Source organism: Lissotriton helveticus, chromosome 4_1 (assembly GCF_964261635.1).
Source record: "Lissotriton helveticus chromosome 4_1, aLisHel1.1, whole genome shotgun sequence".
Taxonomy (NCBI): Eukaryota; Metazoa; Chordata; class Amphibia; order Caudata; family Salamandridae; genus Lissotriton; species Lissotriton helveticus.
In genome coordinates, this window is record NC_136063.1 from 1,337,737,982 (window position 1) to 1,337,810,070 (window position 72,089).

Below are 72,089 nucleotides of genomic sequence, written 5' to 3' on the forward strand. Positions count from 1 at the left end.
ATGTGGGGGGGGAATGTACGGATGTTCTAATACCACCCAGTTCATGTCGTCCGCTGAATGTTTAAGAGCCAAAAAATGATTGGTAAGTCTTGTGGATTGTTTTCGGCACCTAATGGTGCTTTTATGTTCCCCAATTCTCAGTTTGATCTTACGGGTAGTATACCCGATATACCTGAGGGAGGAAGGACAGGTGATCATATAAATGACCCTGTCGGTGTTGCAATTAGTGTGTTTTTTAAGGAGCCATGTTCTCCCTGTTCCCAAATCAATCGTATTGGTTTTCCTTGTCTGAGGGCAGGCACTGCAAGAGCCGCATGGAAAATGACCTGAAACCGGTGGAAGCTCCCGCAGGGTCATGGATCTGTCGATGTTCTGTGTCCTAGGTCTAGTATGGACCAGAGTGTCCCGCAAGCTAGGTGCTCTTTTGAACGAGAAAAGAAGTAGAGGAATATTGGCATCAGTGATATTTAGAATGCCCCAATGTTTCCGTACAGTCTTTTGGATTCTGTTGGACGATGTGTTGAAAGTACTAACAAATGTCAATCTTTCTAGTGGTGGTTTAGGTGGCCGCCTCTCCACTAAAGCCTCAAAATTATTGTTAGATGCACATTTCCATGCCTTCTAAGGCATGGAACAGAAATGGATTTACCTTCTTAAAAGTGACATCAATGGCCTTAATGATGATATACCGTGGACATCGTTATGAATGATTACAGGCTAGTCCCATAGAGGTATATTTTCACTACATTCAACATCCATACCACACTCCATGGGTCCATGTAATATAGAGTCACTATTAACTTAGGGCTTGCATCTTGCCCCACATAACATATCTGAGTATGCGCATTCAAGTTATCTTACGTGCTCCTCATGATTGTTTATGTTTATTTTTATTTCCCTAATTTGCCAAAATTCTATATGACAACATCCAAAATAAATCATACCATATCGGCACTCCAGGCATTAGGGAAGCATCTATAAAGATAGCCTGTGATCAATAACATAGCCCTTCTACACTATGTATTGCTGTGAACATTTATCTGGAGACGCTCGCTGCACCGACTTTTCTGATGCACATGCGCAGTCAGAACGATATTCCTGACATGCTCCGAGGCCTTGTTAACGAGGGTCCCATTCAACCATCCCTCAGTGTAGCGTCTCATGTATAGACACTTGCCCAAACTTTTAGCGTGATGCGCATGCGCGGCAATATTAGTCGATTTGGCAAGCGCATGTGTCTTACTATAGACGCGCGCTCAAGCTTGCTGCTTCATTTTCATGCGCATGCGCATGCGCCAATCCAACAGTCCTTTTGGCGGAGACATGCGCTATCGCGCTGCTCAACGACGCATGCGCAAGTGAAGTGTAGTGTCTACATTTCGATTCAGCGCACGTCGGCGAGTTCAATAAACCAAGCCAGGTGTATCCACTTAATCAATTACCCCGGGTATAAAAACAGACACGCGAGCGGCGAAGAGCTACCTCCACTCCCTCTAGGACGCTGGCCTAGAGGTACCGACGGACAGGTAGGGCTCTCCAAGACAGCAATAAACCTATGCTGAAGTTTCTTTTTGCCTGCCTGCTATTCTGTTTGTCAGTGTTAGCCTTACAGGATTTCCTTTTATCAGCCAGCTACTTTAAGTTTAGCTATCTTTCAACATGTACTAAGCTATGATATAAAATAGCCACCACTCTCTCCCTGGCTAAGTGGGTGAGAATGGAATAGATTCTTGTCTCAAACACTGGCCTTTACACCTTTTCTGTCACAGCCAATTCTATGTTAAGGGTGAGTCTCTCCTTTTTGACAACTGGTTTTAGTTAGGAATTTATTGGGAATGATAGATTAATATATCGACACACCTCTGAAAAAGGTTCTGAGGTGGTCTCTCTTGAGTGTCATTACCTCTTCATTTCCATTCTAACAGAGCGGGGCCTCCTTTTCCCCGAGCGGGTGCCGGGTGAGGTGAGGTTACTTCCCACAAAACGATGGGTACGTTTTACTTCATTAATTTTCACTATAAAATTCGTATTGTTAACACCAGAAGAACTTTTTGTCTTCTGATCGGCATAGAGAGATTCTCTCTTTGCCCTGTCTGTGTTGTTGTGTTGTGTCCTTTTTATTGTGATGTCTCCATGCACTATCTTATTACCTGCTGGTCTGCACAATCTTCTCTTTCCAGGAAGAAAAGAATGATAGGATTTCCGCCAGATTATATTTTGGGTTCCACATTTCTGGTAGGAATAATCCATTACCTTTGTGTATGATTACTAGCATTATTGTTATTAATAAATTCCACACTTTTGCAGTCGCTAGAACCACCTGGTCCTGAAGAAAGCTTGGACACTATATCCATTAGAGCTGAAACATGCTGACCCCACTGCACTGCGCCAACAGATAGTTATTATTTTAAACTATCAGGCGTTGTTTTAATTTTTGACCCTAGGATAATACCTATTAAACATATTTTTTGTCCTTGGAGTCAATTTTACTGTCACTTTTTTTCACTTTGTTTTTCACTAGCACTGCACTCCATCAGCACTATCTGGAAATTACTGTGGTTGCGACAAATACTATCAAAATCCATCTCCGCACCATCACCAGGTGCGCTGGGTGAGATCTGGATTTATGAGATGTATCCCACATGACGATATTCCATCATAAGGGTGGGCTGATGGGAACTTTTTTCAACACAGTGATATTTCATTAGTGTTTTGGTGGACTAACGTTCTTAGGTCCGACACAACTGACAGACAACACTATGGACCTAGCATCTCCTATTGTATTTTCCAGTAATTGTAGGGGTTTGAGTTGCTATGGTCGTTAAATATTCCCCCTTTTTGACCCTCTTCACTCTATTTCTCCTATTTAGTGCAACTGCTGTTGCGGGTCTTTCTTTGTACGTTCTAATTTTTGCAGGGTCACATCCCTGGAATTGCTCACCCAGTTGATTTTCAATTGAGACTCCCCTGATATATTATGGCTGACTTTGCAGGTTTGGCCTTTGATGATGAAAAGCTCAACTTGATTTTAGATGAGAATCCATGTATGCTAGACTCGTTGCCTGAGACTGTCAATCCAGCTAAGGATGATTGGCTTACCTTACTCAATTTAAAAAAATCACGTCCACGCACTTCAACCCATGGAGCGATTATGGCACAATATCTTAGGGGTAAATGTGCCCCAACGGGCCTTATTGTCACAAATGCACCCAGGCTTTTTTTGACCGATAAAGATTTCTTGCATGACTGGTCATTGATAGCGTGGCGCTGCACGCGAGACTGGCTGATACTTATCATCAGTTCAGCTAAAAGGATAGCGGATGCTATCCTTATAGAGATCCAGGTTTTAGAAGGCCAGATCAAGGCGACCTGCAGCACTCTGTTCAAAAAACGTCTAGATGAGACCAACAAGACCAATAAGGACTACAAAGACAACATTCTAACAAGTAAGATTGACAAGTTCAAAAAGGATCTTGCGCGCTTTTCACTGGACAAAATATATCCATACACCAGTGATAACTATGTAGCTCCTGGATTCAATAGCAAAGGGAAATGCTATGGGTCTAACTATTCAACCTCTGGTTCTGATTCTAACTCCAGTGATTCAGATATACCCAACCCTGCAGGAACATACTCGCAGGGTGGTGGTCAACATCAGCAACCATTCAAAAGGGGTGGCCGACAACGAGGAGGCATATATAACAACTATCCATGCAATTACCAAAATCCTGGACCATGGTGGCCCCCTGGCCCTTGAGGTTTCCAACCACCACTGCCATTTCCGCAACAAATGAACCCATATTCACAACATCCCCAGTTTTTTCCAGATCAGTCTTTTTTAGGACGTGGTCGGGGACAAAATCGGGGAAGAAGAAGAGGACAACAGACAGTCCAATGGGACACCGACCCATCGTTCCCCAACACACGGAGCGGCAGAGCGGCACAACAGAGCAACAACACAGAGGCGACCGGTACCTAACAGTCAACTTGAGCTCCCGGACCCTGACACCAATTGAAGAGACAGTCTTGGAAAAAGGTCTAGGCTTTGTACCGACCAACAGAGGAGATCGATTTCAGATCAGAACCGAACTTGAAAGATTCTTTCGCAAGGTGCGTTTACATTTCTTCTTTAAAGAGAAACCTGATTCTACTGGAACTGGGGAAGTCCAACTCCCTAACACAGGGTTACGCCCCAAGTCCACGTTCACTCTATTGAGTCACCAAGTTCCTTCTCAGGTGACCACCTTTGAACAAGCTGTCAGACATGACATCTCACAATTACTAGTTGCAGATTCGAAAAAATTCCAAAATTTCTCTAAACTGGAATGGAATTCCCTGATTGGCCTCACAAAAGATCCGTCTATAATAATTAAACCAGCGGATAAAGGGGGTGCAACAGTAATTTTGGACATGTCTCAATACCGACAAGAATGCCTTAAACAATTGGACAACCAGCTATTTTATCAGCGACTATCTGAAGACCCCACTCCGCGATTGCTCGCTGAGATCAAGGCTTTGGTAGACGAGGGTAACACTGAAGGGTGGATTACACCTCACGAGGCCAAATATCTGGTGACAGAGAACCCTGTTACACCGGGGTTCTACTGCCTTCCTAAGATCCATAAAGCCACTAGACCACCACCGGGACGTCCCATCATTTCAGGGATCGGTTCTCTTCTCGAACCCCTTTCTACCTTTGTAGACTGTTTTCTCAGACCTTTGGTTAGAAAAAAGCCGCCCTATTTAGAGGACACAGCTGATGTCCTTAGACTACTACCCAGTGTAGAGTTCAATGTAGAGACCGATTTATTAGTCGGTTTTGACGTTGAGTCTCTCTACACTTGCATACCTCAACAAGACACCCTTGATACCATAAGACATTTTTTGTCGTTAGAGGATCTTGATAGCATCACCCCTGTCAACTTCATTCTAGCCTGTGCTGAAATAGCCATGAAGAAAAACTTCTTCAAATTTGAGGACCAGTTTTTCCTCCAGATCTCCGGGACATCCATGGGGAGTGTCTTTGCTCCGAGCCTCGCCAACCTCTATGTACACCAATTTGAACAGGATGTCGTTCTCAACCATTTTTACGTTATAGTGAACAAGGGTCCTTAGCTTATTTTAGAATCCAAAAAACAATACTGTATAGAAACACAATGGAAAGCTATACGTTATAAAATTTCCAAACCCAGCCGGGAAAGGAGTTTATTTTATCAAGAAACAATGTTCAATCCTACAATACAAACGTAATAGGGGTTCACAAAACCTATGGCAAGAAATTCTCTACTGCTCTTTAATAGCCATCATCCACGCTCCCTTAGGGAAAACCTTCCTGTGGGTCAATTTCTCCGACTCAGGAGGAATTGTTCATCTAAAGAACTGTTTAACAAACATGCCAGTGTTCTCTCCACCCAATTGCAAGAACGCCAATACCCAAAACACCTGGTAAAGAAGGCATGGAAACGTGCATCTAACAATAATCGCGAGGCTTTAGTGGAGAGGCGGCCACCTAAACCACCACTAGAAAGATTGACATTTGTTAGTACTTTCAACACATCGTCCAACAGAATCCAAAAGACTGTACGGAAACATTGGGGCATTCTAAATATCACTGATGCCAATATTCCTCTACCTCTTTTCTCGTTCAAAAGAGCACCTAGCTTGCGGGACACTCTGGTCCATACTAGACCTAGGACACAGAACATCGACAGATCCATGACCCTGCGGGAGCTTCCACCGGTTTCAGGTCATTTTCCATGCGGCTCTTGCAGTGCCTGCCCTCAGACAAGGAAAACCAATACGATTGATTTGGGAACAGGGAGAACATGGCTCCTTAAAAAACACACTAATTGCAACACCGACAGGGTCATTTATATGATCACCTGTCCTTGCTCCCTCAGGTATATCGGGTATACTACCCGTAAGATCAAACTGAGAATTGGGGAACATAAAAGCACCATTAGGTGCCGAAAACAATCCACAAGACTTACCAATCATTTTTTGGCTCTTAAACATTCAGCGGACGACATGAACTGGGTGGTATTAGAACATCCGTACATTCCCCCCCACATAAGTGATGTGTCGAGATTCCTGTTCGTAAAGGAACAGAAATGGATTTACCTTCTTAAAAGTGACATCAATGGCCGTAATGATGATATACCGTGGACATCGTTATGAATGATTACAGGCTAGTCCCATACAGGTATTTTTTCACTACATTCAACATCCATACCACACTCCATGGGTCCATGTAATATAGAGTCACTATTAACTTAGGGCTTGCATCTTGCCCCACATAACATATCTGAGTATGCGCATTCAAGTTATCTTACGTGCTCCTCATGATTGTTTATGTCTATTTTTATTTCCCTAATTTGCCAAAATTCTATATGACAACATCCAATATAAATCATACCATATCGGCACTCCAGGCATTAGGGAAGCATCTATAACGATAGCCTGTGATCAATAACATAGCCCTTCTACACTATGTATTGCTGTGAACATTTATCTGGAGACGCTCGCTGCACCGACTTTTCTGACGCACATGCGCAGTCAGAACGATATTCCTGACATGCTCCGAGGCCTTGTTAACGAGGGTCCCATTCAACCATCCCTCAGTGTAGCGTCTCATGTATAGACACTTGCCCAAACTTTTAGCGTGATGCGCATGCGCGGCAATATTAGTCGACTTGGCAAGCGCATGCGTCTCACTATAGACGCGCACTCAAGCTTGCTGCTTCATTTTCATGCGCATGCGCCAATCCATTAGTCCTTTTGGCGGAGACATGCGCTATCGCGCTGCTCAACGACGCATCCGCGAGTGAAGTGTAGTGTCTACATTTCGACTCAGCGCATGTCGGCGAGTTCAATAAACCAAGCCAGGTGTATCCACTTAATCAATTACCCCGGGTATAAAAACAGACACGCGAGCAGCGAAGAGCTCCCTCCACTCCCTCTCGGACGCTGGCCTAGAGGTACCGACGGACAGGTATGGCTCTCCATGACAGCAATGAAACTATGCTGAAGTTCCTTTTTGCCTGCCTGCTATTCTGTTTGTCAGTGTTAGCCTTACAGGATTTCGTTTTATCAGCCAGCTACTTTAAGTTTAGCTATCTTTCAACATGTACTAAGCTATGATATAAAATAGCCACCACTCTCTCTCCCTGGCTAAGTGGGTGAGAATGGAATAGATTCTTGTCTCAAACACTGGCCTTTACACCTTTTCTGTCACAGCCAATTCTATGTTAATGGTGAGTCTCTCCTTTTTGACAACTGGTTTTAGTTAGGAATTAATTGGGAATGATAGATTAATATATCGACATACCTCTGAAAAAGGTTCTGAGGTGGTCTCTCTTGAGTGTCATTTCCTCTTCATTTCCATTCTAACAGAGTGGGGCCTCCTTTTCCCCGAGCGGGTGCCGGGTGAGGTGAGGTTACTTCCCACAAAACGATGGGTAAGTTTTACTTCAATAATTTGCACTATAAAATTCGTATTGTTAACACCAGAAGAATTTGTGTCTTCTGATCGGCACAGAGAGATTCTCTCTTTGCCCTGTCTGTGTTGTTGTGTTGTGTCCTTTTTATTGTGATGTCTCCATGCACTATCTTATTACCTGCTGGTCTGCACAATCTTCTCTTTCCAGGAAGAAAAGAATGATTGGATATCCGCCAGATTATATTTTGGGTTCCACATTTCTGGTAGGAATAATCCATTACCTTTGTGTATGATTACTAGCATTATTGTTATTAATAAATTCCACACTTTTGCAGTCGCTAGAACCACCTGGTCCTGAAGAAAGCTTGGACACTATATCCATTAGAGCTGAAACATGTTGACCCCACTTCACTGCGCCAACAGATAGTTATTATTTTAAACTATCAGGCGTTGTTTTAATTTTTGACCCTAGGATAATACCTATTAAACATATTTTTTGTCCTTGGAGTCAATTTTACTGTCACTTTTTTTCACTTTGTTTTTCACTAGCACTGCACTCCATCAGCACTATCTGAAAATTACTGTGGTTGCGACAAATACTATCAAAATCCATCTCTGCACCATCACCAGGTGCGCTGGGTGAGACCTGGATTTATAAAATGTATCCCACATGACGATATTCCATCATAAGGGTGGGCTGATGGGAACTTTTTTCAACCCAGTGATATTTCATTAGTGTTTTGGTGGACTCACGTTCTTAGGTCCGACACAACTGACAGACAACACTATGGACCTAGCATCTCCTATTGTATTTTCCAGTAATTGTAGGGGTGTGAGTTGCTATGGTCGTAAAATATTCCCCCTTTTTGACCCTCTTCACTCTATTTCTCCCATCTATGTAAGTTTCCCAATCAGGGTCCTCAAGTTTCAGTTTTATCCAGCTAGGTTCTATGAGATGACTTTGCATATCAATCCATCCTTGTACTGGGGGTTGGGCAAAATAGCCTCCTGTTGGAAATGAGAGCACCCTAATTCCATCGCTGCTTGCTGTTTGGTGAGTAGGGGGCTGCTAATGTTTCCCAAACCTCTTGGTTTATCCAAATGAATACACAGTCAATCAATTTCTTTCATTGGCAAGGAAATGTTCTCCTTATTACCAGGATTATTGCTTTGGTCAGGAAAGCATTGTTGCCCAGGGCCAAAAGAATATTCAACTACATCAGAATCTCTTTCGGCAAAGGCCTGGGATAAGCTGGTTGGAACTGATCGGACTTTGCTCATGCTAGGATCTGCACATCCAGATTCCCCGGAAAGTCACATGAAGGCGTGTGACTCTGCATTTGTGTTTGCAGGCAACCTTCTGCATAGGCAAAGTCCAATGATGGTTTAAACAGTATTGCAGATCCTTGAGAGGGGAGAGAGCGAGTTTCCATGGCTAGAAGACCATAAATAATGACTTGGTTTCTTATGGTCAATTTAATGGAGCCGTAAGAGCATCAGTTGTCAGATATACGCTGGGCAGTAATCACATCCAAGTGTATAAATGATAGGCAGTTACGTTTGTGACGGACCCAATGAGTGATCTTATTGATTAATGAATCACGAAGTTCTTTCTGGTTCGAGTTTAATCTAGGGACCCCTGTTATACAAATGATTCAACCCTTCACATTATGTTGTGGGACATAATAACAATCTTTAAAAGAAAATTGTGGATCGGTCACTAACAGGTCCTGTGTTAAGGAGGTACACTGATTAAAATGGTGGGTAGCTGTTGTTGGATTTAGGATTGGCAAATAGTTTGCATCATTATTGGATCTATTCTTATGATATGAATGGTCAGTGACTACCCAATAGCCCCCCTTATTGATCTATGAGCATGTTGGCCCTGGGGGAGAAGAAATGGTTGAGGATTGTTAGCCGCTATTTCTATCCTAGGTTGACCTCCACATAATTAGCAGTTTTTCGAATTAGAGTTGCTTACTCTTTCCCTTCATGACAGGCATTCACATTTCCTTGATAACTCTAAAGTTGTCATATGATAAATTTTAATTATGGCGACAAGAGATTGTACCGCCCCAGTCAGAGTTTTGAAATCTTCTTTCAGGGTTCTAATCTGCAATAGGGCACCCTCTATATCTTTGATCTTGTCAGTTGGTATGTTTTGGTCTTCAATAGTTAGATTTCCCTCCTCTTGGGGCATTAAGGGGGCATACTGGTTAGTGCAAGGGATATTAGGCTTTTTCCCTCTTCTTTTGACTCTTGGCTTAGGAGACTAGCACTTCTTTGTCCACAATTATAGTAGATAGTGTGCAGGTGCCATTAGGTTATGTGGCCCCGTTAGGCTGTGTGGCCTCTTTAGTTTGTGCTGTCAGATATCTAGCAGCAGGATCATACTTTTTGATTTTCCCCTTGAAAAAATTTGTTATTTTATGTCTAGCTCCTAATTTATCATTCTGTTGTGAGTCAACAGCTAGCACACCTTCTACCTCTTCTATCAAAAGATGTATAACTTCTAGTGGGGAATTATCTTTGTTAGATTTGTTTGCTACCTTCCCCTTAATGCCCAATGTCAGTTTTCTGTTTTCCCATTGCCAGGCTTTCCTATGGTAAACAATCTATCTTTGCAAATTGCAAGCGTAAAGTTAAGCTGGAGTTTTGTGAAGACATTTGTTATAATTGCCTCTCAGTGGCCCTTGCATGTGTATCACTTTTTGGTCATTGCAACCCTAGACCATTTGTCGATAGCTTAGATGCCTCCAGTGATCTCCATTTGGGGGCCTGTATCCAAATAGCAGGCTAAAAAGAGTGGGCCCAGTCTGGCCTCTTCTGGGCGATGACAAACATAGACAGGCCTGGTCTTGGCCCGGGCACAAGCCCAGGCGCGTCCTGCGCATGTCCTGTGCTGTGGGTCTTGTGGAGCATTTTTACCACATCAGGCACCATCTCTCAGTCGCATGGAAGGCTGGGGGACTAAGTCCCACCACAAACGTGATATCCGAGTATACAGGAGGGCAGCAGAAAGGCAGGAAATCAGCAGCAAGTGAGTCTACTTACAGAAGGCACAAATGGTTAGGAGAAGAAAATGGCAACTTTCTGAAAGTAGAATAGTAGCAACCTCCCAACCAGGAAATGGTGTCCCCTTCATACACTTTTAGCCGTCCCAAAACATGGGTTTGAAATTCAGATCACCAATAGTTTGTTGAGTTAGTCACTTATCAATGAACACTATTAAGCTGCGATGAAGTTCTCATACATTTTATTTTTTCATGAAGATATATTCATTTCCATAACTAAAGGCATTAAGTTTTAGATATCCATTTTGCTTCCAACAGTAAAAATACATTACATTTATTTGTCTCAATGCATGTTGGGTTGAGCCCTTCTTCAAATATGTAGAACCGACCGTACCTCTGGTAGAGGTAGAGGCCTAGCAATTATCTATAAAGATATATATAAGTGCCAAATTCTACCATCTATGCTTGTCGATTGTGAAAGCATGTCTTGATCGGTAGTGTACCTTTACTGGTTTGCTGATTACTGCCCTCCAGAAGCTTTAAAACAACTTATTCCCAATCTTATTGATTCAGTCGCCAACTCAGCACTGGCTTCTTCAAACTTCACAGTGCTGGGGGATTTCAACATACACTTAGATGATCTGTCCAATCATACAGCCAGCGGACTTTTATCAAGCCTTTTGGCGATTGATCTTAAACAAAAAGGCTTCCTCCCGACACATGATAAAGGACACCTCTTGGATCCAGTTTTTAGCAATATAGACAACCTAAGCACTGGGATCCCCATCCCACTACCTTTGGATGGACCATTATTTAATCCCTCTAATCTGGGCCACTACTACTGTTTTGTCAGTCCAGAAACAAACCGCATCATGGAGAAGGAAGTGGTCTAGACTTCCCCACGTTGAATGGAAGGCAGCTCTCGAGGCTTCAAAACCTTCGAGGGTAGCTACCATCAATTTGGTGAACAATAATTTTAATAGCTGGATCCAGGACCCTCTCAACGTAATTCTCCCTAAAACTCCCATCTTAAACAAAAATAGGAAAAACACCGCTCCATGGTTTTCTCCTAAAATGAGCGATCTAAAACATTCTTGCCGAAGATTAGAGAGGAGCTGGAGACAAAATTCCTCACAATATAGGAAGGATGATTACAGGGAAGCAATCAGGCTGTATAAAGCAGAGATTAATTGAGAAAAAACAAGGACCCCCTGGGTATCGATAATACACAGATTCCTAGGGCAGGGTAAAAACCAATGTGGGTAGAACAACCTAGGCCATCTGTAAAATAAGTGACCAAAACGTCTAGGACCAGTGGACAAAGAAATTGTCAAGAACTAATGTGTATGTAAAAAATATATATATATATTTAATTCCACATCAATAAAAAATCATATGGAGACTCAAACAGATGGCCTAGGTTGTTCTACCCACATTGGTTTAAAGCAGAGATTAAAACTGCGCAAGCACATTTCTATGAAACTAAAATTAGTACAGCAGCCAACTCACCAAAAGAGATTTTCCGGATAGCTAAGTCACTTATCTCTCCCCCCCAAAAACCTATACCTATGGAAGGAGCATTAACACGCTGTAATAATTTAGCGGTCATTTTCCACCAAAAAATCCAAACTATTTATTCAGCCTTCTCCATCATTTCACCTGACATAGTGGAAGCTGAGATAGGCGGTTCTGTCTCTCCATCTAATTGTGTGTTGGAACAGTTCTGCCTTCTAAATGCTGATTCACTGGATTTGGTCATTTCTAAAGTGACCTCAGGCTCCCCACTGGATCCCGCTCCACCACAACACGTTATTACGGCTATCGAATCCATCCGCCCAGTTGTCCTTGATGTTTTGAATTGCTCAATTACCTCTAGTACAGTTCCCCTTTCTTGGAAATGTGCGATGCTTAGGGCTTTTTTGAAGAAGCCAAGTCTGGATCAGTCTAATCTATCCAATTATTGCCCAATTTCTCTCCTCCCCTGGTTGAGTAAATTAATGGAAAAACACATTAACAACATCTTGGTTATGCATTTAGAATCCAACAATTTGTTGGCTGTCTCACAAACAAGCTTTCACCCTTAACATGGGACGGAGACGGCACTGTTGATGGTGACAGAAGAGGCAAGGAAGTTGGTAGATGAGGGAGGAATGGCTGCCATTATCCTCCTCGACCTCAGTGCAGCGTTCGACACAGTTAATCATACCATTCTGATCCACTGACTTAAAAGTATAGGAGTGTTGGGCTGCACTGGCATGGTTCTCATCCTTCCTTAGTGACCACTGTTTTCAGGTATTCGAGGGGGATGTGGTGTCCTCAAGACTACCTCTGAGCTGTGGGGTTCCACAGGACTCTGCCCTAAGCCTCACGCATTTTAATGTCTACTTGAGGCATTTGGCGGGGGTCGTCCACCCATTTGGTATTAAGATCATCAGCTATGCAGACGACACCCAGCTAGTGGTGTCCTTACACCACACTGAGGGGTCGTCTAGCTCCCTGGGCCCTTGCCTAGAGGCAGTGGCCAGGTGGATGGAGCTCCCCTACCTAAGACTCAATGGAGACAAAACAGAAATCATGTTGTTGGGCAATCCATCACCTACTGTCTCCGTCTCCTTGTGGCCGGCCTGTCTGGGCATGCACCCTACCCGAAACCACAGATAAAGAGCCTTGGTATGTGGCTTGACAGCTCGCTTAACTTCATACATCAGGCAACAACACTTTCAGCTATCTGCTACGGAATAATGAGAATGTTATGCAAAATTTTTCCCCTCCTTCCTTTCCAGGCGAGAAGGATAATGGTTCAAGTGCTTACACTGTCATGCCTGGATTATGGGAATGTTTTGTATCTCGGAGCTCCTCAAGCCACGATAAAAAAATTGCAAGTAACCCAGAATTGTGCAGCACGGATGCTCCTTCAAATCCCATGTTGGCAATCAGCAAGACCAGCACTGAGACAGCTCCACTGGCTTTCGATTTCAGCCAGGATACAGTTTAAGGCTATGTGTCTGGCACACAAGGCCATGTGGAAAACTGGCCCATCGACCGTGCACTCATTAATAACTCCATATCTCCCGCATAGATCCTTATGCTCTAGCTCTCTACACTTGCCTGTCACCAAGAAAATAAGGAAAGTAAGATGGGGCCGACACTCCTTCTCGTTCAGTGCTGCAAAGATTTGGAATTCTCTTCCCCAGGCCCTGCGAGGGATCAACAATCTTCTAGTCTTACATAAACTTTTAAAAACTCATCTGTTTGGAAAGCTCTTATAGCACTGCTGACTGACCCCACTCTGCTCTTCATTTCACTCAGCGCTACGAGGCCTCCGGGTAGTTAGGCGCTATAGAAATACATTTTCATTCAAATTTTCATTAATTCAGGTTCAATTAGTCTAAGAAACAGAGCATAAATAGCAAAGTAAAGTGCATTGTCCATCAAGCACAGATCAAAATCATTTATGTATAAACATGGTGAGTGCATGCCAACAAACTATATATGATATGAGATTTTAAACTCCTGTCTTGGGACGACCAGTAGTGCATGAAGGGGATGCTATTCCCAGGTTGGGAGGACGTTAGAATTCTAATTTACCTACACGAATGATCAGAAGGTGATACCCTTGTGCACACAAATATGGACAAGAAAGGTTCAGCTCGTTCAACCTAAGAGTGCATTGTCCAACCTCCTATTGGACAATTCACTCTTAGAAACTTACGAAAGGTAGCATTTTCAGAATTATGACTTAAAATGCGGCTTTAGATTAAAGAGGATTTTAAATTACAATTCATTTGAGTGTAAACATGGCATCTTTACCTGCTCCCATCCTAAGGACAGCACTTATTTAATGTACTAAGGTCACCTAATATTTCCTCTGGGAGGCATAGGCCTTACAGCAGTAAAAAATAACATTAGGAGGTTTTCTTAACCAGGACATGTCAAACTTAAACACACATGCCCTTTGTTTTTAAATAGCACGCACCCTGCTCTTTTTGCTGTTGGGGCCTACCTTAGGCCTACTTAGGCATGGCTTATTGTTTTTAAAAAGGAAGGGTTTGGGCTTGGCAAAAGGTTTATTTTGCCTGGTCAAAATGACAGTTTAAAACGGCACTGCAGGCTGCATTGACATGTTTTAAAGGGCTACTTTAGTAGGTGGCACAACGAGTACTGTAGGACCACTCATAGTGTTTAATTTACACGCCCTAAATTACAAGTAGTACCATACACTATAGACTTAAAAATAGATTTAAAAAGCCAGTTATAAGCCACATTTATAATGCTTTAGGTAGAGAGCACAAGCAGCTTAGCACTGGTTAGCAGTGGTAAAGTTCACAGCGTCCTTATGCCCTCAAAAGCTAATTCAGAAAAACAGAAGGATTAAAGGTAAAATATTTGGGCACTACCACCCAAGGGTTTCAGGGCTAACAGGCATCCCTCCCCTGCTGGAAGCAGGGAGAACTACACACCCTCATGCGAGTTGTCATTGCTAAGATATAAACGCCTGGAAAGGCCATCAACACTAAAGTTGCCAGTCCTGGGTCTGTGTTCCATTGAAAAGTCAATTCCCTGTAGGGAAATGGACTACCTGAACAGTGTGAGATTCTCACCCCTCATCTGCATTAGCCATCTGAAGGATCCATAGTCTGTCTGAATCCAGAAGTGAGTCTCAAACTAGTGTTGTCTTAACTTCCTTAGTGGCCTGACCCCTGCAAGGGCTTCCCATTCAATTGCATTCCACTTCTGTCCCTTGGGAAGTAGCCTCTGGCTGATGAAGGGCTTTATCTAAGCCTTTATTTATTTAGCTTTGAGAGCACAGCCACTATGCCATACTCTGAGGCTTGTCCATCTGGACAATGAATTCCTGGGAGAAGTTGGGGTCCTTCAGTAGTGACATGTCTCTGTTCAGATCAACTTTTTGGGCTGCTTCTTAGAAGTTAGCTCTGTCAAGGGGGAAGCAATGCTGCCACATCACTTGACACATCTCCTGTGTCAAGGCTCTTACCTCAGTCTGGATCTTGGGCAGTTCCCAAGCCAAGATGGTCTGAATTTTTGCCTGCACCTTGCCCCCACCAAATTGGCGCCACAAGTAGACCACCATTCCTGACCTATCTGATACTTACTAGTTGGCTTTGATAGGCTGGCCTTCCTGCTACAGAGTCCAAAGCTCTTGGAACAAGTGAACCTCCCAGCTCGAGCTAAGGACAGCAATATCATCCAGTTAGGAGACTCTGAAGGCCACCATCCCAGCCAGGACCCTGTCTACCAACCTCTGGAAGGTGGCAAGGGCAATCTTTAACCCAATTGGCATTACCTGAAACTGAAAGTGGCATTCTCGGGCATTCTCGGGTGGAGACTGCAGACTTCTCCTTGCCCCTATTTGTTAGGGCAATTTGTCAGCACCCTGATGTCAAACGAAAGGTACTTAGAAACTTGGCCACCCCCAACTAATGTATGAGCTTATAAGATATGGGGTTGGGGTGGCCATCAGTCTTGGTGACTAAGTTGAGCTCACTATAATTCACACATAGAACCGGAGTTCTGGTATAGCACCTAGTCGGTTGGCCTTGGACAACTGCACCACTGTTGGAGTGCTCAATCACCCCATGTTCCTGCATCTTGGATAACTCTTCCTTGATTCTGGCTATCACTTTATTAGTCAATCTATAGATCTTATTTTTCACAGATGTACTCTCCCCTGTGTCTATGTCATGGGTACACAGATGGGTAAGCCCAAGGGTCAGTGACAACAGGGAAGCAAACTGCCCCAGCAAGTTGTGACAGTTCCTCTGTTGCCCTTGGGTCAGGGTAGGGGAGAGGGTGATACTTTCCACTGACGTAGCATGCTCCTTGGATGATTTAAGGTTGGGGAGGGGTTCACTCTCCTCCTCCATCATCTGTCAGCAGGAGCATGGTGACTTTCGACCTCTCATAGTGGGGCTTGAAGTGATTGACCTGTAGGACCCTTAAGGGGTTCCTGGGGGGTATTGAGGTCTCCCATGTAGGTGACCACCTCTTTGCACTCCTTCACCGCATAGGGCCTAGACCATCATTCATGCAGGGCCCAAGGTTCCATTGGTCTGTCACCCACACTTTATAATCAGGCTGAAACTCAACTAGAGTGGCGTTCTGGTAATTCCAGTTTTCCATAACCTCCTGACCGACTTCCAAGTTCTCAGTAGCCTACTTCCAGAAGCTCTTCATCTGAGTTCAGAGAGCCAACAATGTAGCTGAGTGCAACCTGAGGGAGCTGTTCTTGGGAACTTGCTGTCATTCCTCCTTCACAAACCTGAAAGGTCTCGTTCTAGAGTGTGGGAGCCTAAGGAGTGGGTTTCCCATGCCCTTTGCCCTTCCTCTTTATGGCAGGTACCTGAGCAGTTTTTCCAGGCACCAGGTCCCCTTGACCTCCTTCTTGGAGTGCTATGGACTGTGTTGTCAGGCACCCCCACTCAGGCAACTCTAACATCGCCAGGAGGGACAAGCTACTCCTCTGTCCAATTGATGTGCTCTATGTAGTTACAGAGCAGAAAATCCACAGTCATGGCTGAACTCACTACTACCTATAAGAATCCTACAACCCCTAAAATTCAAAGGGGACCAGAGCCGCGGGTTAGTGACTCTCACAGTTGTCGGCTACTTCAGTAGGGATTACCTACTCTGAGCACACCAGATGCCACCTGACAGTAGTCATATTGGCTCCTGTTTCTCTCACAGCCTTCACCCACTGTCCATTGATGGTGAGCCACAGTTTACACTTTCAAGTATTGTTAGCATGTGATACTTAGGCACCATCTCTCTTTCACTCAGAGACACTCGGGTAACCTCTGTGCAACCCCACAGGCTCACTGAGACCACGTCCTCTCCAACATCTATACTAGCCATCCCCAGTGTCTGCCCACTAGTGGGGGAGGGGGGGGCTGAGCTCTGTTAAGGCATTTGGAGTCCCCTTGTCATGTTGATACCTGTGACACTATAGCTATAACTTCCCTTAGGAATTATTCCCAGAGAAACAACCTTTGTTTTGGTCAGGTTGGGACTGGGCATCCTTCCCCTGAGAACTATGTAGGGGCTTTGGTGAACCCCTTGCGTTTGATTTTGCCCCCCCCCTCTTCCTTATGATGAGGCCTTTCTACCCTTTTGGTGTTTTTCTTCCAGATACCTTTTTGTGGACTGTGGTGCTGAGCCAGCTGTCCACCTTCTTTGGTAAGTTCCCTTGAGTCAGTTACCTCACTATCTATCAAGTGTTGGTACAGCTCTGGAAAACAACTACTGATCATGGGTTCTGTGGCAACTAAATTTTACAGCCCAGTGTAATAACTCACATCACTGTCCTTCATGCAACCATCCAGTGCCTTGCAAAACTATTCCACATCATCTACACAAGACAGGTGGATCAGCTTTTTCTGTCCCTGAATTTCAACTTATCCTTTTCATTGGAGAGCCAATCATCCTGACTAGGACTTCCATCATGAGGGGGCACTTCATATTATCGCCCTTTCGAAGGGTCAGTAGTGAATTCCTCCCCTCAGTTGGTATGCACCTTCAAAGACTTGCTCCCCAAACCTTCTCAGGGCCCTATGCATCTTCAGAAAGACCTCTTATAATACTCAAACCGTTTGTCTATGTCATCCCCACAACAAAATTAGGGACTATATACTTGGGGATGTGGACCCTCCTGTCTCCACTGGGCACTGGGGTTTCAATGTCATGATTGTTGCTGAATCTTGGATATTGTTTTGCCTTCAGTTCAAGCTCTCTCTGGCTCTCTTCATGAGCCTAAAGGGCATTTAGCTTCTAAGGTCCGCTCACCTTATTTTTTCCACTGTGGCAATTTCCTTTCCTCCACTTGTAAAGGGGCCAGCTGTGGTTTGAGCTCTCTCTCAGATCTCCTGTCCTCTAGCTACTTTGAGTAAAATACATGGGAGGGCACAATGAAACCTACCCAGGCTGGAGGCCTCACTCCTGTGGGTAGATGCCCTCCCCTCCTGCTGCAGCTCAGGGCCTGTGGCAAGTCAATTTCCATCCTCTCCATGCAAGCTCACCTTCTGAACTATTTGGAGGTCCACCTTGGTGGCCTTTTTTTACTCTATCCTTGCAGAACCTATACAGCTCTACCTTGGTGAGGTTATCAATGTTGTTCAGCTTCAATTCCTTTGTTGCAAAAAGGATGCGGAGAAAGACTTAGATTTGAAACAGGAAAAAATATAGCCGAATCATAAACTAAGAGGAATTAACAAAACAGATTTGATGTTGAATTATTTCGCAGATTTGTTTTGTGAATGTTTAGTTTTGCACAAATCACTGAGTCGCGCTGCACAGACATAAGTACTGGATCCCACCATATAACACCAATATAAGAAAATTGGGTTATTGGTTGAGGGAGTGGTAGCACCACTCAGGCAAAAGCCACAATCCTTGTCTGGGTAAACCACAAAAGTACTTATCCTAATTAATGTTTAATCCTCTGGTAGCTTGGCACAAAAGCAGTCAGGCTTAATTTAGAGACAATGCACAAAGTATACAGCACACAAACAGTAATAAAGTGAAAACACAACACAAGGAAAATGCCAGACCAATTTTGAAAATTAGAGTAACTTTATGGTGTATGGCGTATTAGGATCCAAGTAAATTTTCCTGATTCATGACCTTATATAGGTACAATTCACATTACCCTAATATAGGCAAAGAAATCCTTCCCTTATTTAGACATAGCCCATGCAGTCCAAATACAGGCATGACTACTTCCACCCGTACCAAAACGTCACAACTATTTCTTGGAAAATCAGCTTAAGCAGTCAGGGACCTCCCTTGCTTAGATATTGATTTGTCCAAGAACTCAAGTACTTTACAAAGAACTACTATTCCCTTGGGGTTCTTTACTGATGTTATTATGTCTGACTTTACGTCAAACCAGGCACCTCCAAGGTATAAAGATGCCTTCACTTGCTCTAGCAAGACACGGTGGTTCAGGGCAGTTCGACTATCTACTTGCCCGACGCAGCTCGCTACAGCAAGTGCCGAAGGAAGTCGACCCTCCAGCTGATGCACTGATCAAGAGGATGTCCTTTCTCTTGCTGAGAATCCAGCTACAGTGTTTTCAAGCTCCCCTTGCGGGGTGTTGGGTAATCGAGTCCCGAGACAGAGATACCAGACCTCCTTCATTCTAAAACCAAGGTATGGAGCTGATTAGAACCTAAGAGAAATCTTGGATAGATTCTTGGCGAAGAAAACTAAACCTATGCTATACCATACTTACTACTTCCCTCGTACTAGACTTAGGTTAGGTACATTGGGGTAGGTGTATTTTAGAAGCACCAGTTGAGTACTATTAGTCATTATTATTTATGTATATATTTATATATGGTTTAGAAACCATACAATGCTCTTACAGTATTATTTTAAAATATTGTTCTCGCTATACGCATTATACTTTACAACCTACATTACAATTGCAGCAGTTCATTTCTTTTGCATGAGGAAGAAGACTATTCAATAAATCCTTTTATTGAAAACGCCGTCTCTCTATTTCTCTGCACCTCTGTTGAAACGAAGCATGCACGATTGACTGAGTGAAACACTCATCTATTGTTTCCGTGACTCTAGAGATACATTTCTTATTCTTGGGAAACAAAGTTGTCATGTTTATGCGGTTGACAGAAAGTAATCCCTTCTTGTGAATTCTAGAAAGCTTCTAGTGACTTATGAGCTAGCTGGCACTCACAATTAAGTTTATTATATATTCGATAGAGACCTAGTTGACCTCAGTCCAACGTATAATCTATGGGATATATTATTCCAATGCGCAGAGCCTATTGGGAATATAGGAACTACACTAAATGGTGCCCAACATTTGGTAAGGCACTAATTTAATGCACTAAAGTAACTCAGTCGTGCTTTTCTCAGAGACCCCTTTTTTCCCGTAAATACTCCAATAGACGTCTTGAGTGGGTAAAAGGATAAAATATCCGCCATAACTGAGTAGGACGAGAAGCCTTTGTATTAGTTTTTGGTTTTGTTCAACGTTGAAGGATACAGTGTTCCAAAATATTGTGTACCTTATCTTTGTTTCCTTGAAACTTGCTCTGCAACCTTTATTAAACAATGTCGGTTAACGGTGACAACAACGCGACCAGTGGAGCAGCAGCAGCTGCAGCCCTCCCAGGCTTAGACGTTACAGGCTTTAATGAAGATGACCCGGATGCTATAATCATCCCTGAAAGTTTAAGGAAAATAATCACTATAAAACTTATAACAAATGGCCTATCATCAAGAGGTGCTAGGGTAATTTTTGTGATTGAGGCAAATGGATATCGGCAGACTGAGGTATTCTATTAGTAACACATGTGTTTCACTTCTATAAAGAAGAGGAACATCCAACAGAATACACTCCTTTCGAGGATGTTGAAATTCCACTAACATACCAAGAGCATGCAATCTGGTTTAAAGATGCCCTACAACATCAAAATCACATTACCAGGCTCGGTCCCTGGTAGACCAGGAGCAGCATGGCCGGTTTTAGCCAGCTACACACCACATCCTGCCATTGAAGAAATGTCAGGTGCGGAACTATTAGTTCAACTAAAACAACTAATCAAAATCCATAGACAATTGGTTCAATATGTAATGCGGACTCTAACAGTCCACCCTCCTATAAGGATTCCACAACACACCCCTTACCAGGGGAACACAAATAAAATCACACCACAGACTATACAATCAGTCATTGGTAAATTGCCCGCAAAACGGGAACAAATTCCATTCTGGATATCTCAGAAGAGAACTCAAATAGAGACAGTATTTCCTGATACTACCCCTCATGAGAAACACAGGATTCTAACAATCTGTATACCAATGGGGATCACACCATACCTGGAGGACTGTGACACTTGGGGTACAGTCTTTGCTGCAATCTACACAAAAACACATGGGCGCATCTCTGCAAATCAGCAGGGATGCGCCAGAACTGATGCGTCACGCAATTCCCTCCTTGCGGCACCACAGATGCGCCGGATTGTAAATGGTGCAAGGAAGGGCAGATGCGTGACGCATCTTGAGGTCTACGGGGGGCGCATTGCTGGAGTAGCGTCGCAAGTACGACACAACTCCTGCAATGTACAGAGGCCACCCATACATAACATGGTGCCTCACTCCTTACGCCTGCTTCAAGCAGGCATAAGGATTTGACGCAGCAGCGTCGTAAAACTGACTCAGTGAAATCTTGTAGATTTCACTGCGTCAGCTTTACTGGGCTTTCCTACGAGGGAACGCAAACCCTGCGACAGAACGCCCACATGAAACCTGATGCAGGTTTCATGTGGCGCAGGGCTTTACAACGTGACGCATCTGCCTAGATGCGTCACGTTGTAAATAGGTTGCAGGGTTGCACCACATTTCCGCGCCGTTGCATCACGCAACGGCAGCGTGAACGTGGCGCAAGTCCGACATAAATCTGCCCCAATATGTTCCGTCTACGGCTGTAATACCAGACGTCCTGAAACAGATTCAAAATGAATACGGGGCAGAGCCTGCTTTAAATCTAGGTATGAAATTACTGAAAGATTTCAAACAGGTCTCAACAATAATATTAGCTAATATTAAAGGTGAGGCAGCATCCATGGCGATCCGCCAAAAAATAAGAGAATTTGATGTAACTGAGCAACCATATGAACTGGACAGAATTAGTAAAAAATCCTATAAAGAACTAGGTAGAGATAGTTTGGGTGTGAAACTAGTTAAACCCCAACTAACTGAAAGTCCTGAAAAGGTCTTTATTAAAAACACTCTCACTGTTCCTAAGAAGAAGTGGGAGAACACTAAACAAACTTCTAAAGAGAAGCGTTCTCAATCCCGAGGTAGGACTCATCAAAAGGAGCCCTCTGAAAGGAGGTATTACCTCAGGAATAGGGAAAATTTGAGAAAACCTGATAGATATCAAGATACTGATGCACGTTCCTCCCGTACCTTTCAGGCTTCATCACAGAAATCAGAAAGAAGAGGACAGTCAGAACAGAAAGAAGAACGCATGAAGTCCAAAGACGATCAACACGTTCCAAAGAAAACCCAATTCACCAATAAGAAGGTAGCAGGTCTAAAAAACAGACATGCTGAGGATCTTGAGGACACAACTCAAGAACGGGAAGTGGGCTCAGAAAATGTTGGACAGCGCAGCAGAAGTAAACATAGCTCGCAAGATCTTGAAGGATCATTTGGAGACAGTGGACTTGAATGAGTACACCCACGTTGAAATTGCTCATACCAGGGTTAGTGTCCCACACAAGTTATATGAAGTAACACTCCAGATGGAGGGGGATATAACTAGAAAAATAAGAGCACTCTTTTCGGAGAAGCTCTCTAAGGGTTATGACATTCTTCTAGCTGAAAAAGACTGGCCTGAATTTGTCAGGGAGTTCCCACATGGCAAATACATCATTATGCCAGCCTTCTCCAATCATATTCCAATTCATTTAAAATATACCTATGGCAGAAAATGGGCTGTAGCCCAGGCTCCTGCATTATACAAAAATCATGTAGGATGGGATGAGGATACCCCTCACCATAAAACACAATTAAATACTCAACCAACTGCACAAAGGCAGTACCCAGTTAAGCAGGAAGCTAAAAAACGGGTTAGGGAGATCTTAGATCAACCTGAATACCAAGGGGTGATTGAAACATGCAATTTGTTCATGAACAATCCTTTGTTTCCTGTCTCCAAACCAGACAATACATATTGTCTAGTTTTAGATTGCAGACATCTAAACTCTTGTTGCAAAACCTTTGCAGTACAAAATGCACAGAGTGCAGCACTAATGAATAAAATTGGGCGTAAAAATTTAAAACAACATTAGATATTTTCTAACGGTTTCTGCTGTCAAAACATTGCACCAGAAAGTAAGTATTTGACCGCTTTCTCAATAATGGGAACACAATGGTCAATTCTGTTGTTTCCCCCTGGGATTCAAAAATAGTCCAGGGTTATTTTCAGCAAGAGTAACAAAGTTACTACAAACATATGATGATGAGGCATTATCATATGTCGAAGACATCTATTCAACAGATGATGACTTGGATAGGCACTTGAACAGGGTGAACACCATAATATTTGGCTTCGAATTATCAAGTCAAGGCAAAAGCCTGGCAGCCAACTTTTTTAAAAAGTGTGCGCTGCGTCAATCTCCAAAAACGCTGAAAAACTTACAGTCAATTCTAGGTTTCCTAAATTTCGGAAGAACTTACATTCTAAACTACGCAGAAAGGGTTAAACCTCTCTATGAATTAATCAAACCTTATTTCAAAACAACTAATTGGACTCAAAACACACAGAAATTTTGCGTTGAGTGCAAACAGACATGTTAGCAACAACACATTTACAGACTTGCGTAAACGTACGCAACCTTGTAATCCGAATCATTCCAGGAAGATGCGGATTCAAATACTTAACCTTTAATGAAGGAGAAAAAGTACCAATTGCTTATAAATCACACTTGTACACACAAGCAGAAATGAAATTCACTGCTACAGGAAAAATTCTGACAGCGGTTCAAACTGCAGTAGCAAAAGAGAGAGCCCTCGCACAGGGAAAACGCATAATGGTTGTTACTCATGTAGCTGCCTTAGAGGCAGTGACAAAAGCAAGCATTCCAAATGCAAAGGCTTTACATCCGCGATGGATACAATGGGTTAATTCTCTTGCTGCAAGAAGATGGAGCTTGAAAATACTGATTGCAAATTCCCCACACTCATAGTGTGCGATTCCTATTGCTGCGTCCAATCTTACAATGAATACAAGCTAAACTAGGTTCAAAACGCTTTCAAAGATGCAAAAGGTGGCACAATCAAGCATAAGTTGCTTTGGGAACAAGTAGTTCTGTTACAAAAAGAACTACAAAAAACTCACATGATCCATACACTGAGTCATCAACGTGATGTCGTTCACGTTGCAGGGAATTCATTGGCTGATGAAGCCGCGAAGGCAGCTGTGCAAACGGCTCCCGTAGCTACAATCACTCATTCAAAAACGAAAATAGATGGTGAAATAATGCTAGCTGTCAATGCTTCAAGCAAAGGCAGTGGTGCAGCATTACCTCAAAATTATCCACTGGAATATTCATACATAATTGATGCCAACTCCGTTTCTTTTGCTGGAATCCCTGGGGTGGGGGATAGAGTAATTCCAAACAGGAGACGTAGAGTAGCTTTGATACACGAAGCATATTTGGGAGAGGGTCTGATACATCAAGGGATCTTTAAATCTATACTAGAATTAAAGGAGACGTACTGGCGGCCAGGGATAAATAGTCACATTCACATATTTGCAATTAAGTGCCATAACTGCAACAGAGTACGCCGCCAGATACCTGACTATAGTATAGCCAGCCCAGTACAGACACCATTGTTAGACAGCATTAGACTATCTACACGCAGACGTCAATATGTATATAACAGATTTGCGAGTCTTTATCAGCACATACGCAGGCAGCACGCTACATTCTGACCAGGGTCCTGCGTTTAGCTCAAATGCTTACAAGGAGGCCATGGCCAATCTGGGCTTTGCATTGCGGTATTCTAGTCCATTCCATCCTCAGGGAAATTCGGTTGTGGAGAGAAAAAAACAAGACATAAAGTAATCTATAACAGCTAGGGTACTAGGCTCAGGTGACACTAATAAGTGTCCAACGTAGTCTTAACAATCTGCCAAGAAGTTCTCTGTATTTGGATTTTGTATTTGTAATGTCAATTTATAACGCGCTAGCAATCGCTCCAAGGAGCATCTCGGCGCCAATAGAGAGACAACTAGATGTGAAGGTTGCCTTACTGCTTAAGGAGACCCGGACCGGGATCACACTAGTGCTCTGGCCATTGAGTCTGGAAGATTGTAAATCCAGGTTTTCAGTTGCTTGCAAAACTCAGATTCATTGTCCAGTGCTCTTAATGGGAGGGGTAGGGCATTCCATGCCTTAGCACCCAGTACAGCTCTGGGAGGAATCACTCCATTTGAAATCCTTTTTGGAACTAGAATGATTGTTCAGGACCTTGATTGTCGCACTTCAGAGGTAGAACAAAAACCTTTTGATATCAAAGACTGTTTGGCTGTTTTGCAGGACTTAAATGAAACAAGAAAAAGTCAAAGCAACACATTGCAGAAGCCAACAGCCACTGAAGAAAAACCACCCATCCCAGCAAGGCCTGTCTGGATTCCAAAGAGTGGGGATCTAGTCAGAGAAAAGATTGTGGACAAGAAGGAATTTGAACCTTCTTACAGACAACCAGTACTTGTGCTAGCAATCCACGGATAAGAACAGTGTTACTGCCCCCCCTTGCTGGAAGAAAGGAGAACAGGTTCATATCCATCAACCTGGTAAAACCACATCAAGTGGCCGATCATAACTAGTAGGCCAAGTGGGCTCCAAAGATGTAGCAGATGATCAAATCTGGCTACTATCCAAGAGACTCAGACTAAGAGACTCATCACCTTTGAAGAATCTGCAGTGCGAAATGAAGGACTATGCAACAAAGCCATGGAACTTGTACCTCTTGAGACCCAAATAACAGTCCGTCAAGAAACACCTGTCTACAATGATATAGCATCGGAATATACTAATATGACAAGTGATCAAGTGGGTCCAGCGATTTCATCAAATCCTGTAGCATTCCCTACAATTGACAGAAGCCTCTGGCTATTTCATTAACTTTGATACGTTTTCAGAGGATCCAAGTGAACATGAAACACCGCCAGCTAAAATAACTTTTAAAGTACAAATAACAGAACTCTTTCATCAACTAGGAAAGACATATCTGGTTTCACCATGGGTTGAACTTTGGATTGTGTTGAGTGTACTTTTTCTTCTACTTTGGTTGACTCTTGTATTTTCCTTGCAAATGCTAATAAATGGAAGATATGTTATAAAGGACACAGCAAGTAAGAATGTCAACTTACTCCTCAAGCCACACAAATCACCACATCGTGAACAAAGAGATTTGTCATCAGTGAACATCACAGCCATTCCTATACCTGGTGGTTAAACGCCAAACACAGAGTGCACGAAGTTTGGACATACGCCTAGGACTGCTTCAAAGGATGCTAACAGTCCTGAAAAATCTCTCTTAAATACATGTACAATACCACTGGTATCAGACATGTTTAAGATACGACTTAACATTTCTGAGAAATGTATAGGGCAGTTAGTGGAAAAAAGGGTATGTATCTCTGCAGAAGTCCTTGCAACTTGCAGATCATACATCTACGTCATACGTTTTTTCTTCTGTATTTAAGAGCCATTTCATAAATGTATTTTCATGATTCATTCAGATAGCGTTTTTTACATGGCATCTATATGCTTTGAATGAAACATTGCTTTTAAATGCATACAGCACAAATGCACTTTTTATGTACTACCATTTCGAATGCATTTTTATGTATTTAAGGTGGGGGTTTTAACACATTGTGTTTTTAGATATGTTTTATGTGCTTAGAACAAAATCGATCAGAGCAAGAAAGCTTGATTTCTCAGCTGTATAAGGTCTTTATTGTTTATGTGGAGCCGGATGTCGTCAAGCCAGGTGAACATTTTTACCATTTGAGTTAGACAATATTTTGAAAACTGAAAATATTAGGGCTGGAGGCAGTATCCAAAGAGGGCTTTACAAGGATGGATACCTTTGCTGGGAGGTCCCGCTGAACAAGGTTTACTGGTGCAAAGAATACTACAGCTGTTGCTAACACAAAGCCAGGTTGACTGATGATGCACTTTGGGCATATTGGGGCAAAGGTAGTTCTCAAACATATGTTAGTTCTCTAGAATGTTTTTGTTGAAATGTTTTCCAAGTCTCAACTTTTGGGGTTAAGCAGGTGCAGTATTACAACCCTCTCTTCCAGGGGCCCAAAATAGGTAGTTAGAAATCACTGTAGCAGATGCAAGCAGCAGGGTCTAAGACATCAGGAGCTTGGTATGTCCATTAGCTCACACAGGAGGCCTGCCAACTAGCCCTAGAAGTTTCTGCTTGTTGTCCTGGGTTCAAGGAGATGGCCCAGGGTAGACTTCTGGTAACAGCAGAGTAGTCTTCTGGTGGCAGGGCATACCTTCTTAAGTATTCCACATGTCTAGAAGTGTACTGTGACTCTGGATGTTCAATCCTTATGCCTAGTACCAGCATTTGAAGTGGGAAGATCCCTCCCCACCTCCACATCGGGTTCTGGAACGATCTTCCCTTCCCGTGTCAATACTCAAAGAAGTCTGGGATGACAAAAGACTGGTGTCAGGGTCCCTTGTGGGTGCTTGAGACAAGTCCTTTGAAGTGAAAGTGCAGCAGGGAACAGTTCCACCCCAGCCATCTTGCTCGTCCTACCCACACCTATTCCCATTTGTTTCACTGTATGGGAGGAATACACAAAGCCCAACGTCAGAGACATTGAAAGTCATGTGACCCAGCACACTGGCAGAGGCACAAATAACTTAACATAACATGTATATTTGTTAAGGGCACGTTCACCACTACGGGAATCTTGGTGCTGAATAACAGATGTTTGTTGTTACCCCACTCAATGGTACTCATTTTATCTACCTCAGAGAGATGAAAGGCTGAGGGAACCCACCCGGATTTGAACCAGTGACCATGAGGTCGAACACAGGCCCCTGAAGTAGGTGCATTAGTCCACTAAGCCACCAGACCCGACTGTTTAGAACTTGAAAATAATAACTTTCTTAAAGCGACATTTTCAGAATTGTGACTTAAAACCTGACTTTAGCATTAAAACGGTTTTCAAATTATATGTCATTTGAGTGTAAACATGATACCTCTACCTTCTCCCAACCTAAAGTTGACACAAATGAAATGTAATAAGGTAACTCAATAATAGCGAGCAAGAGAAGTAGGCCTCGCAGTAGTGAAAAACAAGATAAGAATTTTTTACTACTAGGACATGAAAAACTTGAATGCATATGTCCTACATTTTTAAATGCCATAAACATTGCCTTATGAGCTGTTAGGGCCCACCCTTAAGGTGACATATTTATTAAATAGGGAAGGTCTATGCCTGGCAAAAAGTTTATTTTGCTAGGTTGAAATGGCAGTTTAAGGCTGCACCACAAGCTGCAATGGCCAGCCCGAGATATCTTTTTACAGGGCTACTTTAGTGGATGACACGATGAGTGCCTCAAGTCCACTAGTAGTATTAAATTAACAGTGCCAGGGTACATGTAGTATCATACACTAGAGACTTTTGAGTAAACTAAATGTGCCAATCAGGTATAAGTCAATTTTACCATGTTTTAGGGAGAGAGCTCAAAACCTTTTTCCATGGTTAGCAGTGGCAAAGTGCACAATCAGGGATTTTGAAGCATGCTACTCACTAGTGAAGGTCTCAATATGCTAGGGGGAGGTTCGAGCAGCTCTGTGGTAATCCGAAGAGCCAGGTCTGGAAATCCTTCTGAGTAGGTGCAGTGTCGGGCTTCATCTGATGTGCAGGGGGATTTTGTTCCAGGTTTTGTCCGCAATGTAGGACAAGGATCTGCCATCTGCTCTGGCCCTGTGAATGCAGGGGACTGTGCTATGGCTAGGTCAGCAGAGTGGAGTTTCTTTTGGGGGCGTGGAAGGAGGCTCTTTCATTGAGGTATTGGGTTCCAGTCTTGTGGAGGGCTTTGTAGGTGTGTGCGAGCAGTTTAAAGGTTATTCTTTTTACAATGAGGATCCAGGTGAAAGGAACTACTGGAGACAGAGACAACCAGCTGCAAAGAAACACTTAAGGCAGCGGAAGCCAGGAGTGAAAAAGTGGTAATTGCAGTAACAACCGGCATGAGCGTGGGAAGTGCTACATGACCTTAAATCTGGCATGATGACAAAGCTGGTTGAGCCCCTGATGCATGTAAAGCGGCAAGTAGCACACAATGCACCAAAAGGTTTCCAGAATTATGAAATTTTTCAATTGCTGTTGAAAAGAGCACCAAATACGGTGCAGCCCAATTCCTGAAACCAACACCGTCATTTGAGACCACCAAAAAGCAGAATATTGATGTCAGATGGATTGATGACTTCATAGATCCTCTAGAACAAGTAGATGACAAAATGATCATCAAATACTTAAAGAACATTGCAGGTGATGCTGGGAAAGAAATGAAAGAAGTGATAAAGAAAATATAATAAGCTGTTTAAAGATCATACAGTAAAATCAAAAAAACATTGGAAGCCAAGTTCAGCCCAGTGCTGAATGTCGACTATGAAGTGAATTCAATGATGAAGAAGCCATGCGTCTTAGAGTCATCAATGGGTGCCTCCACAATTCATTCTGATGATGCACGTTTAAAATAAACACTCAGTCTAGAAAGGGTACTCATGGCTATGAGAGCTGAGGAACATCCAGATTGACAGGCTGTTGACATGGAAGTGGAACAACACAGAATGAATCAAAAGTGATTGTGAAGAGTAAGTAGAAAAACAAAATGGAAGCCCAGAAGGCGATGTCTCAGAACAAAACCAAATTGTGTTTCCAATGTGGATTCTTGCTTTCACATGAAGGTAAGTGTCATGCCACTGGACAGATATGCAAAGGCCGTGGATGAGAAAAACATTTTGTAAAAGTCTGCAAAACAAAAGAGAAACTAAATGTGTCATCACAAGATGAGAAGATGGGCGCTAGAAAGTTCCAGAAGGCATCTGGCCATATCCCTAGGGCCAAATGGCAATACCAATTGAGGCAAGTAGAGTCTAAACGAACTTGATTGTCATCAAAGTCATCATCCATATGTTTTTCAGCATCATTGTTGAGCAACAGTGAAGAGGATGGGTGTGCAATGGTGGTGTTGACCGTAGAAAAACATGCAATGTGGGATTGGCTGCTTGCAAAGAGAGATCACCATATAAAGCATCCCAACTCATTTGTCTGATGCCTCAAGTTCACGCGAAAGGGGAGTGGCTGCCCTGCAACTTTCATTATAGACAGTGGTGCATCTATCAATATCATGTCAGAAGAAAAATACATTGAACTATCTCTGATACCAAGTTTATCACTTTTTTTAAACTAAGGTGTACACATGCACTGCTTTAACGCCATTGCAATGTCAAAGGTCATTTGCAGTAACCTTGAGGCACAAGAAAATGTCAGTACAAGCTTTCATGCATGTTTTCCAAGGTATTTCATTGAGTGAAGTCATCTCAGTTTCAGCACTGCTGCTGACACAGGAATGATATCCATCAACTACAACCTCAATGCACATTCCGAAACAGTAAGTGAATTCCCGTTGTTATTTCATGTACTAGGGAAAGTCAAGACAGTGAAGGTGCAACTTGACGTTAATGAGGACATTCATAATATCACTCAGCAACATAGTTTGATTGCTTTTCATTTACAGTAGGCTGTTGTAAAAGAACTGGACGCCTTATTAAAGCATGAAACCATTGAAAAGCATGACCCCATTGAGTGCTCGCCTGGTCTGACGCCATGGTTATTGCCCATGGTGGTAGTGCTAAAAAAGGACAGTGGAGGTGCAATGCGCATTTGTGTTAATATGCACCAGGATAGCAAGGGGATTGAGGGAGAAAGACATTCAGGTGCACCCATAGAGGACATAATTATACAGCTGAATGACACCAAAGTATTCTCCCATTTTGAGCTGAACAAAGGATACCTTCAACTTGAGCTGGAAGAGAACTGTAGGTATAGTACTACTTTTTCAACTCTTGTTGGCTTGTTCAGATTCAGAAAACTCCGTTTTGGTGAGTTGTTGGCTGCGGAAATGTTTCAGGATATCATTTGCTGAGTGATTCAACCTGTCACACATGCTTCTAACTAAATTGATGACATATTAGTGTTTGGGGCCATATAAAAAGCACATGACAAAGCATTTAGGCAGGTATGTCATGTGATCACCAATGCTGGTCTCACGTTGAATGCAGAAAGGTGTGAGTTCCACAAAACCAAACCCCAATTCTCTGGCCATATTTTCTCTGAAGGGGGGTATGACTCCTGACCCTAAAAAAGTACAAGTGTTGCCATCCACCTGTCCCCCCCGCAAGATGCAACCATGCTGCAATCCTTCTACGGTAGTGTCAACTATTGCTCCAGATCATGATTTTGTCATAGTGAGTACCCCTTTAACACTATCAATGCTACAGCAATTCATCCTCTGTGCTGAAGATCCTTGAATCGCATTGTTCATGACGAGCTCAGCTCGTCATGAGCACACAAGCAGTGTACTGCATGACGAGCTGAGCTCGTCATGAGCATGGAAGGGGTTAAGAGAGTTGGAGAAGAAGAATGTCTCCTTCCATCAATCCTTTGAATGTGACCAAAGTTTCTGGAAAATCAAACACACAATTGAAAATGCAACTGAAAAGGCTTACTTTGATCCAAAGTTACATACTGAGATTGTTGAAGACACAATCCCGGTAGGGTTGGGCGCAATACTTTCTCAACACTATGGGCATCCAAACACATATTGTGGCCTATGCCAGCCGAAGCCTATCTCAGACTGAATGTGACTATTCTCAGCCAGATTAATCAATCAACCAATCAGGGTACTTGTAAAGCACGCTTCTCACCCATGAGGGGGTCCCAAGGCACTGAGGGGAAGGGGGTGCTGCTACTGCTCGAAGAGCCAGGTCTTGAGGAGCCTTCTAAAGGTGAGTAGGTCTTGGGTCTGCCGTATGTGGATGGGGAGGGTGTTCCAGGTCTTGGCGGCGAGGTAGGAGAAGGATCTGCCACCGGAGGTTGTCCGTTGGATGCGGGGGACAGCGGTGAGAGCGAGGTTGGCGGAGCGGTGCTGCTGGGTGGGGGTGTGGAAACTGAGTCTGCTGTTCAGGTAGGCTGGTCTGGCGTTGTGGAGTGCTTTGTGTGAGTGGCTGAGGAGCTTGAAGGTGATCCTCTTGACGACAGGGAGCCAGTGTAGGTTTCTCAGGTGGGGGTGATGTGGTTGCCACGGGGGACGTTGACCTTGACAGTCAGGCGGAGGCGTTTTGGATGCGTTCTGGTCATCGTAGGTATTTGGCTGGGATTCCTGCATAGAGTCCACTGCCGCTGTCCAGTCTGCTGCTGCCGAGGGCCGGTGTCACTGTTCTTCTTGTTTCGGTCGGGATCCACTTGGAGATCCTGCGGAGCATGCTGAGGGTGTTGTAGCAGGAGGAGGAGACGGCTATAACCTACTTTGACATGGAGAGGGAGGAGTCGAGGATGAAACCTAAGTTGCGTACGTCGTCGGTGGGTGTTGGTGCTGTTCCCAGTGTGGTCGACCACCAGGAGTCGTCCCAGGCTGAGGGGGTGGGTCAAAGGACGAGGACCACCGTCTTGCTCGAGTTCAGCTTCAGACGGCTGCTGCTCATCCAGTCGGCGACAGCCTTCATTCCCTCGTGGAGGTTGGTTTTGGCGGTGTGTGAGTCCTTGGTGAGAGAGAGGGTGTCGTCGGCATAGGAGATGATGTTGAAGTTGTGATGGCGGGCCACTTGTGCGAGGGGGGGCAATGTAGACATTGAACAACGTCGGGCTGAGGGTTGAGCCCTGGGGGCCGCCGCAGATGATGTCGGTGGCTTGGGATCAAAAGGGTGGGAGGCGGACGCTCTGGGTTCTGCTGCCGAGGAAGGACGTGGTCCAGTGGAGAGCCTTCTCTTGGATTCCGGTTTCTCGGAGTCGTGTCTTTAGAGTGCGATGGCAGACCGTGTCGAAGGCAGCTAACAGGTCCAGGAGGATGAGGGCTAATGTTTCGCCATTGTCTAGTTGGTGCCTGACGTCGTCTGTAGCGGCAATGAGGGCTGTCTCGGTGCTGTGGTTTTGTCTGAATCCAGACTGGGATGGGTCCAAGATGTTGTTGTCTTCCAGGTGGTGGGCCAGTTGCATGTTGACGATTTTCCCGATGACCTTTGCCAGGAAGGGGTGAAGGGAGTTGGGCTGGAAGTTCTTGAGGTCCTTGGGGTCTGCTTTGGGCTTCTTGAGGAGGGCGTTGATTTCGGCGTCCTTCCAGCTGTCCGGGAATGTTGCTGTTTCGAAGGAGATGTTGATGACCTTTCGTAGTTGGGATGCGATGGCTGCACCTGCTTTGTTGAATACGTGGTGAGGGCAAGGGTCGGACGGAGATCCCGAGTGGATGGAGTTCATGACCTTGCATGTCTCATCGTCGTTGACGTTGGACCAGGAGGTCAGGCGGTTGATGCTGGTGGTGTTCACAGGGGGGTGGAGTCTGGCATTGTAGGGGCGGTCATGGTGTTGAAGCTGTTGTGGATGTCAGCGATCTTGCAGTGGAAGAAGATGGCTAGTGAGTTGCACAGTTCTTGTTAGGGCGAGGTGTCGTTGACGTTGGCGCTGGAGTTGGTGAGTTCCTTTATGATGCTGAAGAGCTCTTTGCTGTCGTGTGCATTGTTATCCAAGTGGTCCTTGAAGGAGGATCTCTTGGCTAATGTGATGAGGTGGTGGTGTCTGGGGTGGCATCCTTGTGGGCTGCGTGGTTGTCCGGTGTGTGTTCGTGGAGCCATGTCTTCTCCAGTTTCCGGCATGCGCGCTTGGAGGTCTGGAGCTCATCGATGAACCAGGTGTCTCTATTGTTGGCGTGGCTGTTGGAGGGTTTCTTGAGTGGGGCGAGGGTGTTGATGTAGTCGTTGATCCACTGTCTGAGGTCGTGGGCTGCGACATATGGGTTGGTGGGGTCGGTGGGTGGGTTCGTGGAGAAGGAGGTGATCAGATGGTCTTCTGTGACTTTGCTCCAGCAGGGGCGAGGCAGCTGTTGGGTGCAGTGGTGCATGGTTGGTTTCTTGAAGGTGAAATGGATGCAGTGATGGTCGGTCCAGTGGAGTTCGGTGGTGTGTTTGAAGGCGACGTGGGAGCCTGTGGATAAGACGGGATCCATCGTGTGGCTGGCGGGGTGGGTGGGTGTGGTGACGAGCTGTCTGAAGCCAAGGTTGGCGAGGTTGTCGATCAGGGTGGCGGAGTTGGCGTTGTTGTTATTCTTGAGGTGGAAGTTCAGGTCCCTGAGGAGGATGTAGTCCATGGAGGCGAGTGCGTGGGTGCTGGTGAGGTCGGCGATGGAGTAGCTGAATTGAGCCCGGGGTCTGGGGTGTCTGTAGATGAGTGTTACTCTGAGGGTGGTGTTGGGGTCGGTGTGTATCCCGAAGTGCAGGTGTTCGGCGGTGTTGAGGGTGTCGTCTGCGTGGGTGGCGACCTTGAGGGTGGACTTGTGGACGATGGCTATTCCTCCTCTGAGTCCGTTGGCGCTATCCCTGCGGGTGATCTTGTAGCCGTCCGGGATGGCTATGGAGATGTCGGGCGCCGAAGAGTCGTTCCACCAGGTCTCGGTCAGGAAGGCCACGTCTGGGGCGGAGGTGTCGAGCAGATCCCAGAGCTCGATGGCGTGTTTGCGTGCGGAGCGGGTGTTGAGGAGCATGCAGCGGAGGTGGTTGGGCCCAGTCCTTGTGGGTTTGGTGGTTTTGTCGCAGGTGAAGCTGCAGGTGCAGCAGGAGAAGGGTCCGTTTCGGGGCGGCCTGGAGGCAGGTGTGGTTTCGGACGGCGTTGAGTGCGTGGAGGGTACTGGTGTCGTAGTGGATTGTGGTGTCGTGGCCTTCGCGGAGTCCAGGGGTTCTGGTGCTGGGCGCGGTCCAGGAGCATATGGGCTTGCCTTAGGCGTGCCTTCTGTGCGCCCGCAGTGCGCCCGCTACGCATGGCCACTGTGCGGCCTCTTCTTGGCCTGACGAGATGACGAGAGCTTGGCTGTAGTGTGGGCTGGTGAACATTTTCATGTGTTTCTGTATAGTAAATGTTGGACTTGGCCCTTTTGGCAGGTTAACCCTAAACTTTTTTGCATTTACCTAGCCTGTTTCTGTAACCTGGTGTTGGTGGTTTTAGGCCTCTGCGCACTTTTTCACTGTGGTCCAGTGTAAAGTGAGTGCGCTCTCTGTGTATGGGTGGTGAGAGTGGCCTGCCCTCCCATAGGAATGCATGGGGATATGTGTGACCATGGTAATTCCTGATGTGTGGGGAGTGCAGGGTCGAGTTTGGTATGCGCAAACTTGTGTGATTAAATGCTGCGCGATGATGTGCGCTGACTTATTGTGTCTAGTGTGAAAGTGCCACTTCTAGAAGTTATGTCTGTGCAGTGAATGTAAATTGACTGTCTGGCTTGTGATTGGCTGGAGCTGGCTGGTGTGCCTGGCTCCAGGAGTCAGGATGGGTCTGTCCCGGTGGTGAATGGAGAGATCTGCATGTTGATGGGAGAGAGGAGTGCACCCGGGACCTGAATAGGGCATGGTCTTCCCTCCACATTACTGGCTCAACCCCCTGTGGTGTGTCTGATGTCCCTGACCCACCCTGTGAATAGGCAGAGGGGCTGAGCAAAACAAAGTGCTCAAGTTGCATCTGGTTCGCTCTTTGTCTGCACCTTTGACAACAAAGGGTTTCTGTGTACAAAAGAGGGGCTGTAACCCCAAGTAAATATTCTTCTTTCCAACTCGAATCTACCAGGAGCGTGCTGCTGCTGGGGCCCAGGGGAAGGCTTGCCTCTCTGGGCCCTGCCCAGCCCCTGGATGCTGGAGGAATTTTCTTTGCTGGGAGCTGCTGTGCTCCATCTCTCATGCCCAGGAACTCTGAGACCTATTTTCTCCTTTGTGGGTTTTGTGCAGGCTTGCAGCAGCCCCCCTGCGCCTTAGTTTGGGCTGGGCACACTTTAATTTAATTTCCCTAGAGAAGGGAGAGCATGATGGCTGAGCAGCACGGCGCTACAGCCTTTGTCGAGGGAATCCCCCTCGCAGGTATCCCCCCCCTCCTTGAGTCATTACGGGTGCCACCCCGCTTCGTTAATTATTTCTATCACGGGTGCCCACCCCGTTTTAATGAGTTTCAAAGCGGATGCCCACCCCACATTATATTTTGAATTATAGAGGGAGCCTACCGATCGTTTCTGCCCTCAAAAGTTCACCGCCGCGGCCCGTGGCGAACACAGAAAGCCAGGCCTGTGCCGCCAGACTGTGGGCAGGGCCTGGGGAGTTCAACTTCTGCTTTCCCCTGCCGGGGGGAGCCGTGCCACGCCGCTGTGGCGACCGATGACAGCGCAGTGCTCCCAGAGGTAAAGAGAAGCCCCGCACCACAGAAAAATGCAGCCTCCGTCAGCGAGGCTCTCGGGTGGGAGAGAGAGCCCCGCTCTCTGCCGTGACGATGTCCGCCGAGGCTCCCATGAGTGAGGGAGAGCCCCGGCGGACTGCCGGAAGAAGACAGCGTCCCCCGCCGCCTCTGGAGAGCAGCCGGTGAGTAGGGCTGCCTGGAGGTGAGGGGGAGAGTGTGCAAGTGATTCCTACGCAGCACTGAGCGTCCCCGCTTGACAGAGGGCCGCTCCCACGTGGAGCACAGAGTTAGGGCAGCTCCGGACGCAGTGGGCCACCCCACGGTTTTTACTGAGCCAACGCGTGTCTCTAACGATGGCCACTATTTGCTTAAAAGTCCCCGTGAGAGGCTTGGGGGCATTTATTTTGTTAAGGAGCCAGTGGGCTCCAGGGGGCAAGTTTCCATTGCAGAGGCCCATGGCTCTGAGACCCCAGTTATTTTGAGAGCCAGATGGCTTACAGGAGTACAGTGTTTATTTTACAAAGCCCCATGTGGCTCCAGCGCTCCACCGTGTTTTAAGTGCAACATGGTGATTTCCAGAGCCTAGATTTCTCCAACCCAGGGCATATTTGTGTTCAGAACCTAGAGGGCTCCACCGTTTTGCACATGATTTGTTCTAGAGCCTAGAGGGCTCCAACCTGTGGCGCAGTTTGTCCTAAGGGCCAGTGAGAGCCCATGCCTCAGTTTTTCTTCTACAGCTGCCCAGCAAATAGTGGGCAGCTGCACCGTTTAGGTCTTTCTTTTTAGGGGACATGTTCTTTTGGACTTAGGAGTGAGTCGCACTCTTTCGCCCCTACCTTGGCCTTCCCCAGCTGCACAGCACTTAGTGCCAGCTGCAGCGTTTTGGCCCCAGTTATTGTTCTCAGCTACCCAGCAAGTATTGGGCAGCTGCAACATTTACGTTTGCGCAGATGGCGCACCCCTGACAGGCACTGTTTTGGCAGCGCGCCCTGACATCCTGGACACAGGGCATTTGAGCCCCTTCTTGAGATGGTCAGTTGGCCAGTGGGCTGGTGAATGGATAGGGCACAAGGCCCTAATCTAATTATGTGCTCATGGTGGTGGTGCTAGGAAATGTACTGTGTATAGTATGTTTTGCGCACCCTGTATCTGAAACCTCTAAAACTGTGGTTTATGATTGAGGTTGTTTTACTTATATAGGTTTGTGTTAGTGAGATTGTACTTCACTTTACGCCCCTAAATATAAGAAATCTCCAACACCAGGTTACAGAAACCGGCTAGGTAAATGCAAAAAGGTTTCGGGGTGAACCTGCGAAAAGGGCCAAGCTACCAAGGGGGTGAGCAGGGGTTATCTTTGGCGTGTAACTCCCTTGCCCTGGTTAGAGTGCTGGTTTCTGCCTGGCTTTGGCGCATGCCTTAGCCAACCAGAAATCCCAGTTCTAACAGTAAGCATTTCACCCTTGTCCCTGATCACCATGAGTTGCTCACCATTTTTATAAAAACCAAAAGCCAAGATGCCCCCTTGCATCGAGAGATGATGGTTCAGATTGCAAGAGTATGATTACACTATTGTGATTAAGCCGGGGAAGCATCAAAATGCCACACACTACATCTCACGAATGCCGTTACAGCATCATAGTACAATGTCTTGAGCGGCAGAAGCATACATTAATTCCATAGTAGAGTCCAACAGCTCAATCCATTGGGCAGATCCTTGCTTCTACCAATACAGACCGAGACATGCTCACACTTATGGGTATAATTGCAGCTCAATCATTAAGCAAACATACTCAACCTCTAACAGATGATGTTGAATATCAAAAATTCATGAATTTGCACGTAGAACTTTCTGTCACTTAAGAAGGTATCATACTAAGAAGTACGAGAAATGTCATGCCGGAGAGCTTGAGTAAACAAGTTATTGAATGGGCCCACAAAAGACATTGTGGCATTGTAGCCACCATGAGAGCCTCCAGAGATGGAGTGTGGTTTACTCACCTTGACAAACGAGTCAAGAAGGAACTGAAAGCATGTTACCTGTGTAACTGCTTATCTCCCAAGACAGCACAGCATCTTGTAAAAATGTCTGTTCTTCCTAAACAATCGTGGTAGAAAAATGCAGATGATTTCTTTGGACCTTCAAACAACAGCCATCATTTTGTAGAAGTTATTAATGAGCACCCACGTTTTCCCTTAGGGAACTGCGCATGACAAAGCCATCGAGAGGATGGATGATATTTTGGCATCGTGAGGAGTTCCCTCCATGCAAAAAATCTGACGACAGTCCGCCCTTCAATAGCAGAGAGTTTAAGGACTTTGTAAGCCATTTGAATGACGAGCACCAGAAAAGCATGCCTTTCTGGCCACAGGTAAATGCCATTGTTGGACGATTTATGTGCACACTGAAGACAGTGGTTCAGCATGCTGCGCTTGAAGGAATAGATCTCTAATCAGCTTTGTGTCCAGCCCTTCAAGTCCATTGGTCAATGGACCACAAGCTGAGTACTAGACACTGATAAGATTTGTGTCACGTATGCTTTTGGCAAAAGAAAGATTAAGTCCTATACAGATAAGCACAAATGCGTTAAGGGTACGGTTTCCGAAGAAGGAGACCGAATCACAGTCAAGGAAAAACATAAAAGCAAGACTGGCTCTCAAACTAAAGCTCTGATAGTGACATGCTCAACATCCCACAAAGTGCATTACAAGAGACTTGTCCTGTTCAAACATTTGCCTTGATGTTTGTTGGTTCCTGTCCTCACGAGTGAAACAAGTCAACCTGAGTACCCAAGTCAAGCATCCGATTCTACAGCTACGATGCCAGATGAAAGATCAATTCCTTTACATCACACATCTCGATTTGGAAGGCGATTGAGAGCACCTTGACGTCTTGGGGAACTGTAATGTGTATATATTGTCTGTATTTTTTATTTGTCAAAAGGGGAGATGTAGTGTCATGCGATCAAGTGCAGTAGGACCCTTGTGGTCCTAGGCGTACTTGTTACAAAGTTATGTAGTCAGTTGGGAGGTATTTGGGTGTTTCTAGGTGTGGTCAGTAAAGCCTACGACGCAGTACATTCAGTTAACGGTTGCACGCTGTAGAATAAAGACGTGGATTACCGAGATCCATGTATGGCACAGTTCATTTGCATGCTCTGGATCTGGGGCAGAAGCCAAAGATCTGCAGACCCTATGTTTTAAAACACTGTAGTTAACAATGCAAAATACAATTAATCCACAACTAGGGAATAAGTTGATCTATTTTGCCCTCAACACTCAGATGGGGAGTTGAATGAAGACAACAGGCAAGACAGTTCGCCTATTGCCTTTCTCTGTAACAATTTGCTACTATGGGTGAACATGATTCTCAGTAGGGTAAGGGTTGCAAAGGGTAAGACACTATTGAATGCCCATGGTCACCCTTCTCCAGCAATAGTGTTTTTGCTTCTTACTTACTCTTATTGCACAGTGTGTTGTTTTGCAGATGTAAGTGCAGAAGTCAAGAGAAATGAATGAAAGTATACAACAACGCCACCATTTATTTCATGAGCGACTTGTATGTAAAATGTGTTTTTCTTGTGAAGTAAAAATATTTACAAAAGGTACTTGCTGGTTTTCCATAATACACACAATCCACATTACAATGTACAATGGCATACTCCAGTGAGTTTACAAAAATGAAAAGGTTTCCTGGAATATGTACTAAGGCTTTGTAAATCAAGTTTGGGTCATACCTTTCTGCATGAGGAGGCATAAGAGTGTTAATGAGATGTGTTATTCATTTGTGAAAAGGGGCCAGAGGGACTAAAATATTTAGGAATAATATCCAAATCAACTATCACAGTCCATAAATCAATCAAGGATTTATAAAGCATGGCAAATCATCCTTAAGACGCTGAAGGTGATGGAGATGCTGGATGCTTTGTGGTGATCTGTTCATTTGAACAGCCAGTTCTTGAGTGCCTTCCTGAATTTCCGGAGAGATGAGGCAGTCCTAAGGTGCAGGCGATGACCATTCAAGGCTTTGGCTGTCAGGTGTGAGGGGGGGGCGCCCTCTGCTGTTGCTTTAGCTTATCCAGCAGGTGACTGTGCGGAAGAGGGATGCGGAACATAGGTGTCTGGTTGGTTGGTGGAAGGTCATGTGCATGTTGATCTATGACCATCTCTTATTGTGCAGGACTTTGTATGCATGGATCTACAACTTGAATTCACATCTTTTCTGGATCAGGAGCCTCTGTAGCTACTTGAGGTGGGTGTAATGTGGATCCGTCTGGGAAGGTTAAGAAGGAGTCATGCTGCTGAGTTTTGTTTTGTATGTAGTCTTCAGGAGGCATGCAGTGATTCCTACAGGGAGTTTTTTCCTGTAGTCCAGCCTGCTGAGGACAAGGTCCTTCTTGTCTGTCCTTCTGGTGTTGAATGGGAACCTAATCACAGAAAGTATCCTGCCCAAAAGGCACTGTAAAGTTAGGTACAGGCACAGTTCTCTATCAGAGGGGTGATAATATGCTTCTATCAGTAGTGGGAGCAATACCTCTTTGAATAGTAACCCTCACACACTCTAATAGTGTCATGCTTCATCATCGGGTTCACCCTGGCTCCTAAAGGCCAGGGGGGGGATCGACCATGTTTCAGGGCTGGCGCTTCTGAGAAAAGGCCAGGCGGTTAAAGATGAAAAATCCACCACACACTCCAGGTATCCCTTTAATATGGAGGGATGGTGGATATTATAAAACACAGGTAGGGTGTTTACAGGATAAAATGCTCCTATGACCCTAAAGTGTTGCCAACATGTTTCAGCCAGTGAATGGCCCTATGGGTCCACGGCTTTCTGCAGGACAAATTTCCAAGATAATTCTCTCCCTGGAAATATCAATTCAATATGAAAGTATGAATGTAAAAACTTTTTTACAACCACAATGCTGTCTATATATACTTATCCTTGATGTGGTATTTGCTCTTGGCCATGCCTCTCATTGCAGTCTGAAGGCTGTGCCATACTGCCATTCCATTTAAAACCCCTTGCCAATCCTTGAACTCCCCTTTTATTACATATGTCCCCACTGGGGTAGGCCCTAAGTAGCCCATAAGGAAGGGTACTATGTGAGTAAAAGGTAGGACATGTACTTTTAAAATGTACATCTCCTGGTAGTGAAAAACTCCTAAATTAATGTTTCACTACTGTGAGGCCAACTCCTCCCATAGGATACCGTTGGGGATTCCCTATTAAATGTAATACACTGTAATTCCTACATGGAAGGAGGTAACGCTGTCATGTTTAGTACCTATGGAATTGCAATGTTAAATCTTCTTTAATGGCAAAGTCAGATCTATTGTTCCAATTTGGAAAATGCCACTTTTAGAAAGTTTACATTTTCCTGATGTTAGCCCTGTGTGCCTGCATCTGGCCTCTGATTACATGTCTTGGGTGGGTGACAGCTGTACTTGTGTTTTCCCTTTAGACAGCCACACACATACTGTGACCTTAAATGTGACTTGATGGGCCATCCTGGGAGGGTGGGATGGGAGGAGCAGGCCACAGCCTCACACATATACCTGAAAAGGCTGAGCCCTGTTCCCACACAAAGGGCTGCATACCCCCTTGTAGTGAGTCTCGATCTAGGGCAGGAAAGGATGACATCTGTGCACTTCAAAGACCCTTGTCTAAAGACTCATCCACTTCAATGGTACCACTGGGTATATGGGCATATGGCCTGGACCTCGGACTCTCCTTTTTCAGTACAATTTTGGACCTGTGGATACTCTGCCAGGAAATAGGGCTGCTGTGCTGCTGAAGGACTTTCACTCTGCTGGACTACTGCCCTGTAAGAACTGATTTCTTGCTGTTCTGACCTGCTACCTGCTACCTGCTGCTCTCCTGGTCTGAGTGAGAAGGACTGGACTTGCATCACTTGTACACTGAACCCAGAGTAACTCCAAGGGCTAGTAGGCTGGCCTCCTTATCCGAAGTCTCAGGGACATAAAATACTTCCAACCATCCTGATTCTACACCTGGACTCTGTCAACTGTGAGTCTTCCCTTCCAAGTTGTGTCACCCCAGTCCTGTTCCCTTGGAAGTAAGCCTAAGGTGCATTCTCAGCAGAAGCAGCACATCACTGCCACTGCGGAAAACAAAACTTGTGCATCGCCATCACTGAGAGGGTCAGCACCAACTCATCGCCACTGCTGCATAGATCAGAACTGGTGCATCGCCCCAGTGCATGGCTCAGAACATGCACATCGCTGCTGTTGCATGGCTTGGAAGCACCAATCCGCCTTGAGAACCCCCACTGCACAGTGCTCTTCTCAAAATCATGTCCTTGCATCTACATCAACAACAGCTGCGACGATGATGCTGACTCTCTGCAACGCAGCCACCCTCTAATCGGAGCCAACGCATCTCTGCTGCTGCCCAACCAGATTCAGCGCATTGTCACCATGTGGATCAACATCGACTGACTTTTTAGTGGTTCACCCTGCAAGGGATTGTGGATACTCCAAAGATCATTTGGTTTCACTTAAGGATAATTGAGCATATTTTTCCTGGCATTTTCATACTTATGAAAAACAATTATACAATTTCACTGACTCTTAATCTTGACTCCAGAACAACTGCATCTTTACTCGTCTAACGAGTTGCTTGTTTGCACATTCTAAGATAATGTACTTATCACATACTTTTATTATAGACAAACAGGACTCCAATATGCTCACCCATATCACGTCATCTTTTACTTTGAAGCTTTTTTATTGTCTGCCCCTCCAAAATCTGTCACCATCTCCTATGCTCCTCCTAAGCAACCACCGTTGTACATCTGGCCCTTAATGTGTTGGAAAATGTTAAGATGTCATATTTGTCAGTTACAGTCTTGCAGATTAGTGCTTGGAACTACTCTTTGGAGTTATCGCTTAAAACTCATACAGTGGTTTCTCTACAAAAGGGATAAAGTGGTCTTTTTGCATAAATAAGTGAGAACTGAGATATGGTGCAGCTGTGTTGTAGGAGAGGGTGATATAATATTAAAAGTTAACTAATAAATTAAGTTTTTGTGTTTGGGTTTGGTACATTGAAGTAAGTGCTTGTAGTTATGTAGCTAGGTTCATTTGTAGATTTAAAACTGCAACATACCATAAAAACTGTTTTGTATTATGTGCAAGCCAGTAGTAAAGTAGTTGAAACAAGGACTAGAATAACATTTCAAACAAACCAATTTTGTTTTACAGAACAATATCTGCACAACTACCTGCAGAATGCCTACAAAAGCTCAGAGGAGAAAGGAATGGAAGCTACTACAGTATCTATTCAGAACTGAGGCACAAAAGGGGGAAATGAAAAAAAAATGGTGAAATAAAAAAGACCTACTGGTAAGAAGACAAAGTCATTTCTTTAAAATATATTTAGACATTTGCAAAATTCAAACAATGAGAAAGAATAAGAGTGGCCAAAGTGCATATTGCAAGAACAGGAAATAATGTAACAAAGATGACACACCTTAACGAGGAGAGAGAAGCAGTGTTAGGCAATCCGAGCTGGGATGTTTCGGAGAAGAGCAATTATAAATCTGTTGAAAACTATGAGAAAATATGGAGGAAGGAGAGAGGCACTGAAACAGAATGAACGATTAGGTAATAAGGCCTTTGCTTTGAGGAGGAAGCTTTTCATTTTAAATATAAATAGAATGAAGACACTTCACAAAATGGTGGAGACAAAACCAGAAGAAAAGATTAGTGAATAGAAGTAACTTTTGTATAGTTTTTAGTAGAGAATAGATACATACTTTTAGTACAGAGCTTTTTCTTTAATGAAGAAAGCTATCTCCAGATAACAGATTAATTCATTCTATTGATTACAGAGGACGATATTATGAAATGTAGAATGGCATTTCTATAGGAATTGAGGTGATGGTACCTACAAATATTGAAGAAGTTATTGGATAAGAGGTACAAGGTAGGCGGAGTCAAGTGCCTGTACACAAATTATGTTGTTGTAGAGTTTGTAGTATTCAAAAGCAATCCGTTGATATATTAAGGAAATGTCTACCTATCTTTCCAAGGTGAAGATCAAAACAAACAATAAGTACTTTACAAGGATTGGCTCCTTGCAACATTGGAAAGCATACAAATGTGCTTGATTATCAAAGAAAGTGTGCCAAAGCACCTTTCATCATCTCAGGATGTTAGCTGTACATCATTCAATAATGCGAACTTTAGTTAGGAGGCTGTACTATGTGAAAAGTACTGGTTTATATTTAGGAGAAATTAATAGAGCACTTTTTGCACGGTACTGTGGCAGATATAGAAAAGGTTTGTAATGTTGTGATGTTTTGTTTCTTTGGTCCTGAGCAGGATTCTAATGAAAATAACGACTTCTTAGGGGGGGATGCAGAACAGGACACAGGTATTACAGTTGGTAGTTTTGAAGAAGATACTGCAACATTTAACTAAGTGTGGTCTGAAAAACCAGAGTATCTTTGACTATGTTGTTGGCACAGTCACTACAAGATTCAAACATGGACTGTTAACTTATATTTGAAAAGTGAAAAAGAACATAATGATGACTGGCAAAAGTTAGCTGTGTATTTGTTGCAGAGGAACACTCTGACTTGTCCATATGGCAAGTTATAAGTAAGTACTGAATTTAAGTGTTGTTTTAGTTGAAATTATATATATTTTATCACTGTAAAAACAAAGGTTAAAGTAAGGTTAAAGTTCAGTGAATTTCTCAGTGACAATGTTAACGTTTTTAACTAAAAAGTCACAAAAATGTGTCAGTTACAGTTAGCAGCACTAACTATACCTTGTGCCTCACCAGCAGTGCTTATGAACTCACATATTTAACAACAATGACACATATGACATTGACCGTTGTTTTTTCAGTGAATATATATAGATAGAAACTGACTACTCTGATGAGATTTATGCTGAGAATGTTTATCTTCCTAGTTTTTGTAACTCACAGATTGAGTAATGTTCCCAGCATAGTTTTCATAGTTTTTATATTTATTTTATATAGACTTCAAATTTATATTTTACATAATCTTCATATTTGTATTTCATAAAGAAACTGATCAGTATTTTCTATAACATAAACTATTTGTTTTTACTATGTACATCCATTCTTTTAAGTGTATGATTGTTCTCGCAGGAGGATTGTGGGAGACTTGCATGGTTGTGGAGTTATAAATGTTGTTCTAGCCAATGTGCAGAGTTTTATTTTTAATGTGGTTGGTTATTATTGAATAAGAATATTACATAATTGGTCATTACAGTATGCATATTGTAATAATTATTTTGTTTACAAACGTACAGCTCTCACAAGACGATTGTGAGAGCTGAACACACATTCCCCTGCAAACACTACAAGTGCTCATGTGATCCGCATGTTAGATTGTACATTTCAAATTAAGTTCAAAAAGAGCATTTTTGTAATTATGCAGAAAATAAGACATAAGAAGTGTTGTTTAAGGATGAAAAACTGTTAATGTATTGTTGATTTTGAGATATATACAAGTCCTCTTTTTTACGATCTCGCGTGAGACCTACTAGAAGAAAGACATCTCAAGGAAGGTTTATGATTGGTTCATATGGATGTCTTATTTTAGCAAATAAATATTTCATCCTTGTTGATTCATTTGGATATTGGACTTTGCTGTGGTTAGACCATTTTTTGCTACCTCTCTAACATTCCTGTTTTTTGTCATGAGAATGTCATCCTAAGATTCAGATTAACAGCCCAGTGCGGTTCCTATAACTAAGCCACCTCAGCCACCCAAAAGTCCTTGGTGAGGCAATTTATTTAAATGAGGCCAGGTGGAAAAAAGAATTATCTGAGAAATATGCAAAAATGAGTTCATTAGGGGCAGGTGGAACTGGGGTGGCATAGTGAGTTAAAGAACAATGGATTAAACCCAGATCTCTTGACTGGGAGTGGATGTTTTATTTGTTTTGCATCCCATCCAACATTCGTGTGTCTTTTGCTTTCTCGGCCTAAGTGCACCGGGTATGACCAGACGTGGGTCCTGCACTCAATGTGCCAACGGATTTAGGCTAGCCAAACTGATAAGTTGTGAAACCCCGAAAACATTCCCAGGACGCTTTATGTCATTCTATGGGAGAGATAGGCCTGCATTACTAAAAAATGAATCTAAAAGAATTTCACTAGCATGACAGGTACAACTTAAAAGTACATGCCCTACCTTTTAAATACAATAGACAATGCCCATGGGTCGTCCAGGGCCTACCTTAGGAGTGACCTATATGTAATGGAAAGGAAGGTTTGGGCCTGGCAAATAGGTTAGCTTGCCCAGTCAGCATGGCAGTTTGAAAGTGCGTTCACAGGCTCTGCAGTGACAGGCCTGAGACATGTTTAAAGGGCTACTTAACTGAGTGGCACAGTCAGTGCTGCAAGTCCACTAGAAGAATTTGATTAACAGACCCTGAGCATATGTAGTGCACTTTACTAGGGACTTATAAGTCAGTCAAATATGTTGACTGAGATAAACCACTGTTAGCATGTTTTAAGTAAAGAGCACTGGTTAGCAGTGGAATAGATCCCAGATTCCTAAATCCACCAACAATGAAATCAGCAGCAACAGTCAAAACAAGAGGTTGGAAGGAAAAACTGTCATGGGAACTATGCCAAGGATGCCAGGTCTAACAAGGGCAATCATGTTACTTCTCTTAACAAGGTTCTTCTTTGCTGCTTTCCTCAGAGGCAAGTTTCCATTTTCCTAAAAAAAAAAGGCAGAATAACAAAAAAGCTAATAGTTACATACTGGTCAATAATTGATAACAGTGATACATCAGTATATTTCCTAAACCTTTCTCTATTTTTCACCCACTATCAGATATTTATATCTAAGGCACGAGTAATTTGTTATTCCTTTCTACTGTAAAATTCAGCAGCCTCATTCAGTGAACTTTTTTTATTATAAATAAATTATAACATGCCATCAGACCTCATTTCTTAAAAGTTTACTCTAGAGACACCTTTTCTAGCACTCACTACAGCTTTACACTCTAGAATTAGCAATATCACCACTCAAACACTTCAAGTTGATGATGTATGTGTACAATGAGGTTCATAAGAACATTACAACTTTTATTATTACATACTATGTTTTATAGTTTGTGCATTTCATTGTTTAACACATTCTGCAGACATTGCTCACATCTCTCTACTTTCTAATCTGTAACTCTCAATACCTATGTCAACACCACACTTAGGGGCCGATTATGATCGCGGACGGACTTGAGTCCGTCCGCGATCACCGAGGATGAGGGAACGTCCGCATGGGCTGCGGCGTTCCCTCCTGTGCTATTAGGATGTGACCGCCACCCTGGCGGTCACATCCTCTATTTTTAACATTGCGGCGGGTGCAGCTTCAAGCTGCACCCGCAGCAATGTTAAAAATGCACGCATTGCATTTGTATGTAGAAAGTGGCAGGCACCGCGCGGTGCCTGTCGCTTTCTGCATACAAATACAGGGGGGTACCGTAGGTACCCCCCATGTGCACCCCCCCCCTTCACCTAGGGGGCCCGCAACGAGCCCCTGCAGTGAAGATCCGTATGCTTTTCAACGGCGGTAAACCCACCGCGGAAAAGCATATCTTGGCAGCAATCCTAATATGGCGGACGGTGTCTGAGAGACACCGCCACCATATTAGAGCTTTTCCGCCGCGGTTGTAAGCCAACTGATACCATCAGTCCTCTTACCTCCAACCAATATGGCCAGTCTGAAACGAGATATAAAAGGATTCTAGTACTCTATTTATTGAAGACCAGAGCGACGCCCATATACAGTTACGGCACCGAGAATACTTACAAAAGTGCCCTATATCAATGATTCAATGTCCTGCCAAAACAAAACCAGAGCACTTCATTGGTCCCTGCCCATTCTCACACTACCATAGGCTCACAAGCTACATAGGGGTTGATAGGCACTTACTTTAGACGGAATCAGCATCGCTTGACTCTCTGCCCGACATAGAAGACCGAGTGACGCAGCCCCGGCAAAGACGACCTTTAACTTCATGCGTCATGCTGTCCGCATCACGTGTATTCGCGGCCATCTTGGATAGGTTTGGAGTGGCTTCAAAACCTCACTCCTATTAATATTCGGTTTTCTACCAAACTATATTTGTCATAAGGCCGAATTCAAAACCTATAATGTGCTCAACTTGGCGGCAATCCAAACAGAGAGAATTTCAGAATAAAATTTACAGAACAAATTATGCCACATCTTAAAATAACAAATTTAATGTTGGAACAATAAAAACGATAAAAAGGTGGCTAGCACTACTTGAATGGCGGTCAGTTCCAGATTGCACATCAATAGTTTGTAAACAGGTCTAAAGAGGGCAACACCTCTACTACTGGGGAATAGCGACCCACCTTACTGCAAATCCTGTGCAATACATGGTAGGCCATCTTGGGTGTATCAAAACATATCTACTATCATGACCAACACTAAAGTGGCCTGCATTTCACTGTTAATGTCATATAAAAAGACCCAGATTGTTTTTAACCTCCTACTGTGACATGACAATACGGAATACACTGAGGCTTGGTGAACTTATTACAGGTTTGCCAGTGTATGCCATTCAACAAATGAATTCAGTCCATATTCTACAGTCTTACAAGACCAACTCCATCTGTTTTCTTTGAGTGTGAGCAGCTGATTGATGTTTTGCTGTCTCTTAGTACATTTTAAACTTTCAAGTACAAGCCATTTCATGTCAGAAGGAGTATGTGACTTTTTCATGTAATGTTCAACCAGAGGTGCAGTTAATACTTTACACCGTATCCGTGATTGATGTTGCATAATGCGTTTTCTCACCTCTTGTGTTGTTTTCCCGATGTATAATAAGGAACACGGACATTGTATGCATTAAATCACATTTCTAGTCAAACAATTAGTATGTTGTTGTAAACGCCATTCTTTTCCATTTCCATTACATGTTTTTATCACACTTGTAGTGGCAAAGCCTGCACAATTCCCACATGGGTAATGTCCCATTACTGGTGTCAAACCCCACATATTTTGAATTGAAACTGGAATCGGTTCATTGTATGTCCTCACTAGACGATCTCTTACATTCCTCCCTCTTTTGAAAGCAAACCGTGGGTGTGTTAGATGTGTTTCTACTTTCTATATTAAGTACCAATTCTTCAGACTAATATTTTTGATTATGTTTGATTCTGTCCCAAATGTGGTGACACAAGTAATTGTGTTTGAGGAATTATACGATTGTTGTTAAGTTTCTTCATGCAGTAATGCCTGTCGATCGTAATACCAGGCTCGTTTCATCGTATGTTTCACTAATCTGTAAGGATAGCTCCTCATCACCAGTTTTACCATTAGTAACTTTGCCTCGCTAAAATAATCCTCCCTCCTGGTACAATTGCGTTTAATTCACAAAAACTGCCCAAAAAGCAGGTTATCTAGCAAGTCACGTGGATGATGGCTATTTTATTTCAATAGCGTATTTCTAGCCGCAGGTTTTGTGTAAAGGCTAACAGCTAGGATACCTTCATTATTCCAAATTCTTAAGTCCAGGAAATTTATACTTTCTTGGTTACTTTCCATAGTGAACTGCAGATGCCCATTTTGCAAATTAAGCCAGGATAGAATATCCTGTAGTTGGTTGATTAAGCCTTTTAAACTTTTCTGCCTTGCTTTTTAAATGGGGTGGTTTGGTAGCCACTATTAGTACAAAGTTCAGCGGAGGGTTATTGAAGTGTTCAGAAATGCGATGGCGCTCAACAGGTAGTTGTCAAAATGGTAGTTGCGAGGTCTCGGTGGTTGGTGCCTCTTGATCAGAGATAACCCTAGTCTCTGAAAAAAGGAAGGAGGAGAGGAGCTCTCCCTTCTGTGAAATGCAAGAAAAGTCAAGCGCACACAACCTATATTAGTTGATAGGTATTGTCTTATGTCGTTTAAGGAAAGGATAAGATCGCACTCAAGTGTTATTGTCTGGTTTGTTTTTTTATTGACCTGGTGAGAAGCTCCCCTAACCAAAAGGGGAACTAACAGAAAACGGGTATCAAGGAAAGCGAAGTGAGTCTCACATATCCGGAGAACCGACGTACTTTGCTTGAGCTCCATTTCATGGCCACAAGCCAACGATTGAGGGATTTGCTTCCCTACACTGTCTGACCTTATACCCACGGTGGACTTCGCTTTCCTTGATACCCGTTTTCTGACGCGTTCTAAGAGCACCTTCCTATCGCGTCTGTTTACTGTATTTTTGCACCCGATTAGGACCGAGTTGGAATTATCACCGGTCCCTCGATACCGTTCTTAGCCAGATTACACAGCCCTGAAGAGTCACAGGTCTACCCCGTTATTGACGAAACACGTGTCGGCTGGTTTCTTGTGCTAAAAAAGTTCCCCTTTTGGTTAGAGGAGCTTCTCACTAGATCAATAAAAAAACAAACCAGACAATAACACTTGAGTGCGATCTTATCCTTTCCTTAAACGACATAAGACAATACCTATCAACTAACATAGGTTGTGTGCGCTTGACTTTTCTTGGTAGCCACTATTGTTTGGACGGAGAGAGTTTAGTTGTATGCTGAACTGCTGTGACGTTCAACAAACACTTTTTGTAGGTTGAGCATTGAGACCTCTTGTATAGTCTTTCATATATACTTATATCTGTATGTACTTTGTTTGCTTGGAGATCAGCCGTAGGACTTGTCTGCTTACACTTAGGGACTTTTTTCTGTTCAACTGCCTGTATTAAACTGTCTGGATATTAAACAACCAGCAGAGGTCAGTAAAATACCAGAATTGCTTTCTGCTTGTTCAGCTGCCTCTAATTAACTTTCTTGATAGAAAAGGACCAGTAGAGGTCAGTAAAATACCAGAATCACTTTAGCATTCTCTAGATTCCAGTCCATAGAAATTCCATTCCATTCCAAAAAGCTTTCTTAGACGTGTTAAGTCATAAAAGCATACAAAGATAAATCTAAATCAGTTCATAAGACATCTAAAACAATTCATAAAACACCTTATCAAATATGATACACATCCATATGGATGAATAAATACAAATATCCTAAAAATTCTATGTACGAGTATAAAAATTCAGTAAAAATTGTTATGATAAAACCTTTGTAGTTGTTCCCTAATATGAGCAACTTATTTCAGAGCAAAGTAGTTATAGAAACGGGCAAAGCAAATTACAGTATAACATAATATCATTTAATCTGCTGCTTGATTGAAGAAACATGCTCTTGTTTGCCACGCCTCCCCAGGTATTTTGCCACTGCTATGATAATCACCTCTGCTGTGTCGGTTCTTAGGATTCTTTCAGCTTCACTTGATCTTCTTGTTCTCAAGAGCTTACAAATAGGTGACAACCGGACATGTAGTGGGGCAGTGTTTCCAATACATTCCAACAATAGGTGGGCCAAAGATTCTTTGATATGCTGGCATACCGGACATACATCTTTACTGGGTTTGGACCATTTACTAGTAAAAACTCTTACTGGCAATGTACCAACCAAAAACTGGAAGTATAATTTCCGCTTGTTCCAGCATAGGGATGGGTTTACAGTCTAGGAATAGCCTTGTTAAAGAAGAGGACTCACAACTTCTCAAAGTATTAATCTGGATCGATTCTCAGTATTTGGCTTTCAAAAACTTTTTGGGAGAAAGATAGTATTTTTAGGATCGCCCACAGATAATTCAAGCCGATATTTGATAAGATAGCTCTAAGCTCCCTCACCCATTTTATTATGTTTAGAAAACCAGCCGCATACTCTGTGAGCTCTGGGGGTGCGCCAGTACAAAAGAAGACGTAGTTTAACAGTGTCTGCAATTGGCTTTCTCCCAAGATCGTTCAATATCGGGCATGTTGAGTGCTCTGTGGCAAGTTGGTAATATTTCTAAAGAACTTATTTTCTGAAAGTGTGAGCCTAGCTACGTTCTCATGTCCCCATAGCTCAGTACTGTATAAAGCAGAGCTAATGACTTTCATGTTATAGATCTTGATTGCCGGGCTGACTGTCTTAGAGAATGAGGTATTATATTCCTTTCGCAGCACCCCCGCCAGTTGTTGGTGTTTTAGGGATGCTATATTGACCTGGTGTGTCCAATTTAGCCCATCCTGGATGTTTACCCCTAGATATGTAAACTCTTTAACTTGGTCTAGCAGGTGGTTGTTCATTTTGATGCCCACCCTAAAGGCCCTCTGTGGGTTAAAGGCCATTAATTTTGTTTTTGACACATTGACCTCCAATCCACACCTTGAGCAGAACTCCTCAAAGATTTTTAAAGCTCTCTGGAGCCCACTCAACATTTTGGAAATGATCAATGTGACATCTGCAAACATTAGTATGGGGACTTTTTCACCTGCTAGTATCGGGGCATCTGTGGGGGTTGACCTCATGCAATCCACTAGTCCATTGATATACAAGAAGAATAGTGTTGGGCCATCACACATCCTTGTTGAACTCCCTTCTCCACATGGATAAATTCCGTAACTTCGCCCTGCTTGCCCCATCGGATCTTAGCCTTATTGTCCTCATGCATCCTGATAATAAGTGTCAACAGGTTAGGTGGTAACCCTATTTCTTGTAATGCCTTCCAAAGTTTAGCTCGTGGTACAAGATAAAATTCTGACCTAAGGTCAACAAAGACGGCGTACAAACTGCCCTTACCCAAGGATACCGTTTTCCAAAAATGCAAAATAAACTGAAACACTTGATCAATAGTGCTAGTATAGGCTCGGAACCCTGCTTGTAATGGCGATAAAATGCTAAATCCATCGATCCAGTCTTGAACTTTGTTGAGCACCAGCCTGCCCATTACTTTTTGCAAAGAATCTATTAGGCTGATCGACCTGTAATTCCCTGGGCACGGTTTGTCCCCTTTCTAAAAAGGCTGGTATAATTTCTGCTCCTTTCCTGGAGTCTGGAACCGGAGCACCCTGGGCTATGACATTTGTCAATAGGCAAATGTACGTACACCATCTCTTTTTATCATAGAGGAATACATCCCCCGGCCTTCCACCTGGGCCAGGTGCCTTTCCTGCCAAAATGGATGTAAGAGCCACCTCGACATTTGCCCTGCTAAAAGCTGCCTCCTGGAAAAAGTGCTTGGCGATGACACATTTTCTGCGTATTGTGGCTTAAAATGGTTTACCCACTCCGACTGTGAGACATGGTTTTGGGGCTGGCAGGCCTGCCCACCTCTGTCCCATTTGTGTATGTTCCAGAACTCTTTGGAGTTTCTCCTAACACTCTCACTTTTTATTATCCCATTCTTTCTTTGCCTTTGCTTGGGTCCCCCAATAGGTCGCCCTTGCTGCTCGTACCACTGTGTGGACACCTTCTTTAATAGCCTTCCCTAAAGCTACACATGCCTTTTTATATTCTTTAGTGTACCATTTCTGTGTTTTAGGAGTATCTGGCTTTTTGGTTCTACACTTTTTACTAAAGTACATACGTAACTAGCCAAAAAATGTGTCGTGCATGCAAGTAGAATGCTCTAAGGCCGTCATGTTTACTACACTGGCCTGGAGCTCATTCATGGCCTGATCCATATCATTTTCGATATTAACTAAAACTTCGGGTAGCTCGATTACCTTAGCTCATTTAAGTCGCCTCAAGTAATTCGATGGAACAACGTCAGCAGTGGTAAATGTAACCCGTGGTTCATGCGGAGCCTTGAGCGATATCAGGTCCAAATCTACACATTAAGGATTGTGGTCACTTTCTAATCTGTCTTGAACCCTCATATCTTTTACAGCATGCCATAGTGCTAAGCTAACCAATATATAGTCTATCCTACTGAAACTATAGCCCTTGTCATTGTGTTGGACCCTGTTTTATCAGATGGTGTATGGCCTTTAACTGCCCGCAATCCCTTCTCCATGCAGATAGACTTAGTTAGAATCACCGCATCAGACCATCTTTTTATTGGGCCAAGCTCCAGCTTTGGATACCCCACTTAAGGTTTTCCTCTTCTACCAAATTACCCTCCTCACTCATTAGAGGCTCAAACCTCATGTTAAGATCTCCTGCGACAATGAAATTTGTGTCTCTCTGGCTGACATCAAGAAGATCGTCAAGAACAGCTAAAACTCCCGACTTTTTCCCCTTGGTGCCTCGCACATAGACATTATATTTTTCCATGATCACGTTTGTTCCCCTATACAATCTAACAACCAGGATATCCTGATTAAGGGTTGACAGTGCTTGGATGTCTAGCCCTAGATCCTGTCTCGCCCAGATTGTTAAGCCCCCTAATGGCCTCCCTTTTACGCCTTCCGTGGCTGGAATGTAAAAATTTAAATATCCCACCAAAAAGAGGGGGACTTCTGCCCAAGTCTCTTGAAAGAGACAGATCTCAAAACCCTCAATAAAAGCATGCCACTATGGGGATCCCAGTTAAGAACCTAAGCCTGCAATATTCCAGGACAACAGGGTTTTCTTTAAGGGTATTGTACAAGCAGCCAGATGACCGCTTTGAGCAGAGGAAACTGGGCTATACTCCTACCATACTCCATTGTTTTGTCTGGTTATGAGGGGTACAGCTTCTGAGGTTTGTTCTATCTCTATAGGTAAATGAACAATACTTGATGGACTGTCCATTTGGATGGTGTTAGCTAATGGATGTTCCTGCTGCTTTCTTAGAAAATCCCCCTCTAGTCAGTCTATATTTTCTAAAGTAGAGCTTCCCTGCATCCTAGCTAATTTGTGGATGAGAGAGCAGGCATTTTCACTACTCAGAGGGGAGTGTCTGAACTGAATGGCTAACTGTCCTGGCGGATTAGCTCGTAAAAGCAACCTACGAGCTTCTACTATATCTTCCCTAATTACCGATCGGCATCCCCTGATATGGCGTATCCAGTGGACATTTTTATTTATTAAGGAGTCCTTGTTTCCTGGGCTTTTATTTACATCAAACATTGGTATGTTTACCATAAAAATTCTATGAGTGCTGCGTGAATCTGCAAAATGATGAGCTGATTGCCAATGTCTCTACCCAGCCTCTGGCTGAATAGGATGTACTATGGTATTATCGTTTTGGCGTGTCGGAACGCTCATGAGAGCTGCTTTATAGGAGTTGTGAATGTAACTTGCAGTACGGTGTAGAGTGGGTCTAGGCTGTGCTGGAAGTGACCTCATATTATAGAATCCAGGACGTTCTAATCTGAATGGTTCCTTTACTACAGGAGTATTTGTTTCTTGGTGGGCATTAGCTGCTGTAGCCCTGGATGATAACTGGATGGCTGGAGTTATACCCTGTAAGCATCCAGGGCAGCTACTCTCCCCTACATCCCGGGATTGAGATGGAGCAGATGTTAATAGCTTGACCATCAATGTTAGATCCTCTATCTGGCTTCTCATTGATCCCATTTCCTGTCTTAATAGAATTACTTGCTGTTTCATATCTTGGTTCTCCTTAGTCATGCCTGTCCCTACATCCTTGCTCTGCACAGGTGAGGTCTGTGTCATCTGGGTTCTCTGTAACCCTCCTTCTCCCCTTATTTCATTATCGGATATGTCTAACAGTGGCAGAAATCTATTAATACATTCTACTGAGGAAACAATGAGGTCTGAATTAGCTGGGCTCCCATTAGCCCAACCACCATTGACAATTCCTTTTTAAGAGTTTTATGGAACAGTGCAGGGATGGTGGGAATAGAGGAATTTATATGTTAGGTCGAGTTGTAATAAAAATGTGTTGTGTGATGGGCGCAGACTCCAAGATACCCTCGCACTCTCCTATTAAGGTATCAATCCGATCTAGTACACAGTTACTTCCTGCGTGCAATTGGAGCTTCCTTGCCTTGTTACCACTGCTGCCCCTATTTGTTCCATTGCCTCCGGCCCCATCCCCACTTCCACCTGCCAACTTTTTTTTCCTCATAGCTGGTCCTTACAGGTTAGATAGTGTAACCCATTAAGACAAATAATTCCCCCTGCGTGAGTACTACAACTTCGCCTCATTATAATGATGCCTTACAATCACTATTTCTACTGTAGCTACCAAAAGGGAGAAATATTACACAACAAATATTAGGGCCACCTATTTCAGAATGCTGATACCTTACGAGCAATGTCTCTGATGTAAAAGCAAAAAAAGGGGGCAATATTACAAGATTATAACTATTAAGGCCAATTATTTCAAACAGAGAGTGTCGTCCCAGTCTTGATCATTTAGACAAAGTCAGGAGGGTGTAGACTGTACCTTGGAAATTTGTGATAGTCTCCACGAGGTCTCAACAGCGAATCCACAGATGGGCCAAGTAAATGAATCGAAAGTAAACAAATGAGGGGTGGCCCTGCCCTGACTCTTCCTGCCACGGACGGGCACGGACGGGCCTGCCCTTGGCCTGGGCTTTGACAGGGTGCGGCCCGGGCGGGTTTGTGTGCGTCCCGTGCTGCAGGATTTCCTGGCAGGCTTTGAAGGGTGCTGAGAGGGTGACGTCACCTCCCGCGCCGAGAGTGCATCTTAGACAGTTGGGGGATCAAGTCCCACCCCGGCTGTGTTTTGTCTGGTCTCTGGCGCTGCTGGCTGCTGTGTCAGCGGGGACCCCTGGGAAAAAGAAAGGCAAGTGGCTTAGAGGGGTCACAAGCCCATGTGCAGAAAGTGTCTTGCACGAGCCCCCATAGAAAATATTTTTTTAAATCTTGAATTTTCAGTGATATGACCACCGAAGGCCCTGATTTTATATTAAAAACAGAGCTTTGGTCTATACCATTTCCAGCTGAAAGCCAAACATTCCTCTCCATGTGTTCCCATACATAGAGTGTCATGCAGTTTGGTGCTTACTTTCTCAACATGTTAAAGAACAGTAGATGTTTCAGCACCCAGGCTAATGTGCTGTATAGCTAAATACATATATGGTCTCAAAAGGAAGACTGGTTGCATTGCAAATGCTTGTTTCAAGTAAGATGCGTACACACAGGCTATTGAGGGCAGTAATTTTCTAAATTTGGTGATAATTCTGCAAAGGTTAATTTAGTGTGACTGTTGTTTCTTCATTGTTTACAGGATCTCAGAGGGATGGTTGCCTCCCGTCTGGGTGAGCCAGTGCTTTCTCCCCCAATCTCTAGACATTGCGAAACATTTGGTGCACACTATGTGATGTGTATAAGTAAGTTGGAGTTTATAAAAAGGATGTTGCATGCCAATTCATTTCCCTAAACGTGAGTACAATATGGTCTTTTCTCTTTGTTAAGGCACTTGGATCATTGATTTTTAGTAAAACAATCCTTTTTCCCTTCTTTCCGCACCTCCTTTGGCTTCTCTGGTTGCGTACATGACTTATGCAATTGGAAGAGGTTCCCTGTAAAGAAAATATATTTTACTGAGCACATTTATCATGTCATAGGTACCTCTGAGAATACCGTGCCTTCGATGCAACAGCAGTCCAGTGCGATTGATAAAGCTTGGCTATAAGATGGCACTGTCCCTTTTCGACCCTGTAAGTATGGCCTATGCGTTTTTTTGTGTATGTGGTTCTACCTACCCAGTATGCTGAACTTTAAGCAGCTACTCATTTGGATTAGTTTCCTCTTATATTTTTTTGCTACTCTTGGCTTTTCGAGCACTATGAACTAGGTCACTTCCCCCTATTTCTTTCTTAAATGCATATATGTACATTTAAAGTAATGATTGTGTCCCATTTGTTTCCCTTACTTTCTCAGGTTAATTAGCACTCACACTAATTGTGTGTAATTATAACCTCTGCAACACTTGTTGTCCTGATGATGGCCCTGGTCAATTTTACCTATGGGCTGAAACATCGACCATTATTGAATTGAGATGTACTGCCATAACCTTATTAGGTAACTATCTAGTATGGACAGTGAGTTCATTGTATTCAACTATTTGCTCAGTATTTTTAGTTGAATCATAGGCAGCAATCTACCCTATTTATAATGTATATCAGTATCATGTGTGTTGCTTTGTAGTCTTTGTCTGTTTTGATTAAAACCATATATGTCGGATTGACTCCTGAGTTTGTGTTTGGAAAAAAAACTGTGCGTGTAGAAACATAGAACGGGTCAGGACAAATTAATAAGAATAAGACATATGGACTTTTTTTTTTGTTCCATATTTCCCTTGTGTTAGACTTTATTTTTAATGGTAGGCAGACAAAATATCGAGTTTTAAATATCGACGTACAATAATGTTGATGTTTAAATATCAAAGGGACATAATATAGAAGGTAAGTTATATCGATATGTTTAAAATCGATGTTAGTAATATCTATGTTACTAATATCGATGTTACTAATATCGATGTTAGTCATATCGATGTTACTAATAAAGATTTTTGTAAGATTTTTATGTATATTATTAGGTATTTATTATGTATTTAATTTTTATTTATGTAATTTGTGGTAAATTTTGTATTTTAGTACTGTAGCGGGTTCTGGGTTTATAGGGGAATAGGGTGGGACGTAATTTAATTATAGTAAATTCATTATTAATTATTAGGAATTATAAATTAATTTTAATTAATTGGTATTTAATTTTTATGAATTGGTAATTAATTTTAATTAATTGATTAATTGATAATTATGTTCTTTAGCGGGTTATGGGTTTAAAGGGGAATAGGGTGGGAAGTAATTTAAATGTAATTAAGTAATAATTTATTTTAATTCATTGTTTTGTTAATTATATTATTGTTAATTATTTATTAATTTGTAATTTATTATTAATAATTGGTATTTATTATAAATTAAGTTTTACTTAATTATTTATTGCTAATCATGTTTTTAATATTTATATATTGGTATTTGTAAATAGTTTATTTTATTTATGAATGAATCATTTTTTTTTTTTTTTATGTCCTCATTTGCCTCTCTTCACCCTTCTCTCTTACGGTTGCGCCTCAGGGTGTTTTCATCTCATATAATAGGAAATTCTTTTACCCTTTTGGAGGGGAGTACACTCCCTTGCCTAGCCTTCGTGGAGCAAAATTTCCACAGAGATTTCAGAGAAGCTTAATCATGGGACTTACTAACACCATTGCCTTAAATCTTCACCCATACCCTTCACCCGTAGTGATTTAAAAAGGGGGTCCAGAATTTGTATCTCTTCTCATGCTGGCCACTCATATCCAACTTTGCCACCGCCCTCATAGCCCTAATCCAAGCTAAGCTAGTCGGGGAATCAGCAGAGACCCATAGCTTACATATTTCCCTTCGGGCCAACAGGATAGCATAGAACACCAACTTAGCATTATCATCCACGCCCCTGACTTGAATATCTAGCCTGCCAGTGATGACAAGTTCAGGGCTTACCTCGAAATCCTGGGTCAGTACCGTAGACAAGCATATACTCACATCTCCCCAAAAACCTTTTATCGCCGGGCATGTAACAATCATGTGCATATCGTCCTCATTTGGGCTGGTACATTTAGGGCATCTCACCAACCCACCGTTTTTTTTAATTTAGCCAGCTTCTTTGGAGACCAATACGCCCTGTGGAGAGTGAACAAGTGGTTCCTTCTTAAATTCGCAGGTTTTACCACCTTATATAGAATCAACATAGTTACTTGCCAGTAGTCTTCTGTAGCAATCCTTGGCAAGCACTCTCCCCACAGGCGATCCGGCAATGTAAATGGTCCGTCCTCCATTTCAATAATTGCCCAGTACCAGCTTGCCACTTCTTTCTTTATCGGGCCTCTTCAGCCAGCTTCTCCTCGAACTCATTATATACCCCTATTAAATTGTCTTTCCCCACCGCCCAGCTTTGTATCTGGAGGTATTTAAATTTCGAAAAGTGGTGCCCCCATTTTTGTTCGCAATATGACCACGGCAATAAACTCCGGTCCATAAAGAGATCCCCCCAGTATTGAGGACCTTCTACTCTTAACCCTCTTGCCAACGCATCCTCTGTCCAGCTTGGAGCACCTGGTGACTCCCAGATCGATGCTCTTGCGCTAAAGTATGGTATTCTTGTGGCCCTCCTAATTCTATACCAGAGCATTGCCAAATCCTTCAAAATTTTCAGTCTCACATTTTTGAAGTATTTTGGGTCCGAAAATTTGTACATAAACCCATTTTGTTTAATACTCTCGGTTCTTAGCATCACAGATAATAGTTCCCCGACCACTGAACTTCCTGGAGTTCCCAAAAGCATTCTGCAATTTTTGAGCACAAAGGCCCAAGCATATATCTGGAAGTACGGTGCAGCCAATCCTCCTTTCAAAAGTTTTCTCCTGATTTTCTTCCAGGACAGGTGTGATCCCTTGGCTGCCCAAATAAAAGATCCTATCTCACTCTGCAATCGTGCAAAACCCTCTTTCTCAAACATAAGAGGTAACGTATCAAATAAGAAGGTTATCTTAGGCAGCGCCATAATTTTCACGAGATTCACCCGTCCGTAGAGCGTTAGAGGCAGGTGGGCCCAAACCCTCAAAGCCAGAGATATTTCCTTCCTAACTTTAGCAAAGTTGACCTTAGTGATGTCTTTTATATCTTGAGTAATTTGGACACCTAAGTATCTTATTTCTTTTTTACAAACTATACCCTCCGCTACCAAATTCCACGACATTATTTCTGTTTTATCAGCATTTAGCTGATATCCCGAAACTTCGCCAAATTTCTTCGTTAAGAGACCTATAGTGTCCAGTGTTTGATGTAAATTTGATGTTAGGATGACTATATCGTCTGCATATAGCCCGATCTTTCTAACCCAACCCTGACATTCAAAAGGGGGGATCCCACCTGCCTCTCTGATTTTACAAGCTAAGGGCTCCATATACAAATCAAACAAAAGGGGGGATAAGGAGCAGCCATGCCTAGTGCCTCTCATTACTCTTATTGGCTTTGTTAGTTCCCCATTAACTAAAACTCTCGATGTAGGTGACTGATATATTCGAGCCAAAGCCCCACCAAAATTGACCCCAATCTTAAATGTACTATCAAAGCCTTCAAAAACTCCCAGTTCACACGGTCAAATGCCTTAGCGGCGTCAAGAGCAACAACCGCCAGAGGGAGGCTGTATGTACCTGCAAGGTCTATGCTTCCTGTCAAAGAGAATATTAGCTCCCTTAAATACCAGCCCTTAATAAATCCTCTCTGGTCTTCGTGGATAAGGTGGGGGGCTATCCTAGCAAGCCTATCTGCCATAATCTTAGTAAACAATTTGTAATCACTGTTCAAAAGTGATATAGGCCTGTATGAGTCCAGGTACTTTGGTGATTTTCCAGGTTTAAGAATAACAATAATATTTGCCTCATTCCATGATGTGGGAAGGGTCGCCTTACCTAAGAAAACCTCATAAAAAACTTTACTTATTAAAGGCAGCAAACTCCCCCCTAAAACCTTATAAACCTCCACCGGTAAACAATCCGGACCCGGTGCTCTCCCTTTTTTGGCCTGCTTAACAACTTTCTCCACTTCCCCCTGGCCAATTTCTTGGTTCAACAGCACTTGCATTTCTTCTGTCACTGGGACTAAAGCTTTTATCCATTTTTCTATTTCATGCTTATCGGGAGCAAGATCTTCCCTATATACCTCCTCGAAGTGTCTATAGAAGGCTTCAACTATCTCTTTAGTCTCTGTCACTACACGGCCTGAGTCCCCCTCTTTTATTTCTTTAATCATATTTCTTATCCGATCCCTCCTGGCTTTCCACGCTAGTAATTTACTAGTGCCTTCTCCATATTCAAAGTGCATCAGATTAGAGGCCTCCCATCTTTCTTTCACCCTTCTGTTAACCACTGTGACTACCTCTCCTTTCAATTGCTCCAGTTCTTGCACAGTTGTTTCCTTTACCAGAGGGTCCCCATAATTCACCATTACTGCCTCCTTCTGACGAATCTCCTTTTCTAAAACCTCTATTTTATTAAAATAAGCTCTTCTTTTCTTTGCCCCCAAAGCTCCCAATCTGCCCCGGAGAAAAGCTTTAGCCGCCTCCCACACAATATCTATCCTTGCTGAACCCACATTTTGCTCCACAAATGCGTCAACTTCCTGCCTGAGGATTTCCATAGCCTCGTTGTCATACAAAACAGTTCGATCCAATCTCCAAACTGGAACTGATTCAATAGATTCTATTTGAAGCTCCAAAATGACCGCTGAATGATCTGATAGATGTACCCCCACATGCATTATCTGATTCACTTTGTCTGTAAGTCTTCGGTCTATTAGAAAGTAATCAATCCGAGACCTGTGGTTATACTTTTTATTATAGTACGTATGACCTAATGCTTGTCCTGCCCTTAGTCTCCACACATCACTTAGACCGAACTGCTCTATCAGGCCCTTTACTTTGAATGACATTTTACTATTAACCAGGGCCCTGCTGTTAGCTGATCTATCTAGTTTTTTATCCAGCACCGTGTTAAAGTCACCAGCTAAAACAATGAACCCTGTCAGGCCCATCATTTCTTTAATTAATTCATCTAGGGGGCCCACATCATCTTGGTTTGGACCGTAGTACCCTATAATATTATACATAAGACCATTTATCCTCAAATTCACAATTAGCCACCTTCCTTTAATATCAGCCATATTTCCCTCAACAAGACAATCTAACCATTGCCTGACCAGGATAACTATGCCTTTAGTCACCGTCATTTGTGGAGTGTAAAACACATGCTTTAACCATCGCTGTGAGCCTACATATTTCTTACATTATGCTCCCGTTAATGCGTTTCTTGCAGAATCATAATTTGAACCGAGAGATCTCTCAAATATTTCATAATCCTATCCCTTCTAGCTTTAACCCGAAGGCCGTTTACATTCCAAGACATCCAGGTTAATACCTTAACTTTACCCTCCACCATCCCACATCTTCCCACTACTTTTTAACACCCAGGTGAAAAAATGGCTTATGAGAACAAATTTTATCTTTTTTCCCGTCCCTGCCCCGTAACCCTTCCCCCCTACCCTCCTCTTTTTCCCCACCCTCCCTCTCTTTCTCCCCCTCCCACCCTCCCCGGAAAACCCAACCATCTTCCTTAGACCCATCCTGGGTCCTTTGAGTGCCTGTTCTGATGGTCGTGTTTCTATCCACTACTCTTTACTCTTTACCAGATTAGGAAAGACCTCTGCATGGCTCATACTATTTCTCAAATAGTTTATATCAATTTACTCTTATATCTCTCCATTCTGACATTCTTCCAGAAAAGCGTCTACATCCTCAACAAATCTGAAAGTGTACATTTTATTTTTCCACATCACTTTTAGAAAGGCAGGGAACTTCAGTTGTACACTAGCTCCTAAACTTCTTAATGGTTCAATTCTCTTGCCTAGCTCCCACTGCCTATTGGCAGTTACCACAGATAGGTCTGACCGAACCTCGACCCTTGCCTCTCTCACCATCAATGCTCCCTTCTTGAGAGCAGCAGCAAGGATTTTTTCTTTTGCGCTGTATGTTAGAAAATGTATCAAAATCCTTCTGGGTTTTGAACGGTTTGGATTGAGTCTGAAGGGGTCCAGATGTATTCTCTGAATATCCAAAAGAATCTTTTCTTCTGTTTCTTCTAACTGAAGTTCTGCTTTTAATAGGCGCACAATAAACTCCCTTATATTGTCTCCTTCCTTCCCTTCTGGAAGTTTCAAAATTTTTAAATTATTTCTGCGTTGCATATTTTCCAATTTCTCTAAGCGTTCCTCATAGATTCTTTCCTTATGTCTAAACTCGTCCAGATCTTTGCTGTGTTCCCCCACCTTGCCTTGAATTTCCTTAATTTCTTCCTCCAATGCTTCTGTGCGAACATTCAACTCCTCATACTTGGCTTCCAGCAAGGCACAAGCCTCACTAATCCCTTCTTGATTAGCCTTCGACTCCTCGAACCCTCTGTGCACATCTAAGTCAAGCTTTTTTAATAGAGCAATAACTACAGAGTCTGAACCCCCTGCTTCCAAAAGGTCCTCGTGCCTTTCTCCACTCCCTCCTGGCTTTTCAACACCTTGTATCTCTGACATGCAGGGTATTTCCCCTGAAATCCCAGGCCCTCCACAAGCACCCAGCTCCACTTGCTCAATCTTAGCCGCATCTTGACTTTCTTCCTCCATTTCTAAGACTTTATACCTGTTCGGACTCACAAGCTCTGTCCAATCCCCCCAAGCCTTATCTGGACCAGTCTTCTCTATAATGCTTTCTTCACCTCCTTCCTGCAATATCTTCCCACTCTCTTGCTCTTGCTCTTTTATTACCCGCTCAAGTTTTCCTGGTGGAGTGTTATCCAGAACAGACCCCCTTGTGAGAACCAAAGTCTTGGGCTGCGGCTTGAAATAATCATTCAGTGATGGATTTACTGTTATTATTTTTTTCCAATTTGCTTATTCTGTTATTATATTTTACGTTTTTTTTTTTGCACTGATCTTCTGACTCCTCACCTTATTCCCTCTAGCGCCTCCCTGGAGACCAATATGTTGCACTCCTTCAGTCTTAGCTAAACTTCTTAATTCATATCCTGCATTTCTCTTATGTACCTCCCTCTTTAATGGTACAGTTTCTCCTTTCCTACCGCTTGCTTTGTTCTGAGCAATCTTAACCTTGACTGCTTCCTCCTCTACTCCTTTTTCCCCCCCGCATCTCCCGCGGTAACAGCAGCTTGTACTTGTGCCTGATGTCCGCGCCCTTGTCCTACCTCTGTGCCCGACTCCTTCACGGTCTCCTTCGTGGTCCCGGCGCCTCTTCCAACCGCCCTGCCAGCACAGAACTGAATTCTGGCCGCGGCTCGCCTACCCCTCCCAATTTCCACCGCAGCGCGGCTCCACTTCGCACAGCCTGCCGATTCCTCAGGCGGCTCCCTAGGAGGCTCCTCCTCTGCCGCCCTCAGTACGGTATCCTTCTCCGCGTCCTCCGCCGCCATGCACCGCCGCTGCCCGCAACTCTGAGACAACACCGACGAGTCGTATCAGGTAAAGCCCATGTATCGTTCCCAATTACTCTGCAATTACTTTTCTCTGTATTTACGCCATGCAGAAGCGTCTCAACTTGCTAGAAACACGCCACCTCCCTCCAGGCACTCGCGACCGACTCGCTAGCTGGCCGCCATGTTTTCCCCCATAATGTGTTCCTTTAATAATGAATCTTTGTATTATTTTAAAATATTAATTTATTTATAAGTATGTTATTTTTACCTTCTACGCTATCCAATACTTTTCCTACTGTTGCACTCTCTGGAGTTGGAATAGTAATTGTTACCCCTACGCTATCCAACACTTTCCCTACTGTTGCACTCTCTGGTGTGGGATTAGTATTTTTTCCCCCTACGCTATCCAACACTGTCCCTACCGTTGCACTCTCTGGAGTGGGAATAGTAATTTTTACTCCTACGCTATCCAACACTTTCCCTACTGCTGCACTCTCTGGAGTGGTAATAGTAATTTTTACCCCTACGCGATCTAACACTTTCCCTACTGTTGCACTCTCTGGAACGGGAATAGTAATTTTTACCCCTACGCTGTCCAACACTTTCCCTACTGTTGCACTCTCTGGAGTGGGAATAGTAATTTTTACCTCTGGGAATAGTAATTTTTACTCCTATGCTGTCCAACACTTTCCCTACTGTTGCACTCTCTGGAGTGGGAATAGTAATGTTTAAACCTACGGAATCCAACACTTTCCCTACAGTTGCACTCTCTGGAGTGAGAATAGAAATGTTTACTCCTACGCTATCCAACACTTTCCCTACTGTTGCACTCTCTGGAGTGGGAATAGTCATTTTTACCCCTACGCTATCCAACACTTTCCCTACTGTAGCACTCTCTGGAGTGGGAATAGTAATTTGTACCCCTACGCTGCCCAACACTTTCCCTAATGTTGCACTCTCTAGAGTGGGAATAGTAATTTTTACCCCTACGCTATCCAACATTTACTTACTTTTTAAAATTTGTTTTACATTTTTATTCATTTATATTTGTATTATTATTTTATTTGTATACATTTATTTGTAATTTATAATATTTTATATATTGATAAGTTATTAAAATTATTTTTAAAAGTTAGTATCAATGAAGTATATACTATGTATTATATTTATATTATTAATTGTTTTTATTAAATTGTGTATTATTTATTAATTTTAAATATTATAACATATTTTAACTATGTTTATTACATTTATAAGTATTATTTTATTTATATTACATATTTTTTTAATTTAAAAAAACGATATTTTTTTAATAACGATATTTTTGACATCGATATTTTTTTTCTATATTTTTGTACTTACCTTGTTAGAGATAGCATGTCGATATTTATGTAATCGATATTTTTGTTGCGATATTTTTGTAGGTAGATATTTTTGTAAACTATATTTTGGCAAAGATATACAGTGGTTCAATTGGATCAGTGCTTTCCAAAGAGAACTATAGTCATTTGCTAAAAAAATAAAATAAAAAGGCCCATTTTCTAAAGTCTGTCTCTATGCTACTTCCATATCCCCAGTGGTCTCGCTCTGTCATGACCCCTGTTGAGGGGAGCACTCAAATGGTGTAACTCTCTGCTTTGCCCTGTTCCTACAGCTACTCAATAGTTGTTCTCCAAGGTGCAGTCCTACCCCTCTGAGTCTTCCAGGACAGTGAGTTACAGATTTTGAATCTTTTTTAACCAATCTTCTCAGCAATCAGCATATTTTAAGCTTTCCACTTGGTTCCAAAATAAGGTACCTCACAGGTGAGTGCCAATCAACTTTTTTATCCTCTCAAATTTGCACAACACTAAAATTATGTGGCTATCTTGGGTGGTGCTTGGTCATTCCCCGCGGTTTCAAACTTTTTGTGCAAACATTTTAGCTGTGCTAAAACTTAAAAAAACTCCTTAAATCTTGAGTACTGACTCCCCAGACTCCAATCCATATTTTTTGTAGTTGCATTACAGCTCACAAACAGAGGGTGTCGTCCAAGTCTTGATCATTTAGACAAAGTCAGGAGGGTGTAGACTGTACCTTGGAAATTTGTGATAGTCTCCACGAGGTCTCAACAGCGAATCCACAGCTGGGCCAAGTAATTGAATCAAAAGTAAACAAATGAGGGGTGGCCCTGCCCTGACTCTTCCTGCCACGGACGGGCACGGACGGGCCTGCCCTTGGCCTGGGCTTTGACAGGGTGCGGCCCGGGCGCGTTTGTGTGCGTCCCGTGCTGCAGGATTTCCTGGCAGGCTTTGAAGGGTGCTGAGAGGGTGACGTCACCTCCCGCGCCGAGAGTGCATCTTAGACAGTTGGGGGATCAAGTCCCACCCCAGCTGTATTTTGTCTGGTCTCTGGCGCTGCTGGCTGCTGTGTCAGCGGGGACCCCTGGGAAAAAGAAAGGCAAGTGGCTTAGAGGGCTCACAAGCCCATGTGTAGAAAGTGTCTTGCACGAGCCCCCCCGTAGAAAATATTTTTTCAAATCTTGAATTTTCAGTGATATGACCACCGAAGGCCCTGATTTTATATTAAAAACAGAGCTTTGGTCTATACCATTTCCAGCTGAAAGCCAAACATTCCTCTCCATGTGTTCCCATACAGAGTGTCATGCAGTTTGGTGCTTACTTTCTCAACATGTTAAAGAACAGTAGATGTTTCAGCACACAGGCTAATGTGCTGTATAGCTAAATACATATATGGTCTCAAAAGGAAGACTGGTTGCATTGCAAATGCTTGTTTCAAGTAAGATGCGTACACACAGGCTATTGAGGGCAGTAATTTTCTAAATTTGGTGATAATTCTGCAAAGGTTAATTTAGTGTGACTGTTGTTTCTTCATTGTTTACAGGATCTCAGAGGGATGGTTGCCTCCCGTCTGGGTGAGCCAGTGCTTTCTCCCCCAATCTCTAGATATTGCGAAACATTTGGTGCACACTATGTGATTTGTATAAGTAAGTTGGAGTTTATAAAAAGGATGTTGCATGCCAATTCATATCCCTAAACGTGAGTACAATATGGTATTTTCTCTTTGTTAAGGCACTTCGATCATTGATTTTTAGTAAAACAAACCTTTTTCCCTTTCCTTCCGCACCTCCTTTGGCTTCTCTGGTTGCGTACATGACTTATGCAATTGGAAGAGGTTCCCTGTAAAGAAAATATATTTTACTGAGCACATTTATCATGTCATAGGTACCTCTGAGAATACCGTGCCTTCGATGCAACAGCAGTCCATCTTAGTGCGATTGATAAAGCTTGGCTATAAGATGGCACTGTCCCTTTTCGACCCTGTAAGTATGGCCTATGCGTTTTTTTGTGTATGTGGTTCTACCTACCCAGTATGCTGAACTTTAAGTAACTACTCATTTGGATTAGTTTCCTCTTATATTTTTTTGCTACTCTTGGCTTTTCGAGCACTATGAACTAGGTCACTTCCCCCTATTTCTTTCTTAAATGTATATATGTACATCTAAAGTAATGATTGTGTCCCATTTGTTTCCCTTACTTTCTCAGGTTAATTAGTACTCACACTAATTGTGTGTAATTATAACCTCTGCAACACTTGTTGTCCTGATGATGGCCCTGGTCAATTTTACCTATGGGCTGAAACATCGACCATTATTGAATTGAGATGTACTGCCATAACCTTATTAGGTAACTATCTAGTATGGACAGTGAGTTCATTGTATTCAACTATTTGCTCAGTATTTTTAGTTGAATCATAGGCAGCAATCTACCCTATTTATAATGTATATCAGTATCATGTGTATTGCTTTGTAGTCTTTGTCTGTTTTGATTAAAACCATATATGTCGGAATGGTTCCTGAGTTTGTGTTTGGAAAAAAAACTGTGCGTGTAGAAACATAGAACGGGTCAGGACAAATTAATAAGAATAAGACATATGGACTTTTTTTTTGCTCCATATTTCCCTTGTGTTAGACTTTATTTTTAATGGTAGGCAGACAAAATATCGAGTTTTAAATATCGACGTACAATAATGTTGATGTTTAAATATCAAAGGGACATAATATAGAAGGTAAGTTATATCTATATGTTTAAAATCGATGTTAGTAATATCTATGTTACTAATATCGATGTTACTAATATCGATGTTAGTAATATCGATGTTACTAATAAAGATTTTTGTAAGATTTTTATGTATATTATTAGGTATTTATTATGTATTTAATTTTTATTTAAGTAAATTTTGTATTTTAGTACTGTAGCGGGTTCTGGGTTTATAGGGTAATAGGGTGGGACGTAATTTAATTATAGTAAATTCATTATTAATTATTAGGAATTATAAATTAATTTTAATTAATTGGTATTTAATTTTTATGAATTGGTAATTAATTTTAATTAATTGATTAATTGATAATTATGTTCTTTAGCGGGTTATGGGTTTAAAGGGGAATAGGGTGGGAAGTAATTTAAATGTAATTAAGTAATAATTTATTTTAATTCATTGTTTTGTTAATTATATTATTGTTAATTAATTATTTATTTGTAATTTATTATTAATAATTGGTATTTATTATAAATTAAGTTGTACTTAATTATTTATTGCTAATCATGTTTTTAATATTTATATATTGGTATTTGTAAATAGTTTATTTTATTTAATAATGAATCTTTGTATTATTTTAAAATATTAATTTATTTATAAGTATGTAATTTTTACCTTCTACGCTATCCAATACTTTTCCTACTGTTGCACTCTCTGGAGTTGGAATAGTAATTTTTACCCCTACGCTATCCAACACTTTCCCTACTGTTGCACTCTCTGGAGTGGGAATAGTAATTTTTACCCTAACCCTATCCAACACTTTCCCTACTGTTGCACTCTCTGGAGTGGGATTAGTAATTATTCCCCCTACGCTATCCAACACTGTCCCTACCGTTGCACTCTCTGGAGTGGGAATAGTAATTTTTACTCCTACGCTATCCAACACTTTCCCTACTGTTGCACTCTCTGGAGTGGTAATAGTAATTTTTACCCCTACGCGATCTAATACTTTCCCTACTGTTGCACTCTCTGGAACGGGAATAGTAATTTTTACCCCTACGCTGTCCAACACTTTCCCTACTGTTGCAATCTCTGGAGTGGGAATAGTAATTTTTACCCCTGGGAATAGTAATTTTTACTCCTATGCTGTCCAACACTTTCCCTACTGTTGCACTCTCTGGAGTGGGAATAGTAATGTTTACCCCTACGCTATCCAACACTTTCCCTACAGTTGCACTCTCTGGAGTGAGAATAGAAATTTTTACTCCTACGCTATCCAACACTTTCCCTACTGTTGCACTCTCTGGAGTGGGAATAGTCATTTTTACCCCTACGCTATCCAACACTTTCCCTACTGTAGCACTCTCTGGAGTGGGAATAGTAATTTGTACCCCTACGCTGCCCAACACTTTCCCTACTGTTGCACTCTCTAGAGTGGGAATAGTAATTTTTACCCCTACGCTATCCAACATTTACTTACTTTTTAAAATTTGTTTTACATTTTTATTCATTTATATTTGTAATATTATTTTACTTGTATACATTTATTTGTAATTTATAATATTTTATATATTTATAAGTTATTAAAATTATTTTTAAAATTTAGTATCAATGAAGTATATACTATGTATTATATTTATATTATTAATTGTTTTATTAAATTGTGTATTATTTATTAATTTTAAATATTATAACATATTATGTTTATTACATTTATAAGTATTATTTTATTTATATTACATATTTTTTTAATTTAAAAAAACGATATTTTTTTAATAACGATATTTTTGACATCGATATTTTTTTTCTATATTTTTGTACTTACCTTGTTAGAGATAGCATGTCGATATTTATGTAATCGATATTTTTGTTGCGATATTTTTGTAGGTAGATATTTTTGTAAACTATATTTTGGCAAAGATATACAGTGGTTCAATTGGATCAGTGCTTTCCAAAGAGAACTATAGTCATTTGCTAAAAAAATAAAATAAAAAGGCCCATTTTCTAAAGTCTGTCTCTAAGCTACTTCCATATCTCCAGTGGTCTCGCTCTGTCATGACCCCTGTTAAGGGGAGCACTCAAATGGTGTAACTCTCTGCTTTGCCCTGTTCCTACAGCTACTCAATAGTTGTTCTCCAAGGTGCAGTCCTACCCCTCTGAGTCTTCCAGGACAGTGAGTTACAGATTTTGAATCTTGTTTAACCAGTCTTCTCAGCAATCAGCATATTTTAAGCTTTCCACTTGGTTCCAAAATAAGGTACCTCACAGGTGAGTGCCAATCAACTTTTTTATCCTCTCAAATTTGCACAACACTAAAATTATGTGGCTATCTTGGGTGGTGCTTGGTCATTCCCCGCGGTTTCAAACTTTTTGTGCAAACATTTTAGCTGAGTACTGACTCCCCAGACTCCAATCCATATTTTTTGTAGTCGCATTACAGCTCTCACAGGCAGGATCCACGTTCTATGTTCTAAACTCCAATGACATCTGCCAGACTCCAGATGGAGGTTCCACAGGCAAAGTGGGTTTTACTTGTACGGAAGTAGCCACCTTCAGTGCTCTGGGTAAAAACAAATATAACGCATCCAGCTTCTTTGCAAAATGCTGGAAATAAAGTTCAACACTTACAGAGCTAATTATGATGTTCTCCGCTATCCTGGAAATATGGTTAGCATTCTTCAGTGCAGGGAAACTATTCTCTTCAATTACTATCCAGACAGATCCTTTCCTTGGAATGGGTCAGGCAAGGCTTTCAAAGGGTTAACCAGCACATC